A 72089-nucleotide genomic window follows, 5' to 3' on the forward strand; every position below is an offset into this window, starting at 1 on the left:
CTTTTTTCATCTTGCATATTGGAAGTCAGGCATAAATACACATGAATCCTATGTTAAACAAAAGAGAAAAGTAAAAGGCACCCCAATCAAATGTTGGAGTTCCTCAAGACTCAGACCTAGGTCTAACTCCTTCTGTTATATGTGGGTATCAACATGCATATACAATTTTTCTGGAGTTTGTTATCGATATCCAAGACCATTCCAGGCTAGCTGCTGAACTCTCGCTCCGATTTTTATCTCCAGCTCAGGCCCCCCTGCTGCACCCAGAGCCACACCCAACAAGCCTCCTCAACCAACTACAAGCCCTCTCCACTTGGAGGTCTCAAAAACCTCTAAAACCCAGTATTTTTAGTCAAATTCATAATGTCTTCCCCCAAACCCTGTCCTACTCCAGTGTTCCCTGGGTTAGTACAGGTGTACCCCTGCAACATTAGACACTAGAACTGTCGAATGTCCTCAAGATAACAGCCAACACTTACTGGGCACTTCCTAACTCCTAGCCAGTCAAAAACACTTCAATATACTAACTCTTTTAGTATGTTTAAAACAACCTTATCAGATGGGTAGTAGTTACAAAGAAATCAAGGCACAGAAAGTGCCTCATATATTATGAGATATACAACAGAATGTGTATCATACATCAGGACAGCATTTATTATATGCTAAGGATGAATGTATTATATGTTCTCAGCACCTTCTTTTTAGTATTTCCCTGAGGGACACTTTTTATTCAACTCTTTCTTCCAAATAAACTGTCCATTCAAGTTGGAAACCATAATTTTTGCTCACAACTCAGTACCTGGCACAGAGGCCAGTATGTAGAACCTCAAAAAGGATCTGTTGAATATTCTTAAATGTATATATAACTGTGAGGATTAAATGGGATAATCTAGTTAAAGTACCTGGTTTATGACTGGTTAGCTCCCTTCACTTCCCCTATATTTAAAAAAAAAATCAACTTTATGAAAATATAAAGTTTCATGAGTTTTGACAAATGTATACATCTGTGTAACCACCACCACAACCAAGCCTTAAACCACCTTGGCCATCCCAAAGCCTCCCTCACACCCAGTCCCAACAACCCCTACTGCACTGCCAGCCCTGGGCAGATGCTGATCTGCTGTCACCGGACAAGTTCTGCCCAATCCAGAAGTTCGCTGTAAATGGCAAATACATTATGGACTCTCTGGTGCTGGACTCCTTTTGCTCAGCAAGTCTTTGCTATCTGTCCATGTTGTGCACATCAATAGCAGTACATTCTGTTTTAATGCTTATTAATTCAGTGCATGAATGTGCTACGGTATCCTTACTATTCGCCTGTTGATGGACAGTTAGACGGTTTCTGATTTGGAGCCACTGAGAACAAAGGTGCTATGAATGTTCCACGACAAAGCTTTTGGTAAAAATATATTTTCATTACTCTTGGATAAACATCGAGAAGTGGAATTCAGAGTTGAATGATGAGCGTATGTTTCACTTCCTAAGAAGCCACCAAACTTTTCCCAAGTAGACAGGCCGTCAGAAAGGTGTGCAAGCTCCAAGTGTTTACGTGTTCACTCAGTGCTGTCAACTTTTCAATTCCGATATCTAATTTACCAATTTGTCTTCTTTCATCATATACACTTTCTGTGGCAGATGAATAAAATCTGCCTACTCCATGGTCGCAAGGATTTATCCAGCTTAGACTTCACTGAATTTCCTGAATCCAGGTTTACTTTTCATCAAATCTGAAAAACTTTCATCCATTATTTTCCTCAATTTTTTTCTGATTCCCTTTCTTTTCTTTTGAGACAAAAACCGTATGCTAAACCACCTAATACTGTCCCACAGGTCAAAAACTTCTTTTTTCCAGTTGTTTTTCTATCCTGCAGTCTGGGTACGCTCTTGCTCTATCTTCTAGTTTGCTGAACTTTTCCTTAGAGTATCTGGTACTCATCTCACAAAGTTAATTTTTCTCTTTAGATGTATTTTCATCTTTCTAGGTTCCATTTTTAAAAACCTTTCATTTGTATCCTCATTATGTTCAGTTATCTGTTAGATCACTAATTCACAATGTTACATTGCCAATCACTGGATTTTGTCATCTTTTAAGAATGTTGTACTCTCTTCTGACAGGTACTTGAGAATTAGCATAATACACTGGAGGCTTATTTTAAAACTTTTGTTAGAATGTATTTAAAGCTAATTAAGCTCTACTACTAAGGTCTGACTTTCTGGGGATTCTAGTGAATGCCCTAGGTATTCAAACACTCTCCAGCCTCATGTGCCCTGGAAATTGGTCCATTTAAAGCACTCAAGTCATTCTTTGCTGGCCCTCCTGCAGAGACTGCTATACTTTTCAAGGGTTTTTTTTGGTTTTTGGGTTTTTTGGGGGTCTGGCTTCCTCCTTTCTGCCAATATGATCTGCAATTTCCAGCCAGGTAAGCGTTCCCCAACTCCAGTCTCCCTCAATTCAGCAAGACCAGCCTGCTTTGTTTGGTTTTCCCTTCCAAGATCATGGTCCAGAGAGTGACTCCAGGCAGAAAGCAACTCCCAGTAGAAAGCAGAGGAACTATAGATCTCACTTCATTTGTTTCCAGTCTCTCAGTTCAAATACTACCTGTTGTCCAGTATCTCAAACAAGCTTTTTCATAGATTTTGTCCAGTTTCCTAGTTGTTTATGGTAAGAAAGCAAGTATGGTACCAGAAACTCCATCATGGCCAGAAACTGATGTCTCATCTAGTTTGCTGTATAGACTGTTCATCATTTTTTGGTATTAGTTATCTAACTGCTCTGTTTGTTCCTATGTAGGGATCCAGCCAGAACCTTCTGGCCTCTCTGACCTCTGTTTTAACATTTAATAGAAAGCAGGAGTAACAACAATGAACTTGAGAAATATAACAAGTGTAAGCTGACTGTAGTAATACTGTGAGCACAACAATGAAAATGTATTGCTTTGGTGATATGGGGAGAAAGTGTTCATTTTTATTAAAAAAAAAAAACAAATGGGGCTAGAATTAATGTCCCACACATTCATACATGTGTTATTACTTTGGAAATGTATGGCATGCTAACATGATTGATAAAACAAATTCATTTAAAAGCATCAAAAAGACATCCTCAATCTAAAATAACTATATAATATATGAGAGACCAAAAAGTTTTGTGCTTAAAAAAAAAAGACAATTTCTAGAAGGCAGTTTCAATATTTATCAAAAGCCATAAAAATGTACACATCCCAGCTACCCCAACTTAAAGAAAGTAAAGGATGTAGGTATGTATAAACATTAAATTACAGAGAAATTGTTAAAAATTCTCCCTTGGGAGTGAATTATGAATGTTTTCCTTTCTATATATTCCTGTTTCCTAAATTTTCAATAATGAAGTACTATATGTCAACACACACACACACCCTACACAATTTTTTTCTTAAAAAGACAGTATCCTCACACTCGAAAACATATAAGTTTAGAGACCACTAAATGGTAACAATGAACCCTGGAGATAATAAAAAAGGGTGGTGCTGGTTAGTAATAGGTCTGAACTTCTAAGGAGTTCAGAAACCTATACATCAACCCGCCTTTTCATGCTTTCCATGGCAGGTTAGAAGCTTAAAATGTGAAAAGCAATATGAGATCAAGTACAGAACAAAACAAAATCTAAGTAAACTCTTGCTTTGCTCAAGAAATGCAAAATTTTATTTAATTTATGAAGGACAGAATACAGAGGATTTTAAATGCCCTACATAAAAGTAGCCAGTGGCTTTGTGACCACAGTGTAGAGTCCGGATTTATTCCCAAAACTTCTCCTTGAAAAAATTTTCCATCTCTAAAAAACTTGCTGTAGGTGACAGAATGCTGAATAACTCACAAAAATGTATGCCCCTACTTTGCTTCTTTCCTGGAAATAAAACTCCCATCTGCCAGTCTTCACAGTCCTCGCCACTGGTGTCCTTGTCTGAGTTTTTCTACCTTATCTTTACAATCTTCTTCAACTCTATCAATCTTCACCTCAGGCCTGCCTACCTTTAGTTCTCCTTCTACTTGGCTTTACTCAGACCGTCCATTTTGCACAAAACAAGTTCTCCTTTCCTGTATAAATCAACTCAAACTTCCCTTAACAAAAAGATTTCCCCAACTACATCCAACCATGCACTAGAACCATTATTATAATCCAAACCAGTATGTCCCCCTCAGTATGTTCCCCCTCAACCCATTTAGAACCATGCAATTAACTGCATTTAAAGCAGACATCTATTTTGTGTTCTGTCACATGTCTCTTGCTTGACTGTAATTGTTTTCAATTTAGGATGATGTCATTTATCTCACCAAATGTTGTGGGTGCTTAAATTTCCAGAACTGTGGTAGGATCTAAGAAGCAAAACAAATAAAATGAACTCCCTATCTTGAAGGAGTTTACCATTTTGTGCATGCAGGTCTAGATAAGTAGGTAGGTCTGTGTGTGCAGCTAGGGGTGGGTGGAAAACTTAGTCCAGATGATAAGATAAAAAAGAAAAATCAAGGCAGCATACACTGGAGACAGAAGAGAAACACTGGTCAAATTTTTAAAATACTTCTATTTTTGTCTGACTGCACTAAGTATGCTGTGTTAAAAGAAAACAAACAAACAAAAAAAACCCACAAACAGTGGAGCACCTGGGTGGCTCAGTCAATTGATTGTCTGACTTCGGCTCAGGTCATGATATACGGTTCATGGGTTTGAGCGCCACATCCGGTTCTCTGCTGTTACTACAGAGTCAGCTTTGGATCCTCTGTCTCCTCTCTCTGCCCCTCCCCTGCTTTTATCTCCCTCTCTCAAAAATAAAGAAACGTTAAAAAAAATTACAGTAACAATTATTTTCCAAAATGGAAGAAAGGAGAAAAGAAAGGAAAACCTGGATGCAAAGCTCTGAGACTATTTCCTCTATCAACCCATTGCTGGGAATTTGAAGGCTGTCAATTATTTTCCTACCACAACTGACTTGAATATAAAACAAAAGCAGTAAAACAATAACTATCACAACATAAAAGGTGGGGATAATAAGCTCAAACAGAGAGCTGCTAGCATTTCGTGTTGAAGGTATGAGCCTGACCCAACTCAGGGGCAACGAGAGAAAATACATCACCCCAGTAAGTGCTCCAATACTGTACTGATTTTAATACTTTCAGAAAACAATAATCTTTGAAATGCAACTATCTTTCACAGTAAATAATATTTTGCAATGAGACTGAAGATGGTCTACATGCAAAACAACCTTCTTTTCAGTCCTTGAAAATACCAAGTTTACTAAAGTGGCCTATTTCAACAAGCACAAGAAACACCTCAGATGTCAGAGAAATATCACATAGCCTTCCAGTTGTGATTTCAAAAAATAATAAATTATTTAATTAATAAAATTTTTAAAACAATTTTAATGGAGGGTGCCTGGGTGGTCCAGTCAGCTAAGCATCTGAATTCAGCTCAGTCATGATCTTGCAGTTTGCGGGATCAAGCCCTACACAGGGCTCTGTGCTGACAGCTCAGAGACTGAAGCCTGCTTTGGATTCTGTGTCTCCCTCTCTCTCTGTCCCTCCCCTGCTTGCTCAATCTCTCTCTCTCTCTCAGAAATAAACAAACATAAAATTTTTTTTAAAAAGAACAGTTTCCTCTTTGAACATTAAAATTCTACCCTTCAAAACAGAAGCATCTTTAGATTGTGGGAAGGGCTTGGCTTACTGGTAATAAAACTTATTTAAAAGTTCCCAGTAACTAAAAGGGGAATTTTACCTTTCGAGGAGTAGTTTCATGACTAAAACACAAAGAAACTTAAAAATTGTCAGAACATATACCTTCTTTAAATAAGCCTTAATTTTTGTTTTGGTTTCAACTAAAATATTTAAAATTGCTCTATAATCCCATTACAGACTACCTGAATTTCATGCCATAAATAAATTCAAAGATGGAAGACAATTTCATCTTAAATAGATATGGTCTATAAATGACCATCTTTTTATTTCAACTGGCTAGAAATAAATTTGTAAAAGCCAAGCCTGGGGCACCTGGGTGTCTCAGACGGTTGAGCACCCTACTCATGATTTTTTTGGCTCAGCTCATGATCCCAGGGTTAGGGATCAACAACCATGGGTCATGACTTGACCCGCCTATGTCAGGCCGAGCATGGAGCCTCTTTGAGATTCTCTCTTCCCCTCTCCATCAGGCCCTCTCTCCCCCATATGCTCTCTAAAAAATAAATTAATAATTGAGGGCACCTGGGTGGTCCAGTTGGTTAAGGGTCAACTTAGGCTCAGGTCATGATCTTGTGGTTCACGAATTAGAGCCCTGCATCAGGCTCCACCATGACAGTGCAGAGCCTGCTTGGAATTCTCTTTCTCCCTCTCTCTCTCAAAATAAATAAATGTTAAATAAATATGTAAATTTTAAAAGAGGCAAGCCTTACGTTTGCACAAATATCTGTCATAAAAACTGAAGGTTTGGGGAGGAGGGTGGTATTAGGATGTGTTAGGGAAAATTTCCCGTTATTTCCAGTAAAGCTGGATGAATTGGTAGACATGGCAAGGAGGGCACTGTACACCTATTACTGAAAGTAATCATCAGGACCTTCTGAGCTCCTAGAGACTTCCTCTCTGCCATATACAACTCAGCAATGACTCAAGGAACAAACAATTCTTTCCATGCCAGGGGAAACCCTGAATCTACACTCATGGCTTCCAAAACGTTATTCCCCTTTTCTTTGGGTTTTTATTTTTAATTTTTATTTTAAGTAGGCTCCACACCCAATGTGGGGCTCAAACCCACACCCTGAGATCAACAGTCGCATGCTCCATGGACTGAGCCAGCCAAGCAGCCCTGGGCTGGTATTTTATAACAGTGAATGGACCACAATACCGCAATCGACCAGAAGATGCTTCTATCTCTAACAAAACACATCCTAGCCTGAAATTCATCAAGTTACAGACTTACAACATGTTAGTTTTCCCCCGTTCTTCACTCTAGAAGCTTGAGATTCTGTTTATTGGTAGTGACAACCACTTACTGAATATGCACTATGTGATAAACACTTCAATATGCTAAATAATTTTGTGCTTAACTCAAAGAAGATATTAATACCCCCACTGGCAGATGACAGAACAGTTAATGAAATTATCTGCCCAAGATCACACAGCTAGGAACTATACACATTTTACATGCTAGCTTATTAAAATAGTGCTCTTACCTTCTAGATCCCCAATATCTAACAAAATGCCTATCACTTAACAAGTAGGCAAATATTTGTCCAACAAGTAAATGGTAACACCCCAGGTAAGTGTTTTGCACCAAATGGCACGTCTCTCCTCCAGGAGTCTGGAAATATATGGGAGCATATAATTAGGTTGTCCCAACATGGGGGCCAAACAATAGACAGTCCTGTCCAAAATGCCAGTAGCACTCATATAGAAACACTAAAGTATAGGCTGCTCATAAAGAGAAGCCTTCATGGTAAAGTTAATCCACCTGTTAACCAGTTTAATTTACAAATAACCTTCTATTCACTGATAGCTTGCTTAAAATACCTTTAAAAATACATCAGGGTTTTTTTTTTGGGGGGGGGGGTGCCTGGATGGCTTATTTGGCTAAGCATCTGACTTCAGCTCAGGTCATGATCTTGCTGTTTGTGGATTCGAGCCCTATGTGGGGCTCTGTGGTGACAGCTCAAAGCCTGGAGACTGCTTTGGATTCTGTGTCTCCCTCTCTCTCTGCCCCTCCCCAACTAGTGCTCTGTCTCTCTCCCTCAAAAATAAACATTAAAAAATTTTAAAACAAACAAACATCAGTTTCTGGGTGCCTGGCTGGTTCAGTTGGTGTTGACTCTTGATTGTGGGGTCATAAGTTCGATCCCCACACTAGATGTAGAGATTACTTAAAAATAAAATCTTAAAAATCAGTACATAAATAAAACATCAGTTTCTTCTTTATATAAAACGCCATTTTTGCACTTACCCGGCATTTTGTTTTCAAATATACACACTCATTTTAAATAAAGAGCTAATGCTCTTTTATCCTCTGATGTGACCCAAGCACCTCTCCCGCACTGCCTACCTGGCTCCTTTCTAAACTCAATAAATGTACAGCAGATCTGCACAGTGATATAACATTAGAAGTAGATTTCCCACTGGAAAAGAATTTTTCTTAAGAATAGAGCTTGAAATTTCTAGTTCCAAAGGTCAGTAATATTAATAAGAACTTATAGAATGCTCTGGATCATTGCCTGAGTTATCTTTCCGAGGGCACTATCCTGCTGATTTCTACTAGGTCTTTAAGACATCTATGAAGTGGGAATCTAATGTGAATTCGTCTATAAATAAAATGGCATTAAATGCCACATCCAAGGGTGAAAATAATTTACTCCTACAGACAGATCAGAATACGTACAAGAACAAAATTTACACTAGGAGGTACTTAGTCAAAACTTTGGTTACCCCTCAACAGACTCAAGTTCAACAGGAAGACTGCTTCAGAACTGGTGGACTATAAGGAGATCCTTCCACAAAGCCTTATTCTGGCAATACAGTTTTGCTCTTTGGCCAATGGAATTATTTCACAAGTTGTGGAAATAATCAGTTTCCAACTTCTGAAGCCCAAAAGTTTCTTTGTAGGTTGTAAAAGCCAATGTAAATGAAGCTCCTAAGACTAACATGCCAAAAACTAAAAACCAGGATGTCCAGTTTTAACTGCAGAATTACACTGCCCGGCTCTCAGCATTTACTTTAGTCAGAGGCTGGGTACTGTTTCTTTAGATTTTATCTAGTCCCTGCAAGATATACCAAGAGAAAAAGATCCAGGAGTTCTGAGACACCACCCTTAGGCTCCGCTCTGTCTTCAGCACGACCTGAGACTTGCTTGTTGCCAAAGAACCGTGATTGACAACCTGAGCACTTTGAGCTCTACTTTGTTGCTCATTATCTGCTCCAGCTGAACTGTATATTGACTAGGTTTACCCAAGCTTACAGAAAAGCAGTTTTTAAAGCGCTGATCCCTGCTGCCAAATCCCTTGAAGGTGTCCTACCAGAAAAAGTTCACCAAAAGTGCTGAATCAAAGATTACGATGTACTTTAGGAAACTCACCCTTCTCTCTAGATACTACTGTGGTTAATATGTAGGTGATCAGCAGGAACGAGACCAGCAGTGGGCACACTCTAGAAGTTATGCCACACTGAGACCAAACTGTTTCTAGCTCCAAGGGTCTTGACAGGCTCCTATCTATACAATGAATAGCATTTTCACCTACTCACTCTCAAAGGCCCGTGACAACAACATAAACATGAAAGGTAACTGAGTCCGCCTGGTTACTAACTATTGTTCAGTAAAAGGTTATTCTGGAGAAGGTAACATTAACAGAGGATAAGTATGGGAGACCAAAGACAGATTTCTGCAAAGGAATCTCTAGTCAGCTCCCAAACGACTCAGCCTCCCCTGTGTGCTTCAGGGCTGCTTGGGAGTAGTTAGAACTGCCCTCAGTGAAGAGTCAATCTACGATCTAATCATTCTTTCCCTTGCTCGACTCACTAGCTCCTCTAAAAGTGAATACGGTTAAACCTCCTCAATTCCTTAGTGGAGAGGGAAGGTATCCTGACTTCAAATCCTTCAGTGGCTCCCCTGAAGCCACTGAATTTCCTACAGGAGGAAACTATTAATTGCTTTGCTATCTCTTGGCAGGAGTTACAACAGTGTCCTCCCAAGGTGGTTTCCCCTCATTCACTTTTGCACCCTCTACATTCTCAACAAAATTTATTTTTATTTTTTTTTTATTGTGAATCTCCTTGGAAGAAAGGAATTCACTTTTTTAATATTTTTATTTATTTCTAGGAGAGAGAGAGAGAGACAGCGTGAGCAGGGGAGGGTCAGAGAGAGAGGGAGATACAGACTCTGAAAAAGGCTCCAGGCTCTGAGCTGGCAGTCAGCACAGAGGCCGACGCGGGGCTTGAACCCACGAACCGCGAGATTCGGACCTAAGCGAAAGTCGGACGCTAAACCGCCTAAGCCACCCAGGCGCCCCACAAAATTTCATTTTAAAAAACCACATCTAGGGGCACCTGGAAAGCTCACTGTCTTACTTCGGCTTGGATCACTAGCTCAGAGTTCATGAGTTCCAGCCCCATGTCCGGCTCTCTGCTGTCAGCACAAAGCCTGCTTCCGATCCTCTGTCCCCACCTCCCCACCCTTCCCCCACTTACGTGCTCACACACACACACTCTCTCTCAAAATAAATTAAAAAAAAAAAGTCTAAGTCACTCTACTGCCTATAATTTTCACTGGTTTCCCTTTACTTTTAGTATAAAAGGACCTGATCCCAGCCTCCCCCTGCGTGCCTCTCACATAGCTCCCTCCAGATCTGGCCATGCTGGCCCTCCTACAACTTCTCAAAAGCTTTATTCCTCTTCACATGTCGGGGCACGGACATGCGCTGTTCTTTCCACCCGGAACATTTTCGGTCACACCTTCTCTTGCTTTTTAGCCTCTTTTCAGGTAACAGTTTGAAAGTCACATGCTCCAAAAAGCCTCCTTTGTACTTTCTATAAAGGCATCTCCTTTACAAACTCTTTCACACCACTCTTATTCCTCCCAAGGACATTTCACACTTACATGATTATTTATTAAAACCCATCTCCTCCCCTTGACTGTAAGCTCTATGAGATCCTGTTTTCTAAACCTTAATAGCAGCACAGTACTTAGAATATACATAGCTCAGTTGAAGGAGTATCAGTTGAATGAGTAAATATCATTCAACAGTCTTCATTATTGGACCCCAACTTTATTTCTCACTTCTCTGCAATTTAAATCCCCCACAAACTTGGCCTTTTGACTCCCCTAGAAGCACTCTTTCTTCTCATCTTCGGCCTTCAAATCCTGTGGTTTTCCGTGCCTAGAAAGTTCTCATTTCTCTCCACCAGTTCAAATCCCACTGGCTTGCGAAGGCCCAACCCCAGTTATCTTTCCTCCAGGATATTTCCTGATACTGCCGGTTCATACCTCCGTCCCTACCCCACAATTCCAAAGCACTTAGCATTCGTTCTGATAATTACCGGTAACTTCGTAATACTTCAATGTTTCATGTGCGTGACTTCTCTCCCCAACACTGGTGGGAACTCCTAAGGCTCGACTGTTTACATCCCACTCCAGGATTGAGAGCAGAGCTAAGTACTGAGCTCTCATTGAAATAGCTGCTGTTTCCCTAACACTGGTGATTCAAATTGCCTTACGTGACTCTCTCAAGCTCCTCTGCAGGGGTTTCTTGCCTACCCTTCCCCCATCCTAATAAAAATGAGTTCTCTGGTTTCTCGTTCTTTCCCCTGCCTACAAAGATCCTGCGTCCTGTGCAGGAGACCCCTGCCTGGAGCTAGGGGCTCCTAGACCCTTTAAACTGCCATCCCCCTAGTCACAAGCGCGTACACCCAGTTAAGGCTCTCGAGCTCGCTGTGACCTCACACACCACCACCCCAGATCCTCATCTGGGCCACTCTGTCACATTTCGTCCCTCTCAACCAAGAGGCGTGGATTCGCTCCCCACCCCCAATGCAAGGAGAAACGTCCCCGACCCTCAGTGTTTCTTTCGCCTTCCTGTCTCTGCTCCTCCGCACCCCCTAGGGCCATTTCTTTTTCCCTCCTTCCTCTTCCTTTGAAACAGGACCTACGCCCAAGGTTTCAACGAACTGGGGCCAAGAAACCAGACACAGCCACCCAGCCAGCTCCAACGCCACAGCTTCGGCCCCCGCGCCCGCCCCCATTCCTCCCAGACGGCGACCGCAGCGCAAGGTTCGGCCTGGCCAGGACTCCCCACCCGGGGTAACCACCGCTCACTGACCCAGGAAGGTGTCAAACGACGAAGTGGCTGCACTAACAGGTACGGAGGCGGACAGCCTGGCGGACGTTAAGGGCTCAGCGCTCCATCCCTCCCGGACCTAAGCTCCGGCCCCACGGCTTTCTCGACCCCAGCGTCNACCGCGGCGCGCGCCGCCTCGCCTACGCGCGCGCCACTGCGCAGCCGCAGCTGCCGTCGCAGCCGCGACCTCCGAGGAGGGGCGGGGCTGGGATGCTCTCCGGGGAGCCTGGAAGACCCGCGAGGGCTGGCGGCCGCGGTTCCGGGGTGGGCGGAGTTTGCCGCCTCTCCCAGAGTCCTGGTGCCGCCTGGTCCGCCCCCAGCGAACGTCACCACCGCCGTCCCTCTCATTATCCGACTTCTTCAGGTGTCTGCGGGTCAGCGTTGGTTGCCAGCCCCCATACGGGCTGGGCGTTTTCTTCAGACTGCCCCGTTTTCTTAGTAATATCCTTAATAGTTCACGTCAACTGATTCACGCTCTCCTGCCAGTCCCCTTCCATTTAATTCCACAAACGTTCGTGGAGCATTGACTGTGCACTAGGCATCCTGCTAATCTTTTAAGGATTTATCTACTGGAGCGAATTACTCCTTACCATGAGAGAACACGTTATCTAGTTCAGGAGTATGTGTGGCGTGGGATAAACATCACAATAGTTGAAACCACATTAGTTAATGGGAAACCATCGTCCTGAAAGGTTTCGGGAAAAAGTAAGGATGGGAGAAAGCATATCCTTTGGGAGGAGAAAAGGTAGCAAGGCGCTATTCCGAACCCTGCTTATTTCATTGGCTGGGGAAAATAGAGGGGTATTATTCTAGTTTCGAACATAGTTTTAGAAACGGTAGAGACCTCTGGGATTTTCTAACTTAGCCTTTTAAATTTGCAGATGAGGAAAGTGAAGAAGCAGAGGTTATAGGGGTGCTTAACACATGCGCATAAACGTATCTTGTTCAAGGTCCTGGTTCTGCTACTACCTGTGTGACCTTAACCCTCTGAAGTTCAGCTGCCTTCCCTGTGAAATTGTGGCAATGAGACATCTTTTAGAGATATTGTGAGGATTAAAGGAAGTCTGCATCTAGCACAGTGGCTGGCACATAGGAAACACGCAGTGAGTGATCACCAGTATTAACGACTCTTACGGGACCCAGGTTTGCTGAGCTATCCTGTGCATTTTCTGCTCTTGTGGCCCTGTAGAAATTCGCCACAGAATGTCTCAGAGCCTCAGTATTATATCGGACAGAAAGTAACGACCAACCAGACTATCCCCACTCTGATGCTTTTCACCAGTTCTGGAGGAAGTTCAGGCAATTCCAACAAACCAGTTCTGTAACACAGCTTTGGAAACATGTGAGGAATTCCAAAAGCTTTATCTGGCATCACAAAAATGGAGCTGAAGGCAATATCTGCTTAGCTCTGCACTGTCCAATAAAACCTACTTTGGTGATAGAAATGTTCTTCTGTGCTGTTGATATGATACCTACTAGCCTTATGTGGCTATTGAACCCTTGAAATGTGGCTAGTGTGGCCAAAATGGAATTTTAAAATTTATTTCACCTTAATTACAATTTAAATACACATGAGAGGTTGGTAGCAATTAGTTTGGACAGTGCAATATTAGGGTCTGCATTTGAAACCTTTGGGGGGTTTTGTTTGTGTGTGGCCCCGAAACAGAATTTTCATCCCACTTTCTTAAATTTTAAACTCAAGGGCATCCACTTCTGGCTTCCCGACACTTTCCAATGTTTTAAACACCATATTACACTTGGGAGGCAGTGTAACGTAGTGCTCAATAAATGCCTTAATTATTACTAGGTCTAGCGTATCTCAGTTAAAAAGGTAGCAAGCACATTTAATATAAGCAGGGCATGATTGCTTTCTAATGGCTTCTAATAGTTGGAGAATGTATTTTGGAAAAAGGGGACACTCCCTTTTCTATACTGCACGTAGGAGCATGCTAAATATGTCAGTGTGTATAACAGAGATGCCACACTTTTCCCTCCATTTCCAACTATATACTCCCCACCAGGAAGTGCCTTCTAAGCTTAAAGGCACTGAAAAACTGCATAGAGAACATCTATATTTTTCCTCACAATTTTTTCAAGGGTAAAAAGATACATGTTTTAATTAAACAAAGTGGGAAACGTATTTCAAACTAATAGCACAATAGGAATCAAAATCATTTCACCTGGGTGTCTCTGTTGATTGAGTCTAGTCATGATCCCAGGGTCATGGGATTGAGCCCCTAGTCAGGCTCTGCACTGAGTGTGGAACCTGCTTAAGATTCTCTTTAGGGGCACCTGGGTGGCTCACTTGGTTAGGTGTCTGACTTGGGCTCAGGTCATGATCTCATGGGCCTAAGTTCAAGCTCCGCCTCAGGTGCTGTACTGACAGCTCAGAGCCTGGAGCCTGCTTTGGATTCTGTGTCTCCCTCTCTGTCTGCCCCTCTCCCACTCATTCTCTCTCTCTGTCTCTCTGTCTCTCTCTCTCAAAAACAAATTAAAAAACACTAGGGGCGCCTGGGTGGCTGAGTCAGTTAGGGCATCCGACTTCTGCTCAGTCATGATCTCATGGTTCATGGGTTCGAGCCCTGCGGCGGGGTCTGTGCTGACAGCTCAGACCCTGGAGCATGTTCTAGATTCTATGTCGACCTCTCTCTCTCTCTCCTCCACTCCCCACCACTCGTGCTCTCTGTGCCTATCAAAATTAAATGTTAAAAAAAAATTTTAACATTTAAAAAACTTTTTAAGATTCTCCTCTCTGTATTTCTCCCCCACTCGAGCTCTCTCTCTCACACATTAATAAAAAATGTTCATTCATTTGATCTACATTAGAGTGGAAGTAATTCAAAAGATAGGAAAATATCCTATGTCCGTTATATGAAAATATGTTCATTATATCATAATGTCTGTTTTCATCAACAGCAATATCAATTAAAGATTTGATTGAAGGACTAAACCCCCTATAAAGGTGAAGTGTTAAAAACGGTTTGAAGTTTATATGGTGAATATGGAGTTTAACATTCACAATTAATGAATAGAATACAATAGACCAGTGGTTCTCAATCGGAGGACATTGGCAATGTCTGAAGATGTTTTTGCTTGTCACATCCTGTGAGGAAAGGGATAGGACAGGTATCTAGTGGGTAGAACCTAGGGCTGCTGCTAAACATCCTACAATGCATAGGAGAGTCCCCACGACAAAGAATTATCTGACCCAAAATGTCACTAGTCCTGAGGCTGAGAACCCTAGACTAGATCCATGATATTCTCAGATTCTGAAGTTTTACTTCCTTTATTTTTCCTTATGTAGTCTCTATGCCCACTGTGGGGCTTGAACTCACAACCCAGAGATTATGAGTCATGTGCTCTACCAACAGAGCCAGCCAGGCATCCCATTAGATTCCCAAATTCTTGATTACCAATATGGTATATAATACTCTGAGTTTTTCATCTGTAAAATTGAGACAGTAATATCTACCTCTATTGTTGTTGTAAGATTTAAATGGAATCATGTAATATTATACTCACATTGTCACTTTGGGTTGTCAGCCAGGCTCACCTACTAGCTAAGAGATTGATTCCCATATGCTACCCTCCTAGTGAATTCCGGACTCATCATAGTCACAAATTTCTGCATATTATAGTCCTTGCTTGAGAAGAATAGATAAACAACACAATTTTTTTTAAATCAATAAATGCCAACTATTTAATGAATAATGGTTTTTTTAAACAGGTTTTCATTTATTCCTATTATAACAAATAATAGATATTAATTATTAATAATAAGAAAGTCTAGATAAGCAAAAATAAGAAAATAAACATCACCTGTCATTCTACGACTCAGGGAAAATCAATTGGGTACATCCTTCATGAATTTTTCAATTCAGATATATGCACATATGCAACCTTTGCCATAGGCTCAGAGCAGCAGGTGTGGAATGTCTTTGTCTAATCTTCCCCAGAGCAAGAGTCAAGGACATCCATCCTCCTAGTGCCTCAGCTGGGCTGTCGACAAAGGGATGTCTGACATTGTCTCCATTCCACTCCCTGCTGTTAACCTCGGTCACCTGTAGTGACTTCTCATTCATAAAGGTTTTTTTTTTTTTCCTGAGCCCCATAATCATACATATAACAACAGCAATTATAGCTGGACTTCTAAAGCACTTAGCTTTGTGCCCAGGACTGTTCTGTGTGCTTTGCATATATTAACTCATTTAATCCTCAAAATAACCCTTTGAGACAAGTACTGTTATTCTCCCCATTTTACATATGAGGAAACTGAGGCATATGTAACTTGACTAATTAGTCAAGTGGCAGTTCTAAGTTCTGAACCCAGGCTGTCTGGCTCCTGAGTCCATGTTCTTAACCTCTGCAGCATAAAGCTTTTCTTCACACTCTGAGACATACATACTCCTTTTATACTCTGAATTCTCATGGCATTTTTATGGCATTTAATTTCACCATTTATCAACCTAACCAAGACCACCTTTTACTCAGTCTTCAATGTGCATTGTACGTGGTAAGCATCCAATAGATGATTAAATAGATTTTATAATTAAAGGAAAGGCGGGATTTTCAAACATTTAATGACAGAGGGGAAAGAAAGAGATTAATGACTAATTACACCTGTCAGCTCCCTTCTTCCATTCCCTGCATTGTCGGTCCCTGAACTAATAGAAATTATCATGTTTGTCATTATCTCCTTGGAAATGTTATGAAAGGTTCCTGGGAGCAGCAAATGTTCATGGAAGTAGGAAGATAAAATATATTTTTTTAAAAAGCTGTTCTGTACTGGGGCACCCACTCTTGATTTTAGCTCAGGTCATGATCTCATGGTTTGTGAGATCAAGGCCTTGCATCAGCTCTGCACTGACAGCATGGAGCCTACTTGGGATTCTTTCTCTCTCTCTCTCTCTTTCTCTCTTTGCCCCTCCCCCCTCTCAAAAACAAATAAACTTTTAAAAAAGCAATTCAGTCCTTTCACCTGTATTTCAAGATTTTGTTCCCTTTATTATTACTTTCTAATTTGCTCATTTCAACTTTAGATAACACAGTGGGAAAAATTTTGAACAAGCACTATTCTGTAGTGGCTGGCTATGAACAAATCAATTTAATTTTTATCTTATTTACACTAACAGCCTAAAAGTAATAGCACAGGAAGTTAGCATTCAGTGGTTATAATGAACCAATCAGTTAAATTTTTTAAGAAAAGGAAAAAAACAGGTCCCAAAACCGCTGATAATAATCATAAGCATGTTCTCTTTAGGTCCTCATTTATTGTTACATCTAATTCCTCAGTTTACAAACACATATCTTTCAAAGCAGTTAATAATACAATGGGTTTACTGAAGGGAAGCTGTGTTAAAAAAAATTAACAAATAATGAACACTCATTTTGAGTGCCTTTTCAATACTTTTATGTCAGCCCTCACTATTTTATTAAATGTATTTATTTATGTGACCCCTGTAGGAAATAAGTCTTCCTGGGTCTCTCACATTTCTGCATGTCTTATTAGTAGAGGTACTAACTTCCCCAGACTGTCTTTTCAGGGATGTTTGTATAGCACACAGCATCGGAACATAGCGGTAACGTCTCCTTCTGAAGTGCTGGATAGCCACACATACTGTACCGTATGAAAGATTTGGGTTCCTTAAGCTCAGGGTTGCTCTCCTGTAATGAAATCGATTGTGTGTCCCCCCATCCATCGGGTCCATCCATGTCCCTGCTGTGGGAATTAGGGTGGGGGAACTGATACAAATATGCTGGTGCCCCCACCCTATACTGTGCTGTGAGTAGAAGTCCTGTCTCTGACCCAGGGGTCTTGTGTCTCTGACTAGCATCCATGAAACTCTGACAGGCCAGGCTAACTTGTGATGTTCAGTCTCAGACCCTTCCCAGTTCTCAATAGTGTTTGTGACAGGGACGACGGACTACATCCCAGACACAGCTTTCCGGAAAAGAAAGGATGAGGATCTCATGGGCAGATTAATGGATTTTGCAAGATGTCCACGAAAACAGATAATAAGCCAAATTGTATGGTCCCTGGGAATCGGTTGTAGGCTAACTTGTATGTCTGCTGAGCAATAAATGGCTCTCTGCTTTATAGCCTGTTGCCGAGGAGTCACTGGGGAGGTGGCTGCAAGCCATGCCGTGTCATAGACTAGCTGGGGCCATGGTTGCCGGGCGGCCCACTCTCCTGCAGGCGGAGGCACTTCCTCACCATTCTGACAACAAGCCTCAGCTGCTCCCTTTATAATGACTACGATGTTGTTCTGGGTGAGCAGAAGCCCTCGCCCCCCACCCTAATCAAAGAACGGCTACAGAGATGATAAGGATAATGAACGCTTGGTTGAGCTCACTATTCGTCAAGTCTCCCTAGAGTGGCCTGTGGGGGCCAGAGTGGGGACATAAGAAATCACGGTAAGTTTATAAGAATTCCTTATCCTTCTTGCACGGTTCTTCCAGATGAAAGGTCCTAGTGAGCACAGAGAATGACTGGGGAAAGGTGAAGGGGTAGCCACTGGAATGGGACACACAGATTTTGTGTTGGAGGAAGGAGAACAACCCAGCACTTAGGCAACTAGCACCATAGACCTTAGCAGGTATGGAGGAGGAAGGACCTTGAGGATCTTTGTCATTTAGATCATCCCCAGAGACTTCCTCAGAAGTCTCTTTCTCAGAAGAAGGAGAGCATCTTATTGTGATTCTCTTAAACTTTCCCAGCACTTTGAATTTAATTGACCGCTTTCCCCAGCCAGTTGGCTCTAAGAACAATCGGAGGTTTGATCCCCATCCCCTTAACCTTACCGCCATGTTTATCTGAAATAGCAAGGAATGGTCCCAGCTCCTTCATCTACACAAAGCACACCTCCGGATGTCTTTCCCATTCCTCAAGTCATTGCACAGTCATTGTCTAGTCATTCCAAGAAGTCGCTAAATGCTACCTGCCCGGTGACATGGACAAACGGACAATTTTAGTCTGACTGCCCTCAGGCAGCTCTTACGTAAACAAGACTAGACTCAAGTATTCCAAGTGACATGAGAACTCCAGGATTTAGCAGCTGGGGGGGTGACCACATTAGGAGCACCTTCAACCTGTGCCCACTGAATGATGTAGGTTTATCTTGCAGGGGCTCTAACAATTATAAACAACACTTTCTTCCCAGGGCCCCCATGTACACCCCCAGGACTGCGTTGCTTGCCTGGAATCTAGGCATTATCGAGACTTACAATTAATATCATAATATCACTTTATTTGTGGGGGAGGGAAAGTATGGTTAACACAAATTAACATCTCACAAAATATTCTTGGCATAACTGATTCTCTGGGGCCCATGGGAGTTTTGTGATTATCAGGAGTGAGCTAGATAGAGGGAAGATTGTAAAGCATGATCTTAGGCAGACTGGGTTAGGCAGGGATTCAATGCACCAAGTAAGGTGGTCTGGGCTCTGTCACTCACTACTGTGTCTGAATCTCAGTGTTCTCATCTATAATGCTCGCAATGGGCTTATTAGGAGGATTAAATGAGATAATGCACTTAAGCAAGCACCTGGTGCCCATTGAGTTCCCACAAAATGCTAGCTATAATGATCATTATCATTTATAAATAAAACTGGAATGCAAGAAAGGGAATTGAGTCTCAAAAAGCCAGTAGCCAAGTTCCCAGAATAGTAGATGATCTGTTAAGCACAGGGTGATGGTCATGAATCTCAAAATGGTGAGCTAGAGGGTCTCATATCTCTGCTCCCTAAAGGGTGATCTCAGAAACTGGAATAGAGTCCTGAGCCTCCAGGAAAAAAAAAAAAAAAAAAAACTGCTGCAGAAGCTGAATACAAGCAGTATCTAAAGAACCGTGTGAATAATCATAACCTATTTTCTGTTAACACACATGAACACACACAGACACGTACACTGTTAAAACTTTTTAGCCTTCACTTTTTTAAATTACTTTTTTAAATCTTTATTTATTTTTGAGAGAGAGACAGAATGTGAGCAGGGGAGGGGCAGAGAGAGAGGAAGACACAGAATCCAAAACAGGCTCCAGGCTCTGAGCTGTCAGTGTACAGCCCAATGTGGGGCTCAAACCTACAAACTGTAAGATCATGACCTGAGCTGAAGTTGGATGCTCACCTGACTGAGCCACCCAGGTGCCTGATAGCCTTCACTTTTTAAAAATGTTTTTTAGTTCTTTATTTTTGAGAGATAGAGCACGAGTAGGGAAGGAGCAGAGAGGGGTGGGGGACAGAGGTTCCAAAGTAGGCTCTGCACTGACAGCAGTGAGCCCGTGTGGGGCTTCCCTGAACCAAAGTCAGATACTCAACCGACTGAGCCACCCAGGGTCCCTAGCCTTCCCTCTTAAAGGTTAAATTCACATTAAGCATCCAGATTGCACTAAAACAATCCTTGACATTAATAACACCCTAACAATATCAATTTACTTACAGAGCATCCAGATATAGCTATTATTGTATAAAAGCAGATGAGATGATCCATCTTTTGGATTAAAAAATAATAATCCTATAAAATTAAATCCAGCTTATATGACACTACCAAATCCACCATGGCTTATAAATTGTTTTTCCCCTGGCTGCCCTATTTACTAACTGTATGATCTTAGAGAAATATCAAATTCCTAACTTGTTAAATGATATGCATGTTAGCACCTCATAAGTTTTGAAGTTTGAGAACATGGAAGTCAGGGTGCTTTGAAAGCATGCTTGCTATATAATTTGTATTATAGTTATGATTATTACATACAGTTTCCAACCAGGCTTTACAAATATCCAATCCAAATGGTGTACCTATACCAGTGCATTCATTGAGAAAATAAAATACAGACACACACACACCAGCAAAGGGAGTGAGTACAATGCAGAAATAAAAGGGTGAATTAGGAAAGGGAGGTGAAAACTAACCGGATATAAATGAAAATGACATTGGCAACATGAAAGCAAACAGGAGTGTTCCTGCTGGTTGGAATTTAGACCCTATTTCTTTACTTTAGACAGTTAAATAAGAGCTGTGGCAAATTAAGATTTTCTTCCAGTATAAATTCAGCAATCCAGAGGGAAAGAATAGTCTCACCCTACACCTGTAAGCTTCTGAGTATGATAAATTATAAAGAAATTGGGGCAGGAGGTATTGGTGATGGGAAAGGATAAGAATGAGCAAATATTTTCAATCCATTAAAAAACAGCTACCTGATAATTGTATGTGATTACATTCCCAAATAAAACAAATACCTTCAAATTTGGAATTTGGAAACACTGTTTGATTCACCTTTTCCTCAGCAGTTGATAAGCTTAATTAAGCCCAGAAGGGAAAAGTTTCACAATAAGTTCCCTCTGTACATACGGTTCTTTGATAACAACTCTAAAACACTGTTTGGGAGATCCTAGCAACTACTTTACAAATATCAGAAGATAAATCACCAGTTCTTTAACTTGATGATTCATTAGATGCTTTAAACAAAATTGTACCTACCTACTCCAACCACACCCTTACGGTACCCTCACTAACTCCCATGGAGCTCGTACTAGAACCCCCTACGCTTCTTGTTAAAAACTGCAGGTAACTAGGGCCATGAAAAAAACCTGAATTTGAATTCTAGGGATTGTGACTTGGGTTTCTGTACGCTAATAGAACTTCACTACATTCGATAAATCTGTGCACTAGAACTGGTTCAGTAGTAAATCTGAATCTCTGTGCATAGTTGTATTATTCATGCAGCATTTAGGGTGTACATTCATCCAACAAATCCATAAGTGTCTACTATGTATCCAACTGTACTAAAAACACTGCTGTCACTTTTTGGAGTGTCTACCACCGACTAGATTAAAAAGCCCTTTCAGATAGGGATCCTCAGCAAACATTTCTTTGTAATCCTAGACACTGATAAGATAGACTCCGTTTAAGAGTTACCCACCAAGGGTTCATTCCCCCTCCTTCCTTTCTAACAGAATCCCAGTTTTGTCCAGGGACTCATCTGTATAGCCAAGTATTTCAGAGGAAATTGTCAGGAATGAGTCTGATTCCTCTGAAGGTAATGCCATTAACTCTTACTAAGATTGTGTCAGGCATTTGCATGTGACCTGATTCTGGACAATGAGGCATGAGGGGAAGTCTGCTGGAAGGCTTTGGCAAAGTTTCCTGCCTCCCCCAAGAAAGCTACAGGAAGAGGTGGCCTCTCTTTTTCCTCCAAATAGCTATGCTTCTGCCGTGATATCTGGAACTGTGGCAGCCATCCTGTTACTTCTCTGAGGAAGAAGTAACTGGGACAGCAGAGAGGAGAAATGGGAAATACTTGGTTCCTTAATTAATTATTTTTGTTGAGCCTCTAATCAACCAATGGCGACATCTACTCTACCTCAGAACTTCCAATTCATTGAGAGAGAGACAGAGACAGAGAGACAGAGTGAGAGCAGGGGAGGGGCAGAGAGAGAGGGAGACAGAATTCTAAACAGGCTCCAGGCTCTGAACTGTCAGCACAGAGCCCGATGTGGGGCCCGAACCCACAAACCGTGAGATCAGGGCCTCAGTCAAAGTCAGATGCTTAACTGGCTGAGCCACCCAGGCACCCTGAGTCTGCATTTCTGTATTTGCAGCCAAAGCACACTGATGGTTCTAGATGATGTTGACAATGACTGGAAAAATAAAATGATAGGCTTTCCCTATTCACAGATGGCACTACTGACCCCAAGTGAGGTTTATTTGTGGGACTGTGAATGAAAACATCAATGCAAGATGTATAATCTCCACAGAGCTACCCTCTTTCTCCTAAACCCCTGTCACCTCTTCATGTGCCTTTCAGACAAAGGAAAGTCAGGAGAAGGTGAGGGGCTCCCAAAAATGTCTAGTGGCCACCACTGCCCTCTTGGTTTTTGGCCACTTCCTCCCCACCCCTTGGCTTGAATCTTCCTCCTCTCGGCTTATCTGACCCTTGCTTACTGTGTCACTTTTCTTCCTTACACGTCAGCACCATTCTCCCTCTCCTTCAATGGCTCCCTTCCCTCTACCCACAAAAGATAAGTGTTTCCAGAGAACATTCTCCATTTTTTCCATTCTACTAGTTTCTGACTGCTTAGCAGTTTCACCTAGATATTATCCTCTAATCAAAATCAGTGTGTTCAAAGTCAGATTTACCCATTTCTATCTGAACACCATCTCCTTTATCTGGAAATGATACTATAATTTTTTCAAGATCAAGACCTTGATTGCGATCCTCTTTGATTTCTCCATCTTCCCCATAATTTTCGCCTGGCTCCAAGTCCTAACAAGCCCTCTTGCATAATTTGTCTCTCACACATCCTTTCCTTCTGTTCTTACAGTCACTATCCCGGTTCAGGCTCTGACTTTATCACTTCAGACCTGGAATACCACAGTATCTCTCTAATGCATGCCTCTCTCTCTGTGCTTGCCCCCTGCCCTGAGCCCAGTCCTTCCTGCATCTTCCAGAGCACCTCCCCAGTCAGAAACCTTCAGTGAGTTTCCACTGCCTTTAAATTTATGTCCAAACTCTCTGGCCAAACAAGGCTCCAAAATGAGACCCGCAGTTATCTTTCCAGGCATGGCTCCAAATATGCCTGTCTACAAACTCAATACAAACAAGCAAATTTACTCCTCCTTTTCCACGTACTCCTTACAGTTTCCTTCCTTCAGCCTTGAGTTTACACCGGACTATCCTTTGCCTCCTCTCTGTCTCCAACCTCCAAAATTGAACCTGTTTTCCAAGGCTCAAGTAAGAGTCAGAAAGTGTCCCGATTGCCTCATATGGAAGTTATTCATGAAAGTAATAATGATGATTTAAAACAGTAAGTACTATTCAATGAGTGCCTACTCTATGCCAGTCACTTCTAAAATGTGGATGATAAAACCTACCTAATGGTGTTATTATGAGGAGTCAATGAGCCAATGTACATACAAGGCTGAGACCAGATCCTGGTATAAGTGGAAGGTGCCCAATACAAATGGACTGAATTGTCACTAATTATGCCATTTCAATGGCAATAATGCAATAAGGTTTTGCTACAGTCAAAATGCCATGTCTTGGATACTCAAAAGAGAATGAATGTGGAGGAAGTGGCTAAGATTGGGGGAGGGGGGAAGGAGAGACCCAGTTATAGTTCCTCACAGCACCCCAGCACAACTCTGCCAGTCTTAGGCAAATAATTATGTCTTTGTTTCAAATCACATATATTGTCTGGTGATATGCTTGCTCTTCAGTGTGTGTGTGTGTGTGTGTGTGTGTGTGTGTGTGTGTGTGTTTCATAGCCCTTCACTTCCTTGTTCTGGGAGCTAAAATGCAGAACTCAGAGAGCATTAGGAAAGAAGTTCTTTTCAATGTGATTAGAGGTATAAAATCATATGGGAGACTAAAGGGAAAACTCTTTTCTGGTGAGCAAAAGCTCCTCATAAATTTTTATCCCCTTGAAAATAAACAACAAAGTTTCCCCCTCGTGCTATATTTATTCTGGCTGTTTCTCAAACCAAAACACAACTTAAGAGACCGTTACTACACAGGAATGTTAAATACGTAGCTTGCATGCTAAGCCTGTGACAGTCCTTACTCACATTCCAACGCTAGGAAATTAGCAATTTAAATCTCTCTTTGAAACATACTCAGAACATCCCCCCAAATCCCAAACTGCATTCGGTTACACTAAGGTTAGAACATTATGCTTTGCATAATAAGTATTTGTTAATAAATAAATATCTCACTCTTTTAAAACTAAGATAGGAAGTGTAGTTAGAATTCAGACCTGCTTCAAAAGATTCATTTAGTCCAAGGAAAGACCTGACCTGGTGCTTTGAAATATATGGGGCCATACATTCATGAATGACACAGGATTTAAAATTCCTGGAGGGAGAAGGTCCACCTACCCCAGTAGGGGGCTGGATTATAACACACAGGGATGCAATCTCCATTTCTTGGGAATGCAGGTACAAATTAGCATGTCAAGGATAGCTGAGTTATTCCCTGGAAAGCTCCAGCGTTCTTTTCCATCCCAACATTCTTAGAGTCAAGACTCTCTGTGCTGGTTTTAGCCCCACATCGCCTGGGGTGCTTGTGAAAAATACAGATTCCCACGCTCAACCCAAGGCCTGAAAATCTGCATTTTTAACATCCACATCTCGGTTGACTCATCCTTTAATCCACATCACTTTGCAGAGAAGGTCGTCTGATCTTTGTTTGTTTGTTGTGGTAACAGATCCTCTGGCTTTCTCTTTTTTGAAGCACGTCCTTCTGTCCTTCGGGGGAGCTGACGATTCCCCAGGTGCGGTGCTAACACCTGGCTCTGTCCTCGGAAGCAGATCTTTCTCATCTTTTTCCCTCATCAGTATTCACCTTTTCTGCTGCCCCCTTTCTTCGGTAGGGGTGGAGTGGGTGAAGCTCTTCTGATGCCTGTTAAAGGAAATCAGTAACAACTACTCACATGAGCTTTTATATGTGACTTTCAATGCCTTCATTATTATTATTCTGTTCTTCCATGGACCTCTTTTCAGAAGATGGTTTTAAAGGCGTAAAATAAAATACAAAGGAAACCAATTATATTGAAACACTGCTCTCAAAATATGTTTTGAAATGTGAAATAGTAATGAGTTCATCTTTACTGATACATCAGAAAACAAGATGTAGAGGCATGTCTAGTTTTCTTAATTTGAAAATATAGTGAGCATTAATGATATCTTGAAATATTCACAGCAGCTGAAATGTTATACGAAAATATCCATGATTTCTATTGGTGACAAAGTCTTAGGTGCCGCTAAGGTTTGTTGACTACATTCACAATTAAAATTTCAGTTAGGTGAGAATGCAGGTAAAGATATAATTTTTTTCTTCATCCAAGTTCATGGGCCCCCTGAATTCAAGTGCCTTGGGCCTTGGGTCCAGGTTAAGAAATCTTGCCTTAATCAAATGATTTGACTAAGTGTGGAAAGTTTAGTCACTGTGGCTGGCCAGTACAGGCTCTTCCTACACAAATAGGGTGTGTTTGAGTGTTTTAGCCATAAGACTGACAGTCACCCACTATATTGCCTGTCAGTTAGTAAGGGATTACAAATGTTTTGAAAGCTTCTCTTCCTTGGGTGTTTATTTGTCCTATGTCCCCTGGAGGCTTTACCAACTCCAGTTATGCCCCTAGGCCTTCTCACCCTCATCCTATCACTCTGTGGAATCTTCTTTGGCTCCCAGGACCTTACTGGGCCAGGCCCCCTTTCCCCTCCCCCATTCAGCTTGATGCCTGTTCGTCTCCCTCCTCTTGGGCTTCTACTTTCCATTGTGTCCCCTACAAAGTTCCTGTCCTCCTGTCCCCTCTGGGAGTTTTACAAAATCCTTCAGCGGTCTAGTCCATGAGAGATACGGGAAAATACCATTTCTGTTGCCCCACTGATCCGTCAGCTTTGGAAAACACTTGTTTCACCCGGTAGTCACAGGCATTAGTGACAGACACGTCAGCAAGTTATTTGGCTGAAGCCTCAGTCCACACCAAAGCACTAACCAGGCCTGCCTCTCTCCAATTGAGTGCCAAGCCCCCAACCCACACCCACATATCAACAGTCAGTTGATATCAGAGAAAGAATTTTCTGTGTTTACACAGAAGGAAATTTAGACAAAAGAGGCTCAATAACATGTCTAAACACAAGAATAATAAACATATTATTATAGTTATTAATAAGTATTGACACAATAATAATATTATTATCGCAGAGTCCGTAGTTTTTCGCTTCTATTCCCTGGACACAGATTTTGAGACAAGGAACATTCATTAGGGAGCGTTCTCAGGAAAAATCATTAGGAGAATAAGGAAGGGGGGCAGAAAAGAACCAAGTAAGGGAGTGACACCAAGCAGCGGCGACTTGGGGACGGGTAGGTCACACCTCAAGAGTTGTCCCAATCGAGGAGAGGGATGGGAACATTTCTATCCCCATTTCTGCCAGTGGTCCATTACGGGCTCACCCTTCAGGTTGTGGAGGGGTGATCACCAGGGAGGCCTGGGGCTCTGGAGCACAGGTAGAGCAGGCTCTGACAGAAATGGCGCAGCTGGTGGGGAAAGCACACCCAAGGTCAGTGCACTCTGACAGCCTCTACCAAGGGGACCCCAAGGAAGGAGCAGCATTATAAAAGGAAACAACACATAGGGCACCTGGGGGGCTCAGTCAGTTAAGCAGCTGACTCTTGATGTCGCCTCAGGTCATGATCTCGGGGTTCATGAGCTCAAGCCCCATGTCGGGGGGGCTCCATGTTGATAGCACAGAGCCTGCTTGGGATTCTCTCTCTGTCCTCTCTCCCCCTGCCCTCTCTCCCCCCTGCCCTGCCTCAAAATAAATAAACTTAAAAAAAAAAAAGGAAACAACATATAGCTCTGATTTTGCCGTTTTGTATGTGCATGGATACCAAACATATCATTCCCTGCTGGAGAACAAGCACCAGGAAGGGAGTACCAAGCACCACTCTTCGAGTCAGGAGGCTTGGGTTGCGGTCAGGGTTTGCTCTGCAGCGTGACCGTGTGGGAGTCCGTCAGTCCCTCTGGCCCTCAGCCTCCCCTCAGGACCCTGTGCCACCTCAGAGGCAGCAATGAAGAAGCCAAGTAAACCCTTGCTGGCTGACTAACACGGTAGTAGTTCAGCAGCGTAGGAATTGAGGTCAGGGCTAACCTCCAAGCTCCCTTCCTGCTGGGTCTTTAACAGCGAGGCTGCCTCTCGGTCTCCGTGTTTCTGTTATTCTTCTGGGGGGAGTTTCCTTTCGTGTCTGTGATTCAGCTCTTCAAAGGGAACCCGTGACAGTCATGTGAGAGGTGTTTAATTTTGTTCAGTTTAATTGTACATTAGCCACAGGGGTTACTAGATGACTCTGCTTTTCTGAGGAAAACTTTTTCGGGATTTTTTTTCTAGAGGACTGAAAAGAGGGGAACATAAATGACTATTTTCTCTGTAAGTATCCACGTTGGAATAGAGGAATAACAAAGAGAGGCTTTTTGTCCAAAATATGTGAATAAATGACTGCCCCGCCCCCCATTCTCAGGATGAGGTTTACACTGTTAGACTTGTACTCCAGTTTGGTGGAGTTTTACAGTCGGTTTACACCTAGAATGAACGTTGTCAGTGCTGTTACGTGAGGCAGAAGCCGGGTGAGGGAGGCGACTTCTGTGACGTGGTAGACACAGCAGTGGGCCTCCCAGATCCCTCTTCAAGGAGGTATGTGCTGTCGGCTGGAGGGTGTGCAGTCAGCAAACAGCCTGGCTGTCGGCTCCTTCTCAGTGGGCTTCAGCTGCTTAAACGGCCTCATGCAAGGCCACGCCCTTCCCAGGAGAGCCTGAGTCCAGTCCAGCGACTGAGGAAAGTGGGGGGTATTAAAGCATAACTGTTTCGGCCTAACTGGGGAACGCAGGACAGTAAATCCTTGCTCCAGATTTTCCTGTTGGGTTGCTGACACCTTTGTTGGGCGGATGTGGCAGTTAACTTCTTCCCCAAAGCAGTCCTGCTTCTCTCACATCCTTGTATAGGTGTTCATGTCTGATAAACATCGTACACCCCAGACCTCCGGTGACTCTAACCTGCAACCGTTGGTGCTGGGCGTGGCCCCAGGAAGCAGGAAATTAAGTGAGGGTTTGGAAGTGGATCACATGCCACCAGGCTGGCCACGAGGACCCCATCACTGGTGGTAAGTAGAGTCCAGATGCTGCGAGTACAGGTGGCCATTCAATTGTTACATCTCCTGGGGTGGGGGGCTTAGAGAGGGGGGGGGGGGGGCTTGGGGNGAGACGCAAATGCACTAGTGGATGCAGTGTATCAGGTATTTGAAACTTGGAAGGAAAAGGTAGATATAAGGATAATGGGATTAGGTGGCTATTGCTAAGCCCCACTGATGGCTACAGAAAGTTAAGAAGCAGCTAAAGGTGAAAACCAAGTATGAAATCCAGGAGTCAAAGCCAGAAGGCTCACTGGATATTCACAGATGCTCCTTCAGACCTGCAATAGTGGGATAAGAAAAGTTTTGGACTTTTTCAGCTAAGAGACTGGACTTCATAAAAAATTAAGGCAGGCCCGTGTCAAGATAGGGGCTCAGGTTAGAAAAACCTTTAGTCTTAACAGATGGAATGCAGACATCTTGGTGGATGTCCCCAAAGATTTTGACATCTAATATTTTGTTAGTAAACTGTAATTGAAAACACAAGAAAGCCTCAACATTTTCGTGGCTTATTACTATCTAAGTAAACTTAGTGAGAAGAGTTTGGACAATGGTCACCATCTTGTATACTTTTCTATACGGGGAGAGGATCTTTTTATGCCTCTGTGGAGAACTGTTTTATTCCTTCCTAAGTCTGCATCAGCTTCCAACACTTTTATGCTTGGCGCTTTCGATGAAATTGAACTGGAATTTCATGAGAATTTTCAAAGAGCTGCTTCCGCGTGAAGTTTTTGCCAGATCCACTTCCTCTGGGACATCTCCACTCTCTTGCTACCACCTCTTTCTAGTTCCGTCGCTACGTGTGGCCTTCACTGAGTTCCTCTGCTGTACATCTAGAGGCTCCCAAAAGGCACCTGGATGTGTGTTCCCAGAGTCAGCTGTTTCTTCTCTAATGCGTTTGACTCCAATTTCACTTCTAGCGTTATCACTTTGGGGATTTTGGGGGGCACTTTCCTCTTTGTTGGCCAATTCCCTCTTTGGAGTATTCATTATAGTCAACTGTCACATGGGTAGCTTCACAGGGAAGCAGACCACACAACTAAATGCTTGGCTGCCCACCTGTGTGTGAACTGAACAAAGGTAGGCACTGACCAACTGACTTTGAAAGTGATGTGATCAGCAATGATCATGACCTGCATCTTCATGATGATAGTGATCCATGGATTAGAGAGCTAACCTTGGGGTTTGTTAATATACTGTTGTAACTGATACTTGAACCGTGTTGTTGGGGGACTGGTGTTATTTCACTAAATCGTGGTCACTGAAGTTTTGTGCGTATTGGGGCTAACTTCCAAGACTGGTCCAGCCACTGCCACTGTCCAATGTCCAATTTGTCTGCAACAGAGGCCAATACCGAGCCCCTCATTTTGCAATGAGGCCAACTGGCCACTTGATGGCAAGTGGGTCACATTAGGCCCCTTCCAGAAATGGAAGTTTTCAGTTTGTTCCCACAGGACATATTCTGGTATGACCTTTCCTTTCCTCATTCAGCACCACTATCTGAGGACTTACAGAGTGTTTGACCCACCAGCACCAGATCCCACATTGTGTCAGACAGGGGAACTGACTTCACCGGAAAGGAGGTGTGGAAATGGGCAATGACCATGGGATCCACTCACCATGTCGCCCAGAAGCTGCCAGCCTGATGGGGCTGGAACAGGCTGCCGAAGACAGAGCTGAAGTGCCAGCTAGAGATAGTATTCTGTGAGGACGCAGCCTCCAGAGCACAACATGTGCATTGAACCCAAGTCTTTGGGGAGCTTGGTATTCCCAACAGGAAGAGTAAATAAGTCCAGATAGCCTCATCTACCCTTTTCGGAGGGACTTTGTGTTTCCTGTCCCCACATTGCTGGGCTTTGCAGGGTTAGAGGATCTCAGCCCCAAAGAGGACTCACTTTGTCAGGGGACCCAGCAAGAGTGCGTTGAATCATAAGCTACAGCTATTGCCCAAACACTTTGGGGTTCTGTCTGGGCACTGGCAGGCGAGAAGGGAAGTCACCATTTGGGCAGGAGTAATTGACCCTGGTCATCAGGAGCTGGTAAGGCTATTATCGCACAATGGGGCAGGGAGAAAAATGTGCCCAATCGTGACTGTAAATGGACAAGTACAGGAGCCTGGCCAGAGAAGGAAATGGTGACCAGAGCTGAGGTCCCTCATTGATGGGGGCCAAGGTCGAGCCCCCAGGTAAGACTCCAAAGCCAGAAGATGTGGTAGCCAAGAGTTTGAGGGATCTAGACTGGACAGCATAGGCGAAAAATGATATAGATCAATTGTTGCCCAAACCCAATTGTAGAGATGGAGGCAAACTCTGTTCCTCACAAAGTGTACCTCAAGAGGAGAGGCCAGTGGAATACAGGGGAAGTTGCTTTCTTGATGCCCGTGAAGAATGGCTCCAAGCAGCACAAGGAGATGAGGGACGTGGAGATACACAGCCCAGGATCTCCCTTCAAGGAAGAACTGAGGTGCAGCCCAGCTGCAGGAAGAGGGGTACATGGATGGCCTGTAGCTGTCCTTTTCTTCAGAGCTGTCACAGCTGCAGAGAGCCACGTCACCGGAGTGTACGCCTTTCTCTGGTGCCCAGTAAGGCGGAAGTATAGAGACCCAGCCCTCCCAACCCAGTGCAGGACACTGATGGGCAATACACACTTCAGGGCTCCCCATCAGGCTGAAAGCTTTGTGACACTATATCACAGTTCAACCTCTGCCCAATCCTGCTTCCCCCCTCCCACCCGATCCTTTTATAAGTATGGACCCCTAATAAACATTCCCCCAATTTCCTCCTGTGCTTACTTCTACTTTTCCAACAGTAGGTGTCTAGATCCTGAGACCTTTTTGGGTTAAACAGCCTATCATGTAAGTTTCATATTTAAATCTTATTTTATAAGTAATAAAAAAAATTATTCTGTGATGGTGAAGATGTTATCATTGGAAGAAAGCTCGTCGTGCCCTAAATATACGCTCTCCAGTAAGCCAGATTGCAGAGATCACTAAGTTGTGAATGAGAATGCTGTTTATTTATACCATGTGTCACAATTTACAAAGCATTTTTATATTTACAGGGTTACTTGTTCCCAGCCATTCCATACACTAGGCAGATATCTGTATTCTTTCAAGAAAAAAAAATAAACACTAAGATAAACTGCAGAATGTCTAGGTCTAAATCCCAGAGAAAATTCCACACTGGTGCTCAAGGAGAAAATACAAGTTTACTCATATAAGTGAAAAATTGAAAGAGTGAAAGGTTGGAACATTCCCTCAGTAGGGGAGTGTGAGATGTTTATCATTTATAATACCATATAGTTAGTTAAGATAGATGAAATATAATATATCATTTATAAACTATATCAAGTCTCAGTATAAATCTTTGAACAAAATATTGAGTCACTGAATGGAAAATTTCTGAATATATATACTATGATATCATTTAAGTAAATTTTTAAATAATGTAAAAACAATACTAAGCATTAACACATATATATAGAACTTTTAAAGTATTCTTATTTTATTTTTTAATGTTTATTTATTTTTGAGAGACAGAGAGGGAGAGTGGGGGGAAAGGCAGAAAGAGAGGGAGACACAGAATCCGAAGCAGGCTCCAGGCTCTAAGCTGTCAGCACAGAGCCCGACACAGGGCTCGAATTCACAAACCTTGAGATCGTGACCTGAGTCAGATGCCCAACCAACTGAGCTACCCAGGTGCCCCAAGTATTCTTATTTTTAAGTCTATTTTTTTAATGCTTTATTTACTTCTGAGAGAGAGAGAGGGACAGTGTGAGCAGAGGAGGGTCAGAGAGGGGGAGACACAGAATCTGAAGCAGGCTTCAGGCTCTGAGCCGTCAGCACAGAGCCCGACGCGGGGCTTAAACCCACGAACCATGAGATCATGACCTGAGCTGAAGTCAGACACTTAACCAACTGAGCCACCCAGGCGCCCCATAAGTTTATTTTCTTTTATTTCAGTAATCTCTTCACTCAACATGGGGCTCAAACTCATGACCCTGAGATCAAGAGTCACACACTCTTCTGAATGAGCCAGCCGGACACCTCAGACTTTTTGAAGTATTTTTAAGAATTCTTAAAAAAATTTTTTTTAATGTTTATGTATTTAAATTTTGAGAGAGAGACAGAGAGAGAGTAAGCCAGAGGGGTCAGAGAGAGAGAGAGAGAGAGAAATCCCAAGCAGGCTTCATGCTCTCAGTGTAGAGGCCGATGCAGGGCTCAAACTGATGAACCATTAGATCATAACCTGAGCTGAAACCAAGATTTGTATGTTTAACTGACTGAGCCACTGACGCGACCCTCAAGTATTTTTAAAAAGACTGATTAGAGGGGTGTCTGGGTGGCTCAGTTGGTTAAGCATCCTACTCTTGATCTCAGCTTAGGTCTTGATCTCAGGGTTGTGAGTTCAAGCCCTTCATTGGGAGGAGCCAGAGCCTACTTAGGAAGGAAGGAAGGAAGGGAATATTTCTTGGATTCAAGGTACTTTTAAGGCTGAAGTGGGACCTGGCAAAGAAAGACCCCATTGAATCATTGCTGGTAAATAAGCACAGCTTGAGGTTTTTTTAACTTCCAGCTCTTTGCAGAGACCCACGATCCTCATTTCCCTTTCTCCAGAGCTAACCCACTTCTTCCCACACTCAGATTTCTGATTCTAGAATACAACGTGTGCTCTGTGAAAGTCAGAGGCAAAGGAATGCCCCTCACACCCCAACCCTGCCAGCCCCCTGTGCCTTCCCATCCTTACCACAATGAAGTTTAGTTCTGGGGTTAAGCCCACCGGCAGTGAGCGCTAGTCTGCCTGCCACTCAGTGCTTGGGACAGTTTTAGCGACCCTCTCTCTGCCACCCACAGACTGTATCAAGACAACAGCTGGGTGGAGGCCCATGACATCTTTCTTATTGAAAGGCATTTAATTGGAACAGGAGGTCCATTGAAAACCAACCCAGCGAGCAAGGCATGCACATGTTCGTGGCTCTGGATGGTGCCCACACCCAGGTTGTTCCTGGTATTTCTTCTACCCTGCTCAGTGGGGCTGAGCACCAAGCTCAGGGAGAAGCAAGAAGATACAATTTTATCCTTTCCTAGTCTGGACAAGGCAGGGAAAGACTGTCTCAATGCCTCCTCGGGAAAGACAAGGCTTAGTCTCTTTTTGCATAAACTGTTGATGAATGCAGCATTGTGGGGGTTCCCCAAAGCTACCCCAAGCTCTCCAAGATTTGGTTCCATCTGATTTATCATTTTTGAAGTCCATTTAACAGTCCATATTTCTTGCTTTTTTTTTTTTAACCCCTGTTCTAACCAGAGTGCTTCTGAGTTGTCTCTCATTTCTCATAGGTTGAAATTATCAAGGCATCTGAGATCATCCCGACTGTGTTTGTAACCTAGGGAACAAAGAAAGCATAAAATACCATGTCAAAATATTTTACATATTGAATTTTAAAAAGCAATCATTTGAGGTGTTGAGACACTAATGTATTCTCTACGCCAAGTTCAACCAAAGGGATCACAGAGAGCAGAGAAGATTGTTTCATCACTGAGAATAAAGATCCCCTCTATTTCACAAGACAGACATTTGAGAATTAAGTAAGACAGACTTTGCAAAGCACTTGGCGGTTTGTCTGGCTCATAGTAGGTGCTTAATAAACCCAGTTGGCATTCTGTTTTGCATGTACCATATTAAGCCTTCGGTGCAGTTTAAGATTTCTCTCTCTAAAACAGCCCTTGTCACAGGTTCCAAGCAAATAAAATCAACTGGGAATTTTGTGAAACTGCAGATTCTGACTCGGTGGGCCTGGGGTGAGGCCGGGCAGTCCAAATTTCTAGCCCCTTCGTGTTGCTGGAATGAGATCCACTTGAAGTATTAAGGTTCTACCTCAGGGGTTAAAATGATCATTCTTGGAGTGCCGAGAAGAGCATGAGACTCTTGATCTCAGGGTTGTGAGTTTGAGCCTCACGTTCAGTGTCAGGATACCTTTAAAACAATGATCCTTCCTACTTATCTCTATCTGACAATTGTGAGTATGCTGTTTCATCCCATGTGCCTTCCTCAACCCTCATCACCTATTCAGATCCTACATAACTTTCAAGAGTACTTTAAGCCCCACTCTTTCTAATCGATTAAGCCTTCTTCCCAAATATTTGTAGCCCTAAATGATTAATATCATATCTGAAGCCCTGAATCAAATTTAATAAGACTGGAGAGAGGGGTGCCTGGATGGCTCAGTGAGTTGAGCGTCTGAATTCGGCTCAGGTCATGATCTCATGGTCTGTGGGTTCAAGCCTCATGTTGGCCTTTCTGTTGTCAGCAAAGCCTAATTCAGATCTTCTATCTCCCTCTCTCTGCCCCTCCCCCATCCATGTGCATTCTCTCTCTTTCAAAAATAAAGAAACATTTTATTTTATTTTTTTATAGCTTATTTATTTTTGAGACAGGGAGAAACAGAACAGGAAGGAGCAGGGGAGGGGCAGAGAGAGAGGGAGACACAGAATCTGAAACAGGCTCCAGGCTCTGAGTTAGCTGTCAGCACAGAGCCCGACGTGGGGCTCGAACCCACGAACCACGAGATCATGACTTGAGCCGGTCAGATGCTTAACTGACTGAGCCACCCAGGCACCCCTAAATAAACATTTTAAAAAGCTAAAAAAAAAAAAAAAAAATTACTGGAGAGAGATTGGTTAGTTAACCCAAATATTTGGTTAAAGTGGGAATATAATTTAAATATAACTGCTTTACACTTTAATAAAATCATCTAAATACACATTTGTTGACCTATTTTTGAAACAATTTTTTTAATGCTTATTTATTTTTGAGAGAAAGAGAAAGACAGAGTGTGAGTGGAGGAGGGACACAGAGCGAGGGAGACACAGAGTCTGAAGCAGGCTCCACGCTCTGAGCTGTCAGCACAGAGCCCAACGTGAGGATCGAACCGAGGAACTGTGAGCTCATGACCTGAGCTGAAGTAGGACGCTTAACTGAGCCACCCAGGCGACCCTTAATAATATAAATATTTTCTTAAAAGGAAATTAAAATGTGTTGCTTCCCTTTAAAAAACAAAAAGGATTCTACTTCATCTTTCTTACACAAACCATCTCTATGACATATTGTTTAATTGTTTTGGATCTGACATTTTTTCCTCAAATTTTCAGAGATTTCCTGGCCGTAACTAATTTGACCACATTTTGAAAATGACTTGCCTTAGCTTATTTAACTTGTTCCATAGATATTGCAACTCTTTCTTACTGACCCCAGATTTCACTGGTTTCATTATTACCATTATTATTTAAGTTAAATCGGATAGTTGCCAGAACAAATAGAAAACCAGGGCTGGACACAACCACAAGCAACTGGTGAGAGTATGATTCATCTGTGAGAGAGGAAGTGGAGGAGTCGGATCTGTGGTAGGCTGAAGGATGGCTCCCCAAAGATGCCCTCTCCTAATCCCAGGAGCCTATGAATGTGACCTTATATGGCTATGAAAATTCATACAGGGAAACCTTGCTTAAAATAGAGGCCACAAGGGGGAGCCCTCAGGCACTACCACTTGCCATCCACCACAGACCCCAACAGGAAGAATCTTAGGAAGGACCCCAACAGGAAGAGAGGCATGTTGCTAGTTGACCCTACTTTACTAACACCAACAAGAGGAAGGGAGATTTTTCTCTTTGCCTGGCAACAGCCCAGACAATGAGGGACAGTCACAACTCAGCCAATGAAAAGCCACAATTTGGCCTCTGAATTTATTCCAATGGACTTTTTGTTTATAACAGTCTTCCCAGCTTCCCCCTTTCCTCTATAAAAGAGTGTTCCTTGGGGCAACTGGGTGATTCAGTCGGTTAAGTGTCTGACTTCAGCTCAGGTCATGATCTCACGGTTCATGGGTTCGAGCCTTGTGTCGGGCTCTGTGCTGACAGCTCAGAGCCCGGACTGCTCCTTGCCCACTCGCACTTTCTCTCTCTCTCTCAAAGATAAATAAACATTAAAATGTATATTTTTTAAAGTGTATATTTTTTAAAGTATATTTTCCTCTCCTTTGCTCTTGGGACTTCGCCTATGGCTTTAGCTACAGGTATAAGCTATAGCCTGCTTGCGCTGAGTTGCAAATCATTTGCTATTCTCAACTAAACCCATCTTGCTGGTAAAATAATTGGCTGTGTTACTTTTAATGTCAACATGACAAATGGGATTTTGCAGATGTGATTAAGAGAAGGATTTTGAGATGGGGAGATTATCCTGGTCTATCTAGACAAATCCAACTTAATCGCTTATAAGGGTCCTCATAAGATAGAGGCAGGAGGGTCCGAGTTGGTGGCAGAGCAAACAAGAAGTCAGAGGGGGCCGTGAACCAGAATACAGAAGCTTTCTAGAAACTGAAAAAGGGAAGAGAATAGATTTTCCTCACTGAAATTCCAGAAGGAACCAGCCTGGCTAACACCTTGGCGTTAGCCCAGTGAGACTGAGTCCAAAGACTTCTGACATCCAGAGCTGTGAGATAATAGAAGTGTGTTGTTTTAAGTCACTATGTGTGTCTGAAGCTTCCATTGGTACTAGCACGGACCCAAGTGCAGGTCGTGCTCTGGAGAGGCGCTCAGAGTGCGGGGGGCAGAATGGCACTGAGGACATGTGTGGGTCTGTGTGACAAATGCAGCTGGTGAAAAGGAATCAAAAGCACTTCTACTATCATGAATTTGGCACTGTATTTTGTTCACTAATTCTTTCACATGTCTTGCCGGAGAGTTGGGGAGATTTTTCAGGGCATCAGTATATTCTTTTGCTGGCTTTGCATTTTAAGTCAGCAGCTGATCACTGTTGTTGTTTAAAATTAAAAGGTAGTGTGTGTGGAACGTTTGTGGCTTAAACTTTTAGATTAGTATATTTAAGATTTTTTTTCCTGTCAAGAGAACTGGATTCTCTACGGTGCTAACAACCTTTAATCTAGGAGACCTGAGATGGAGAACACTTAACCAAGGTTTTGGGGTCCCACAGGCCTGCATTCTGCTATTGGCAACCCTAGGGCCTGGGGCCTGTTAGAGAATTTCTCTCACCTTCGTTCTTTTTTTACTGAAAGGGTGGTTATAATAGTATCCACCTGACAGTCTTGTTGGGAGGAATGAATAAAGTACTAAAAATAAAATGCTTGGTCTCAGGTACACAAATAGTGGTAATGGGTTCTTACCATTGTATTGTTGATGCAGAGAATGCTCTAGAATGGCATGAAGGAGTAAAAAGATACCCTTAAAGACAGCGCGGATCATCAGACCTTTTACATTTTAAAGCTAGAAGGACTCTTAGGGGTTGACAGACTATGCCCAGAGGCCAAATTGGCCTGCTTCCTGTCTTCATAAATAAAGTTTTATTAGAACAGTCATTCATTTACCTGTTGTCTATGGATGCTTTTGCACGACAATGGCAGAGTTGAGTACTTGTTACAGAGACTTTACCGCCTGCAGGATCTAAAATACTATTTGGTCTTTGGCAGAAAAGTTTTGACCATCTGATCTGGAGCACCTAATTTTACAGATAAGGGAAAAAGTCCCAATAAGATAAGTGACTTGGTCCAAAGTCACATGGCAGTTAGGGAAAAGACTGCCAGGTGCCTTCTTCAGACACTCCCTGGTTGGTTCACACCTTCACATCCTCACACATGCAACTTGTAGACCTGCCCTAGAAGAAATGCTAATACAGAAGTAGAAGGCACAACGTGAAGCCATATGAAGAAATAAAGAGCATTGGTAATATAACCATAAGGTAAATACAAAGCCAGTATTGTAGTTTTAGTTTGTAACCCGTTTTCCCCCATATTTTTAAAAAATGTTTACTTATTTTTGAGAGATTGAGAAAGAGAGCGTGAGTGGGGGAAGGACAAAGAGAGAGGAGGACAGATGATCCGAAGTGGGCTCCGCACTGACAGCAGCTAGCCCGATGCGGGGCTTGTACTCACGGACTGCGAGATCATGATCTGAGCTGACGCTGGACGCTCAACCAACTGAGCCATGCAGGTGCCCCTCCTCATATGGCTTGAAATACAGATGAATAAACAATAATTACAGATCTCTGTGAGTGGGCATGTAATGTATAAAGATGTAATTTTTGATGAAAATAACAACCTAGGGGTGCCTTGGTGGCTCAGTCAGTTAAGCGTCCAACTTCGGCTCAGGTCATGATCTCATGGTTCGTGGGTTCAAGCCCCACATTGGGCTCTGTGCTGAACTTTTGCTCAGAGCCTGGAGCCTGCTTCAGATTCTGTGTCTCCTTCTCTCTCTGCTCCTCCTCCACTTGCACTCTGTCTCACTCTGTCTCTCAAAAATAATATATAAATGTAATAAAAAGATAGTATAAAAAAAATAACAACCTAAAAGGGGAATGGAGTTGCACAGAAGCAGGGTTCATACATACTATTAAAGCTAAAGTGTTAGGAATTAAAAACTGATCGTTGTGTGTTTAAGCATGGAATTGTGATCACCAGAGTAAGAATATGACTAAAAACAAATAAACAGCACATCTAAAAAATGGAAAAGGAAATAAAAAAGGAATCAAAACAGTACATTACAAAACAAATCAAACATAAAAGAAAAGCAATAATGGAGAAACTGAGGAACACCGATTTCCTTCCCAGGTTCTTCTCTTGATTTAACTTTTGTGTTAATGACTGCAAAATAAGATGAAAACAAGATGCTACGTATTGACGAATATTTTGCAAAGCTTCTCCAGCAACTGGGTGTCACAAAACGGAAGTCATTGCTCATTCCTCTGTGCCTCTCACTGGTTCCCAGTTACTTTGAGTTCTCCTTTCAGTGTACCAGCCTGCGGGGCTCTGGGAATGATTCTGTAATGCAGCACCGGCACTGAGGTAATTCATTTCTTTAGGTTTTGTTATGCTGTTTGAAAGATTTTTGAGTTAACTTTGTTATTTTTTTAAAGTTTATTTATTTGGAGAGAGAGAGAGAGCATGCGAGAGAGTGTCTGTGCACAATTGGGGGAGGGGCAGAGAGAGAGAGACTCCTAAGCAGGCTCCAAGCCATCAGCACAGAGCCTGATGCGGGGCTCAAATCCACGAAGTGTGAGATCATGACTTGAGCCAAAATCCAGAGTCGGATGCTTAACCAACTGAGCCACTCTGACGCCCCATATTATTTTTAACCATGATTTTACATGTCCTTCTCATAAAAAGTTCCAAATCCCTGAAGAAGCCGAAGTAGACCGTGAATGAAGGGAAATTACTTTGTCATGTCAGGATCTGATAACTGATGTTGTTACCATTTGAAATTGTCGAGTCCTTTTAAATAAAATTGGGTGTTAGTGAAACAATATTTGGAAAAATTTGAGCTCTTTCTGCACATTAATAGAAAACCCAATGTATGTTAAGACAAGAAGAAAGCCTATTGGTTCGAGGAACTGAACAGTCCAAGGCTTCAGACACTCGGACTATGTCATCAGGATCTCTTAGGTTCCCCCAACTCTGGGCTCTTCTGCTTCTGTGTTGGCTCATTTCTTTTTGTTTGTTTGTTTTGATTTGATTTATTTCTAGGAGAGAGAGAGAGACACAGTGTGAGCAGGGGAGGGTCAGAGAGAGAGGGAGTCACAGACTGAAACAGGCTCCAGGCTCTGAGCTGGCAGTCAGCACAGAGCCCGACACGGGGCTCGAACCCACGAACCGTGAGATCATGACCTAAGCGAAAGTCAGACGCTTAACCGACTAAGCCACCCAGGCGCCCCTGTGTTGGCTCATTTCTGAGCGAGGTGCTCCCCTGGACTGGTAAGATCGCTGCAGCTCTACCAGCTCTACATCCTTGTAGGTTCAGGTAGGAAGACAAAGTCCTGGGACTTATTCTGACTGGACTGGCCATGGGTCCTGGAGGATTTGGGGCATTGATGTCCAGACCTGTCCTGGACAGGACATATGGGCAGAGAGTCTGGGCAAGGATGCCTTCCCTAAAGGAACTCAGAGTGTTACCAACAGAAGGGGGCGTGGATGCCAAGTGGCCTCTATCCTCCTTCCTACATAAAATGCCAGATGGCAAGAAGACCCCTAATGTCCACACATTATTCACTTAGATACTCCAGAAGGGAAAAGGTTGGTCAAGAAAGGGGTCAGACTGCCAGGGTGTTAGATGTGACTGCATTCTTAGGGGTCCTTTAGTCCAGCCCCCTTCATGGGGCTGAATCCGGAAAATTAAATGATTCATTTCTGAATCCAGAAGGATGAATGACATCCACAAGGTTACAACTTCTTTGCAGCACTTGGTTGGGGGGTGAGAGAGCCCAGCTAGTCTGACCCTTCATGCAGACCATTCTACTAAGTACCCCTCGCAGAGGGGTTAATTAGTAGAATTACTGAGTGTCTGAAGATAAAAATCTTTCTCAGAAATGGACAAAGATTATAACTTAATATTTCCCCTACCTCCCCCATACCTAATAAGATGTTGAAGTATATATCTGTATATGTATATGTGTAATACATATAGATTTATGTGTATATGCATGTACATAGATATTGCACAAATAAATATACGGATGTGGGTATGCATGGATGGTATATATATATATATATATATTTATGGAAAGAAAGAGATTATTTGCATTTTAGACTCATGCCTGAGTAGAAAACTTAAATAAAGATTTTGTTTTTCCCCTTCAAAATGTGTAGACTTATAGGATAATTATAGTTCAACACCAGGGAGAAGGAATTGATTTTCTCCAAGTTCCCCCACAGTTTGTATTATTTTTATTGATTTTTCTGAAGCTCATTTCCAAACATCTGAGAATATACAAAATAAATATTCGTCTTAAGTCATTACTATTGTTGTTGGGGTTGGAAGCCAGGCCCTTGCACCTGTCCCTTTCCCATATGATTCTGGAATGTACCAGTGAACCGATGGCTTGTGTGCTCCACTGAAACATCTGGCAAGCTTGGGCTGTGTTTGGCTACAGAGTCACATATGTGGCCGGGCGCTGTATGACACTGGAGTCCAAGCTCGGCACAGCTCATTTGACTATCTCATTCCAGGACAGAGGAAAAGGCCCTCAGCTGAGGACATGAACATGGGGATCTCACACTTGAGACGGCGGGGTGTTTGTTCCTATGATTTAAGAGACATCAAATGGCTCTAATCCAACAACCAAACATAGGTAGCAGGGCCAACATTTGGCTTCCCTCCCAGGATAATCACCAACATGCAATGTATCCTACCAAAAATAAGCCTTGTCAAGACCTCCCTCTGTAAGTTGGCCGCTCACCTGGCCTTTTCACTGTAGTCACTAGTCTTGACTACAGTTTTTAGGTGTGGCTCACCTGATAAGTATCTAAAAAGGTTCTCTGACTTACAGCTTTATAAATGTATATAATAAATGAACTTGGTACAGCCATTTGGAAGACAGGTTGGCAGTTTCTTACAAACTAAACATGCTCTGATCACACCTTGCAGCAATTACACTGCTTGGTACTGTATTTACCCAAAAGAATAAAAAACTTATATCCACATAAAAACTTGCACATGGAGGGGTGCCTGGGTGGCTCAGTCGGTTAAGCGTCTGACTTCTCTCCCCATTTGTACATAGAGTTCATCTCTAAGTTCAGCCATCTCTTTACAAATAGAGTTCATTAATATTGGCCATGGCAGGAATCTACAGATCACTACATATCTAAATATCATTTGAAAAATCTCGACTTTTTCAATATGTATTTTTCACAGTTTAGGCTGAAGCCATGTGTCCTGTTACACACTTTGCTCGGAAATGTAGCTCTCAAGTGCATCAGAACTGTGGGAGAGTATTGACTGGACTTTCACGATCACTCACTTTTTGAAGGAAGTAAAAAGCGTCCAGGTAGAAGGAACAAATTCCAGGTACTTTAATTACCTGGAAGAGTTTCCTCTATTGCTGAGAAGTTCTTGAACTATGTGATACTTCCTGTTCAACACCATTGGAAGCTTCCTCTAAAGTAGGCATTCCTCTGACCCCCTGAAATTGCAATGATTCTCTTTCATAGTTATGACCTGAAGCAGGGGGTTGTTAATATTAAATACTCTGTTTTGCACACTGAACAGGAATGAAGGTCCTGGGGGTGGGTAACTGAGAGAAGGTCAAGGCGCCTCATTATGAACTCCCCATGAGACTCTTCAGGACCTTATGCCAATCCCTCCCTGCTCTGGTAGACCTGCTTAACTGGGCAGACTGGTCAACCTCCAGCTCTAGACCATTTGCCATGAATCTACAGTAGACTGTTTCTTCTCCCTTATGCATTTTTAAGAAAATGTTTTATTTTCAACAGTCATATTTAAGGGTAAGGGCTCAACCTTGAAAACTGCATAAAGCTGACAGTTTTGGATGGCAGATGTGGACCAATTGAGCCAAGTGATCACCAGTCCTCGCTCTGGAAAATTATTTGAAGGCTTCTTCTTCTGAAATTCACTCTTCATAATTACCAGGGCTTGATTAGGTCAGTTTGCCCAAACTGGCCAGGTTATTTATTCATTTACTAGAAGGCAGCTTTTCAAACTATTTATCTAGGAGATATGACTATTCTCTCTGTTCTGGTGTCCCAGTCTCAAGGTCCCCAATGCTGTCAAACTTGGTGTCCATTAGCGGAGGGATGGATGAGTAAGTGTGTAAAACAACAACTGATATGAATGGACAACAATCTTTGCTCTTTAAAACGCAGTACTGGGTGAGAAAAAAATGGTGGAAAAATAAAATGTAAAGCACATACACATAAAACACTATATTGTATAAGATAAAGGCATATTTTTTTAATTTAAATTCAAGTTAGTTAATACAATGAACTCTTGGCTTCAGGAGAACCCAGTGATTCATCTTTTACATATGACACCCAGTGCTCATCCCCAAAAGTACCCTCCTTCATGCCCATCCCCCATTTTGCCCATCCCCCTCCCCTCCCCTCCAGCAACCCTCAGTTTATTCCAAGAGTCTATTATGGTTTGGCTCCCTCTCTGTCTTAATCAAGATAAAGGCATATTTAAGGAACATAAGAAACATATGAACATGGGTACTTAAGGTGGGGAGTAGGGGTTTGGGGATAAAGGGGAAAGATAAAATACAAGAGAAGCCCTGTTGAAATTGTGATCATAAGGTAGCATGAACTGACGATGAGATGAACACTTTTGAGGTCTCATAGAAGGTATAAATAAAGACTAGTTTTCAGAAACATCATCTCGTAAATTAGTGTGTCCCAACGAGGCCCTATGGTACTTGAACATTCCGAAAGATGTTAATGGGTGTTCCCCAAAAGGAGATTCTCCGATCAAGCACAGTTGGGAAACATTAAACAGAGCCAATTAGGGTTCTTCGCTTCAGGTGTTCCCAGAACACATGATACACAGTGTCACCCAAGATGGATACATGCACTATTTCCCAGATTTCTTTGGTCTTAGCGTGCTTTTTGCCAAATGCTGTTTTTGCAAAGCACCGAGCAGGAAATGCTACTCTAAATATTGACCCCAGTTAACTTTCTTCCCTCAGGACATCCTTCATAATTTATCCTACCTGTGCTCCAGGCCTCATCTGTTCCATGAAGCCCCCTTTGCAACCCACAATTATCTCTGTTCTGTTTTTATCGGGGCAACTCTCTGGCCTTTGGACAAAGACCAAAGAGCAATAAGATTAGCTTATTGCTAATCAGCTTACTTCACTGTTGCTTCAAAATACTTATTCCTGTAGCAGTAAGATCAGAATAGAGCAGGCACACTTTACTGTTGCTTCTGCATAAACTGCTTTCTTTTTTTAATTTTAATTTTATTTTTTAAAGACAGAGAAACAGAGCATGAGCAGGGGAGGGGCAGAGAGAGAGGGAGACACGGAATCTGAAGCAGGCTCCAAGCTCTGAGCTGTCAGCACAGAGCCTGACACCACGCTCAAACTCACGAACCAAACTGTGAGATCATGACCTGAGCTGAAGTCAGACGCTTAACAGACTGAGCCACCCAGGCGCCCCTAGACTGTTTTCTTAAGGATAAGTGTGACATAATCTTTCATCTACGTCCTAGCTTTTGGTTAAGTTGGCTTGAATAAATTACAGGGAAGGTCCTTTCAGCCAATCATTTTACCCCATCTATTCAAATCAGATGAAAGTAATATTTTGTTTGCTTCTCACACTGGCAGGTGAGGGTGGGGGAGTCATATGCAGAAAGCATCCTAACAGCCACAGGAAAAAAAAAGCTTTCTTCACAATGTTTTGATGCTTTAATAAGTTTAAGGGAAAACAAGAGGGAAAAACCAGGAGTTTGCAAGCTTCCGAAGAGAGCTTCAGGTCAGTCAAATGGCTTCTTAGCTTTGTCTAGCTTTGTTCGTCACTAATATTAGATGATGATGAAGAGAATGAGGCCGGAGGTGGTGGTGGTGGCTACTTATACAGTTCATATTTCAGGCCAAGTATGACGCTAACCACATCTTTTACCCCACGGATTTAATGAGAGGTCACTATAAAGCACCTCTGACCAAAAATACCTTCCCCACCTGCCTCCCATAGACCTAAAATTTCCATCTTTTTAAAAAAGTTTATTTTTTTAAATGTTTATTTTTGAAAGATGGAGTGTGAATGGGGGAGGGGCAGAGAGAGGGAGACACAATCTGAAGCAGGCTCCAGGCTCTGAGCTGTCAGCACAGAGCCTGATGCAGGGCCCAAGCTCATAAGCTGTGAGATCATGACCTGAGCCAAAGTCAGACACTTAACTGACTGAGCCACCCAGGCGCCCCAAGAATTTATTTTTAAGTAATTTCTACACCCAATGTGGGGCTCAAACTCAACAACCCCCAGATCAAGAGTCATGCTGCTTTGACTGAGCCATCCAGGTGCCCCTAAAATTTCCATCTCTATATACCAGTTCCTACAGCCCCTTCTGCATTTGTAAACACGCCACAACTATTATACTTAGTGATACCTTTGTATAAATTTGTTTACTGTGAATTTCAAAAAGTTGCCCAGCAGAAGATATGGGTCAAATATTCAGCTTTGATTGTGTGTGAGGGGGTACCCTTTGGGAGAACAGAGACGGAAGAAACAAAGCAATCCAATTTTTCCTCCTAGTTTTTACTTCATTAAATACTTGACATTCACTAAGAACTCAACTATTTATAAGAGATACTTTCAGGGCCTCTGGGATTTTAAAGATCAATATAGATTGCAATCTTTACACTTAGCACTTAATCAAGGAGGCAATCACAAACAAATAATTAAAATATGATATAACTGCTTTAGTAAAGACATGACAATTCTGTATGTAAAGCACCCAGCCCAGAGGCTCAGCACAGAGGGGTTGCTTTCTTCTCCCTATTTCTCTGTGGGAGTCAAAGAAAGCTTCACAGAGAAGCGCTCTGTCTTGGAGGATAAGTAGGAATCTTCTAGGCAGAAGCAGGCGATGACAGTGGTGTGCTAGTGAATGTTTAACAACCGGAACTCCAAGGGGGGCGGGGGAGGCCCTGATGTGTAGGGTTTGCTAATTTCCACGGTACATTCTCCTACTTGGCAGATTTTAGGGTACCAACGGGATGTCACTGAGCAGAGTTGGGACCAGAGATGTACCTGAGCCCATAAGAGCCAGCTCTGGGATACCACTGGAGGACCAGATGGAAGGGACAGCACATTCTAAGGCGCGGAGGTCCAAAAACGTCTGGTGATCAACGGGCAATTGTCCTGAAGAGTGTGAGCAAGGGTCTGTTAAAGAGATGCAGCCAGAGAACCCTGCACGGTCTCAACCAGAAAATCCATAAAGACGAGGCAGGTGTAGCCTGTACTGGGGAAAAACCGATCTTGAACGAATTTGGAAAGCGGTTTGGAAAGAGATGACAAAAGGCATTGAACTTTTGCAACTTTCTCTTTTATGTAGTTGATAGCAATCTAAGCCATCCAGGATTTACCTCTAAATCCTCGCAGCGGCGGGATGGAGGAATTGCCTGAGGACAGAGGACAGGGAGACTGGGAGGAAGGTGGTGGTTAATAAACATTCTAAACAGACTTGAAAAGAGCTCTACACTACCAATGCTTGGCATCTTTGGGCCACACCTCAGCCATTTTGGTCACACTCGTATATATCCTGTCTCACGGGGTTCTTTAACTCAGGTCTCCAGAAAACAACAAAAGGAAATAAAAATAATCTTTAAAACACTACTAAATATAAACTATACAATATAGTGCACAGCTGTCTCTGACATAAATGTTAGTTTATATACAGTGGATTCTTTTCTGAATCCCTGTTCCTCCACAGCAGGGAATAGTTTATCTGCTTCTGCTTATCTTCTTATTACCAATTTTTATTGCCTCTTCCTGAGTATCACACTGGTCCCATTAAACTCTCGTGTTTGTGATGTATTTGATGTTCAATGACGCAAGTGCTCACCCCCTTAACTACGAACTAAAAAAGTTCATTTTTGCAGCTGCAGCTCCCTGCTGCTCATCGGGATGAGCCAGACTGCCGAAGTGAGACGTGTTGTTGTTGAACTCAGCATCTGCCCTGGAGATGTCACACTTCTCTCAGGCCTCCTGGCCCTAGCCACACTCCCGGCTGATGGCCCTGGGTCTACGTCAGCTGACTGGCTGGAAGGCTCCCTGACAGAGTTCTAGTTCCCTGGTCAATAGGGGGTCCATCGGACGGTCATGTAATTGCAACTCTGTGGCTCTGCCACACGTTACTGGGACACTTTCCAGATAAAGGCATTTATCCTCACGGGTGGTCCTGTGATTGTGACAGTGTCTGCAGACTCCTGTACCATCTCTCTAACTCTCTCCCCGTTTCCTTCCCTCTCTCTCATTTTTTCCTGTTTTCCTTTTCCTTCTGGATTTGGCATCAGAACTAAGCATTTATTACCAAAGGCTGCATTGCCCAGCTCCCTTAACTCTTACACCACCAGCAGGTGGGGACAGCAGCAGCAGCAGCAGCAGCAGCAGCAGCAGCAGGAGAGTGCAGGAGAGGGGGAGGGACAGGTGGAAAAGTCCACTGCTGCTTCTCACCGCCCCCTCACCAACCTGACCTGGGAGCCAAGTCTGCTCACTTCCTCCCATGCATGAGAACACACTGTGCGACACCGAAATGTGGTGGTTCAAAGTGTGGACCCTAGAGTCTGACCACCTGATGCAAACCTTGCTTTATCACCTGGCAACAGTGTGACCTCAGGAGGATGGCCAGATTTAGCAAAAACAAACAAATGCCAACAGGAGACTCATTTAAATTTGTCAGATATACAATGAATACTTTCTAGCATAAGTATATCCCATGCGATGTTTATACTAAGCTATTATGTTATTTATCAAATTTATCTGACTGTTCTGCAGTTTATCTGGCAACCCTAGACCTCAGGCTAGCTACTTAGCTTCTCTGTGTCCAAATTCCCTTTTCTAGAACTTGAGAATAAAGGGGCCGCCTACCAGCAAGGGTTCTTATCTTGAGGATTAAATGAGATAATATATATAAATGTTAGGAATCTGCCTGCTGGCACACATACGGTATGGTGGAGGGCATGGACTTGGGAATCATATAGACCAGGTTCAACGTGACCTTGGCCGAGTTAAACTTCTCTGTGCTTCAGTTTCATCATCTACAGTATGGGGATAGAGTTCTTATGTTGTTGAGAGGAGTAAATAAAACTATACAGGGAAATCATTTAGCACAATGCCTGGCTCATAGGAAATGTAACCAATAGTATCTTATGTAATATATAGTCTATGAACACCATCCTCACCCCTTCCATGAGCCATCTTTTTTTTTTTCCATGTAAGCTTTACTCCAGACATGGGACTTGAACTTATGACCCCGAAATCGAGAGTTGAACACTCTACCAACTGAGCCAGCCAGTCGCCCCTCTATGAGCTATCTCTGCTATGTGGCTTCTCCATCTTATTCCAGCGGCACGGATTTCACTTCCTCTGGATTTCTGTGTCCTTGCTGATCTTACCACCAATGGACCCTTGACTGCGTTCTCCCATGTGCTGTTTGCTAACTGTCAACACAGCCTAATGGATGCCTTATCTCATCGGTCAGATCCCAGAGGCCTCTTCTTCCGGCTACTCCCTTGGGTACTGGGCATCATTTTCAGTACCTATCTCTTAACTGATCAACTTTTTAGTGCATTCGTCATGGACATGAGGACCAACAGAGACAAACCTGCATATCCAAATGATCTATCTGCTTCCTGAGATTGGCAGTGTAGACTCTCTCCTGCGTGTAGAACCCTGGAGAAGCAATACAAAGTGTCAGGGCTTCCACTGTCCTAAGCTTGGTCAAGCAAACCATCAAGGGGCTCACATTCTCCAAGTCTTTGGGACTGGTAGGCTCCTTCTCTCAAATCCTGCTGGTGGGGCTTGAGGCATGAAGATGTTCAGCACATGGGTACTGAGCAGATCAATGATAATGTGTTTGAAACAGCCTTAGACCTTAAACAGGGACAAAACCAGGAGTTTTCAGTACATCCTGAACAGGGGAATGAGAGTAAAACCTCCATACCAATGATTCTCAACTTGGACTTAATATAATCACCTGGAGAGCTTTTTAAATTTTTTTTAATGTTTATTCATTTTTGAGAGACAGAGTACAAGCAGAGGTGGAGCAGAGAGAGAGGGAGACACAGAATGGGAAGCAGGCTCCAGGCTGTCAGCACAGAGCCTGATGTGGGGCTCGAACTCACAAACTGTGAGATCATGACCTGAGCCGAAGGTGGCTGTTCAACCGACTGAGCCACCCAGGTGCCCACCTGGAGAGCTTTTTAAACTTTTTTTTTTAATGTTTATTCATTTTTGAGAGACAGAGAGGGACAGAGCATGAGTGGGGAAGGGACAGAGAGAGAAAGAGGGAAGACGCAGAATCCAAAGCAGGCTCCAGGTTCTGAGCTGTCAGCACAGAGCCCGATGCGGGGCTTGAACCCGCAGACCATGAGATCATGACCTGAGCCAAAGTTGAATGCTTAACTGACTGAGCCACCTAGACACCCCAAGAGCTTTAAAAACTCCCAAGATTCTGGGGCACCTGGGTGGCTGTCGGTTAAACATCCAACTCTTGGTTTCAGCTCAGGTCATGACCTCAAGGTTTCGTGAGTTTGAGCCTCACAAGGGACTCTGTGCTGACAGCGCAAAACCTGTTTGGGTCTCTTTCTCTCCTTCGCTCTCTGCCACACCCATGCTCATGCACACTCTCTCTCTCCCTCTCTGTATATATAAATAAACATTAAAAAAATAAAAAATAAAAACTACCAAGATTCTGACTTCTTTGGTCTGGGTTGGGGAGCCTGGCAGTCTGGAGTTTCAAAAGTTCCCCAGGTGATTCAAATGGACAGCCGTGGCTGAGAAACTCCGCTTACGCAGCTTTAAATGGAAACCAGAGGCCTGGCTGACACACAGTGTCTACTAAGTACAGAATACTAAACTGGCAAAAGGTGGAGACCTAAATGCCTTTTTTTTTTTTTTGCTTCTGGACAGTAGATAAAACAACTCTAAAATGACTTGATGTTCTTCCAAATTACTGTGTAATTAACTATCACTGAACAAACTTATAGTAAGGCTTTGCCAATGGCATATTCCTATATCCTGTTCGGCGAGCAAACTGAAAGCCAAGTTTCCAGGAAGGGTATATTCTGGTTTGTGGGAACAGATTACTAAAATCACCTGGTGGCCCACGAAGGCAGGAACAGGGATCACAGAGCTGCAAACTGTTAGAGCGGGATGGGCTGCCAGGGCACAGCTCTCTGTGCCGGACTGCGTGCGCACAACAATCACCTGGGGTCTTGTTAATGCCCCCTGGGCTGACGCAGTGGGTCTGGGGAGGGACCTGGGAGTCTGCATTTCCGATAAGCTCCCAGCTGGTCCCAGGACTACATTTTGATAGCAAGTCTTGGAATAAATTTGCCTTGCAGAGCTTTTAAAAGTTTCAAGCACCTGGGGCGTCTTAGTGACCCCATTGGTTAAGCGTCCGACTTCGGCTCAGGGAATGATCTCCTGGCTCGTGAGTTTGAGCCCCACGTCGGGCTCTGTGCTGACAGCTCTGAGCCTGGAGCCTGCTTCGGATTCTGTGTCTTCCTCTCTCTCTGCCCCTTCCCCACTCACACTCTGTCTCTCAAAAATAAACAAACACAAAAAAATTTCACGTGTCTAAGCCACCCCACCCCAGACCTAGTAAATCAGAATCTCTGTGGGTAGGATCTCAGCATCAGCATTTCTTCAGAGTTCCCCAACTGATTCTAATGGGCAGCCATGACTGAGAACCACCCATTTGGCAGCTGAGGAAACCAAGGCCCATTGACGTGAAGTAGTGAAAGAGCCAGCTGAGGGTCCTACACTTGGAAACCAGCACCCAGGATTCTGGCTACAAAAACCTTCTTCCTCTTCCTCTTCCACTGAGACAGAAAGTAGATTAGTGATTGCCAGGCCGGAGAGGGGGAAGGACATGGGGAGTGACTGCTAATGGACACAGGATGGTGCCCTCGAAATGGGTGAACTTTATGGTATGTGAATTATATCTCAATGAAACTAACAAACTTTTGAAACTTCTCACTATCGTTTTCCTTCATCTGATTAAAGAAATTCTAACAGCAGCAGCAGCTGGAGGTGAAGAAGGAGGGGCAGGGCAGGGTGTGTATAGGCACTAACACCTTCTTGGATGGGGCTAATTCCGGGGCTGAGCTGAATTAGCTGAGCTGGTTCCTCCCTGTCCCCCATTAACTACCATAACTTCAAGGCATCCTGGGGTCTTCATTCTGTATGGACTTTCAGTTGCAGGCTGAAATTTGGGGTTGAGTCATCAAAGTTTCGATCTCTGTCAGGTCACAGTCATCTCAAAAACAGACCTCTTACGCTTAGGGAAAGAAGACTTCTCCTCTGCAGATGAGGGCTGCCATAAAATGATTTCCTTGAGATGGCTTTTCACTCCAGAGACCAAGAAATAAGAAGTGAAACTTTTTTCCATAGAACTCATCCCCGTCCTATTAGCATCCATCGTTCAAGCATATTTATATTTCAGAAGATGAAGTAGATCTCAATAATAAATAGGCTTAGGGTGATAAACCCTCAGCAGTTGGTAAGCGTTTAAGTGTTTTAAAGGATATAGCCACCAATTTAGCAATAAAATAAGGGAAAGGGACTCTGAAATCCTTAATCCACTTCATAGCAGGGAGTGGAGAAGTTAGGGAAAAATGTCTTCATGGGATCTTGGAGTGTCTCCTTCAATTTTACCCAAAAGGGGTTTCAAATTGCTCAAGCCAACTAAGATTCTAGAACATTCCATGCCCTGAAAGGCATTCTATTCCACCACTTAATTCCTAAAGTTCAACTCTAGCCAGTCAGGGAGCTGTTCCTCCAGTCCCTGGACTCAGACTAATTGTTAATCCACACACAATTTCAAGGCCATTAACCAACAGAGGATTTCTTTATACACACTCTTTAAAATCTTTCTCCTAGGAATAACAGGGTGAAAGGAGAAAGCTGTAATCGTTCTTTCACTGCCTCAGTGAAAATGGGAAGTCTTAATAGATCGATGTGATGGCAGGTATTCAAAACATTTATTTTTGGGGAAAGGATCAAAACCCCTTTCAGTTTACAGGGCCTATTTCCCATCTACTGAGGTTGCTTAAGAAGTCTGTGAGATAAGCCATTTTTGTTCTGTGGCATCTTTTAACCTGCATTTAAGGGAAGATAAAAGACACATGGAACGGTTCCCCCTCCCCCCTTCTTTCTGGGAGAAGCTAGAATAATAGGTCCTTGTTACTTGAAGCAGTGTCCACGGACCAGCAGCCTTGCACTACGAGGGGGCTTGTAAAAATGCAGGACCTCAGGCCCCTTCCCAGAACTAGTGCATCAGAACCTGCACTTTAACCAGACCCCAGGTGATTCATATTGTGTTAAAGTCTGAGAAGCACTAGTTCAGGTCAGCTGTTGTTGAACTTGGCTGCACATTCTAATCATTTGGAAAGCTTTTAAAAGTCCTAGTTTCTAGGGGCACCTGGGTGGCTTAGTCGGTTAAGCGTCCGACTTTCGCTTAGGTCATGATCTTGCGGTTCGTGGGTTTGAGCCCCGCATCGGGCTCTGTGCTGACTGCCAGCTCGGAGCCTGGAGCCTGTTTCAGTCTGTGACTCCCTCTCTCTCTGACCCTCCCCTGCTCACGCTGTCTCTCTCTCTCTCTCTCCTAGAAATAAATAAAACATTAAAATTTTTTAAAAAGTCCCAGTTTCTAGACCAGTTAATCAGAATCAGACCAAGCATCAGTACCATCAGTATTTTTTAAGTTTCCCAAATGATTCCAATGTGCAGCCAACAAAGACGCTAATGGTCCAGGTCAGTGTCACAAACTTTTTCTATAAAGAATCAGATAGTAAATATTTTAGGCTTCATAGGCTACACTATCTTTTTTTTTTTTTAATGTTTATTGTTGAGAGAGACAAAATATGAGTGGGGAGGGGCAGAGAGAGAGGGAGAAACAGAATCCGAAGCAGGCTCCAGGCTCTGAGCTATCAGCATAGAGCCCAATGCTGGGCTCAAACCCACAAGACATGAGATCATGACCTGAGCCAAAGTCGGACCCTCAACTGACTGAGCCACCCAGGTCTCCCTTTTGGGCATACTATCTTAATCACAACTTCCCTGCCATTGTAGCAAGAGACTATCCAAAGACAATATATGAATGAGCATGGTTATATTCCAATAAAATGGACCCTGGACACTGACACCTTAATTTCATGTATTTCATGTGTCACAAATAAAAATTTTTTAAAAATTTGTTTCAATTATTTAAGCACATAAAAACCATTCTTAGCTTGAAGGTCATACAAAAACAGGTGACAGGGTGAGATTTTTTGCCCTCCAGCTTTGGTTGGCCTATACTTAACTAGGTCACTTTCTTACCAAATGGGTGGGGGGAGCCCTGAAGACCTTCACTTTAATTTAGTGACCAAATACCAGCTAGCATTCTAATGCAGTGAGCTTGATTAGAATGCTCTGTCTGCAGAGGATGCTGTTAGTTTGTGCTCCTTGGATGACCCCAGGTGAATAAAGAAAACCTTAATAGGAGTCCTCACGCTCAACTGCTACCTCTCACTTAGGTTTGAAGACTTTGGTTCACACAAGTCAGTATCAACCCAGGCTCATTGCCTATAGGACGTTTTGTGGTTCACTTGGAGGAATTTCAGAGGAATTAAGAAAGCTCAACTCTTGCCCTTGAAGGTCCTGAAAGGTAATGAGTGACAAGACGAAAAAGATACTGTAGGAAGCTGGACATATATTAAAATCAATTGTGCTTACTTTTTCTTGCTGGCATTTTCATTCTAAATAGGGAAACAGTTACGTGAGCATCTGTATCATGGTCCTGTACCAGATTAGCAGTGTGCTTTAATTGGATACATTCATGCCTATTTTCTAAAGAAGTGATTCACAGATTTACACGGCAGTCAGGGGCAATAAGGGTCATTTAATTTTCTCCTTCGATTCAGCCTCGCTGCTGTGGTTTTGTGTGTGTGCACTTAGGCTTCAGGAATGATTCTAAGCTGATGTGTACCATTTAGCATTTCCTTTTCCTTTAAGATGTGGATTTGCCACACATCATTCCCACCCCCAGCCAGCTCCCATCCACCCACTGCCCCAGCACTGGGGCTTTACGGTCACCTGGCCCCAGCTGCATTCTATAGGCTGCCTCAACAGACGCTAACCTTCCTTCTAACCCTTTTCTAATGACTTCAAGAAGGAAGTCTCAGCCACTAGTTGCCTTTAAGACTTCTAACATTGCTATTTTTAATTTCTAAGTTGTTTTTAGTAGTCTACCTTTAACATGAGGCTAGAATTCATGACCCCAGAGATCAAGAGTCACATGCTCTACTGACTGAGCCAGCCAGTCACCCTGCTCCTTCTTTTTTGTAGAACTAAAACAGTCTTAGGGCTCAGGGCCTACAATTAAGTCATGCTATCTAGCTAGAATTCAATGACATTATTTTATCTTTATTGTACTACTGTATCTTTACAGTTAGCAGTAATGGAACTACCCACTTAGAGCAGTGCAATACAGTGGCAGCTGGGTGGCTCAGTCAGTTAAGTGTCCGACTTCAGCTCAGGTCATGATCTCACGGTTCGTAGGTTCGAGCCCCATGTCGGGCTCTGTGCTGAGCGCTCAGAACCTGGAGCCTGCTTCGGATTCTGTGTCTCCCTCTCTCTCTGACCCTCCCCTGCTCATTCTCTGTCTCTCAAAATAAATAAACGTTAAAAAAAAAATAGAGCAGTGCAATAGTTTTCAAAATGAATTGATATGATCATGGTACAAATGTATTCAAGTTTATAAAAGCTGATTTAAATTAAAAATTATGTCCATGGCAAAAAAATAATTATGTGACCAGATAGAGGTATGAGCTAACACTAAGGTGGTACTCATGTGGCAAATATAAACATATCAAATAACCATGAAATGCACACAATATTGTATGTTGATTATATCTCAATAAAAATTTAAAAAATTAAAACATCATGTAAATATTCTGTATCTATTTGTATAGCAGGTACATACATATCACAAATTATGACATAATATGAGAGTAACTGAAATATGGGGGGATGTGTCTCAGGAAGAAGGAACAGGCAGCTACTGTAGTCCAAGGTCAAAGAGCTTAAAGAACTGTAGCAGCCTTTCAGAGGGGGTAATGGGCAGATGAAACTGAAGAAGGGGGCCAAGAAGAGAGGCTGGGTGGGGGTGAGAGATCAGTTTTCATTGTCTTCTCTCCAATCTAATCAGAAGGCCACTGAAATTTAACTCTTTAATTGCCCACCAAAAAAATATTAAGCTTTCAGTAGCCTCTTCTGGTAGTTGCTATTTTAAGAGAGAGAGAAAAAATAAAGTAGCAAAGAAAAATATATTTTAGTTTCTTTTCAAATTAACAAGAGGAAGGTAATATATGCTCAAGGAAAAAAATATGTGTTTAAATGTGGAATTAGAAATGAACCTTGTAAAGTATTTTAATAATCAACAGTTAAATATATATCAAGAGACTAATAGATATATTAAATAATAGTTAAGTGGCATTTGTCAGTTTCCAAACAGCTTTTCAAAAACATTCTGGAAATTTACTTTTATAATTGTGAGGTAGGAATAATTGCTGGTGGTTTTCTTTTTCTTTGTATTATGTATTAAGCAATTTGTGACTCACAGAAATCACATTGTCTTCCAGATATCACATAGCTGAAGCTTGAGTTCAAGTGTTCTGCTTCTAAATTCCACCTTCTTTTAGCTCCGCAGGCAACAAAATGTCCACTACTAAACCCAAAAGGTAAAGTTTTAGAGATGTTTTGAGAAGAAAGGACATGTTTTTTTTTTTATCATTTTAACAATCCATCAGCAAATATATGTATTTTAAATATTTTTTTATTCTTAGAGAAAGAGCATATGTGCAATAGGCGGAGAGGAGGTGCAGAGAGAGAATCCCAAGCATACCGCGTGCTGTCAGCACAGAGCCGCAAGTGGGCTCGAACCCTCAAACCGTGAGATCTTGACGTGAGCCAAAATCAAGAGTCAGATGCTTAACTGACTGAGCCACCCAGGCACCCCTCCATCAATATGTTTTGAGGGCTTTCCGTGTTCCAATTGCTACGAGGAATGCCCACAAAGGAGTGTGATGCAGTTTCACAAACACAAGAAAAGTTAAAAAGTGATAAAGACAGCACTTCCCGGGCCACTGCAAATGGCCTTCAGGCTCTGTGTCCTACTTCATACAGTGCAGTTTGACATCATCCGCAGTAGCCAGGTGCAGGGAGGGGAAAGGATGTTCTCAGTTCTCTGTTGGGAATTGTGAAGGTTTTTAGAAAGCAATTTGAGAGCACCTGGATGGCTTAGTTGGTTAAGTAGCTGACTTCAGCTCAGGGCGTGCATGATCTCACGGTTCATGAGTTCAAGCCCTGTGTTGGGCTCTATGCTGACAGCTCAGAGCCTGGAGCCTCATTTGGATTCTGTGTCTCCTTCTCTCTCTGCCCCTCCCCCACTCATGCTCTGTCTCACTCCTGCCAGAGTCCAGCTTTCGCAGGTCCAGGGGTCACTGAAGGATGGACGGTGTCAGCAAGAGAGGGATGACAGAGCCCCAAGATTCTCTCTGGTCACCAGCCAGTCATCTCTGCACTGTCTGAGACTCAACTTTATGATTAAGTGTTTGGGGGACAGCACAAAAGTGGTATTCTGATGATAAATGTTTTGATCAGTAGAAACTTTCCAGAACATTGATATGCATAGGAGTATAGGGAACAGCCCAGAAGTGTCATTCAAATACAAATAGGATGTTTTTAGCATAGTAAAGGCAAAAGTTAGTTCTTTGAGAACAGGGGTCAATAGCCTGTTTATCTCTGAATAGGAAGTATTAAGAACAGGTTTTTCAGGAACCGCAACTTTGCTCCCAAAACCACAAAAGAAGACATCTAAACATTAGCCACAGGGCTTATAGTTCCTATAATGTCCTGCATGCCCAGGAATAGTACATCAGTCTGTACCAAAGTTATTATTTTATTATTGTAAACCTGAAAGCAAGAGCTGACCTTTCTGTGTCATTGATTACTCAGTCCTGATCACTATTTCCAGATTACTAAGCATCAGCGTTTTTCCAAGATACAACAATTTCCTTCACAAGGTGCAGTCGTCATACCAGGGCCAGAATAAGTCACTCCCGGTAAATCAACAAGGTGCCTTGGGGGTCGGTGCAGAGACAATTGAGTGGGGGTTGGTATAGTTCGCTATCTGACGGCAAGAGCCTTGCAAACTGGCCTTAACCTCACAAGGAGTTTTCTCAACTAGTGAGTTCAGAAACGGCTCCTGACACTCTCCCTCTCAAAAATAAATAAGCATTAAAAAAAAGTTAGAAGGCAATCAAGCAATTCTATTAAAATTTAAAATATGTAGATCCTTACAGCACGCAAGGAGCTCTTAAGGTCTTGGTAATTTTCTACTTCTTGATCCTGGTGTCAGTTACACAGGGATATTCAGTTTGTACAATTTCAGCAAGATGTACAACCTATATATGTTATGTTTCAATGTATTGATTCTGTATGTATATTTTAATAAGCCAAACAATAAAAAATATACCCTCTGATCCAGGAATCCTTTTCCAAGCAAGATATTCCATAGAAACAGGATGTTTATTATAACATTCATAGTGGCAAAATTTGGAAATTTGCTAATTCATGAAATCATGAAAGCCCATTACAGTAATGTTTGTCGTACGTCTGTGTGAGGAATAGTATTCACCTATTAAAAAGAATAAATCACATTAAAAATGAATTATATTGATGGAAAGATTTCCATATTTGTTGCTGAATGAGATCTAGAGAGGTGGGTATAATATAATTTCATTTAAAAAATAACATAAGGGGTGTCTGGCTGGCTCAGTCAGAAGAATGCATGACTCTTGATCTCAGGGTCGTGAGTTCGAGCCCCACATGGGGTATACAGATTACTTAAAATTTTTAAAAAACCCTTAAAGTAAAATATAACAATTCCCCAGTACAAATATGTAAAATGTCTATATCAGATGTTATGGCATGGAGAAATGAGTGACAAAGGCCCACAAAGCTGATAACATCGGTTTGTGGGGAGATAGGAATAAACTTGATTTTTATACCCATTATGAAGCAAGAATCATATGGAATTTTTTTGAAAATACACTTTGTTTTTAAGAACAGTTTTAGATTACAGAAAAATCTTTAGAGTAGAGAGAAACTGAGCAGCTAGTACACATTTCCCATATACCTCAGCCCAAGTAACGTGTTACCTTAGTACTGGACATGTGTTACAATTAACCAGTATGAAAACCTTACTGACTTAAGACTATAGTTTTATTCAGGTTTCCTTAGTTTTACCCAAGACCCTATGTCTGTCCTAGGATTCCATCCAGGATACCACAGTACCGTTGTTCTTGAAGTAGGCTCCACACCCAGCATGGAGTCCAATGCGGGGCTTGGAGACCTCACAACACTGAGATCAAGATCTGAGCTGAGATCAAGTGTCAGATGCTTAACTAACTGAGCCACCCAGGTGTCCCTCATAGTGCATTTCGTTGTCACGTCTCCTTGGGCTCCTCTGTGACAGTTTCTCAGAGCTTCCTGTTGTTCATTGAAGTGTAGTTGACACACAAGGTTACGTTAGTTTCAGGTGTACAACCCAGTAATTCATTACCTCAGCATGTTATGCTGTGCTCTCCACAAGTATAGCTGCCATCTACACTTTCCTCCTTCTTGATGACCTTGATAGTTCTGAAGGGTATTGTCAAGTACATCGCAGGCGGGGAGATGTGAAGTTAAAGACGTGTAGTGGGAGTGGGCATTAACTCAGGACAAATTCTGTTAACTGGATGGCTCTCATCAGCCAGAGAGAAAGACAAGGGCAGAAGAGAACCAGCAACCTGGGCGGGGGGGGGGGGCAGCGGGGGCAGGGGAACANCGGGGAGATTTTGTATGAGGCCGTGTAGTGGTTTAGAGTGTGGCTGCAGGGGCACCCGGGTGGCTCAATCGGTTAAGTTTCCGACTTCAGCTCAGGTCATGATCTTGCAGTTTGTGGGTTCGAGCCCCATGTCGGGCTCTGTGCTGACAGCTCAGAGCCTGGAGCCTGCTTCAGATTCTGTGTCTCCCCTTCTCTCTGCCCCTCCCTGTTCATGCTCTGTCCCTCTCTGTTTCTCAATAATAAATGAATGTTAAAAAATTCTTTTAGAGTGTGAATTCAAAGCCAGACTGCCAGGCTCCAATCCTAGCTCTCCATCTACCATCATGTGATCTTGACTAAGGTTCTTAACCTCTCTGGGCCAAAGTGTCTTCAGCTCCCCACCCTTTATTTTCTACTTTAGCCTCTTATTTGCTTCCTGTTTCCTTCCTTGCAGATGAAAACAGGCACATTAATTTGTCTGATTACTTTTTTGTCTGTCTCCCCAGTAGGATGTAAATGACACAAGGTAAAACCCTGACTCTCCTATTCACTACTGCATCCCCAGTACGACGACAACATATAGCACATATTAGATGCTCGACAAACATTCGCTGAATGGATGTTTGGATGGCTGCATAGATGGTGTAAAGATGGATGGGTAGATAAATGCATGGGTGAAGAAAGACAAAAATAAAGTTTCTGGGTCTGCAGAACTGAGGGCCTTCAAGGTGTGGTGACCCCCACTAGGTCACATGGACCCACTAAAACCTATTCTGGAAAAGCCTCTATACACCCTTGCTAGGATGTCCTTCCAAACTCATTTATTTGTAAAATGTCCCATTTTTAAAAATATTTATTCATTTTCTGAGAGATAGAGACGGAGTATGAGCATGGGAGGGGCAATGAGTGAGGGAGACACAGAATCCAAAGAGGCTCCAGGCTCTGAGCTGTCAGCAGAGAGCCCCACGTGGGACCCGAACTCCCAAATCGTGAGATCATGACCTGAGCTGAAGTCAGTTGCTCAACTGACTGAGCCACTTAGGCGCCCACCAAAATGACCAATTTTTCCAAAATACTCCTTGCTGATATATTAGCATAAACACCTCAGAATATTTCTGAAATATGGGATGGATATTATCTATTATGTGAAAGAGTGCTGTATCTACTCTTCTTTCTCAGATATAAAATACAGCGAGGCTGGTCCTATCGCCACAGAAAGTAAATTCCACACAAGAAAGGCACTTTCCAGGGCGCCTGGGTGGCTCAGTCGGTTAAACGTCCGACTTTGGCTCAGGTCATGATCTCACAGTTTGTGGGTTCAAGCCCTATGTTGGGCTCTGTGCTGCCAGCTCAGAGCCTGGAGCCTGTTTCCGATTCTGTGACTCCCTCTCTCTCTGACCCTCCCCTGCTCACGCTGTCTCTCTCTCTCTCTCTCTCAGAAATAAATAAAAAACATTAAAAAAAAAAAAAAGAAAGAAAAGAAAGGCACTTTCCTCCCAATTGTGAAGTCACACTTGGGTTTGGGTAAAGTATGTACATAATTAGATTCATTCCTGCTCCTAGAGTTCTTAGGGTAACCCCCAGACTGCTATTTGCATCTCATATTTGAGAAAATCAGACCTTCTGTGACCACACATGGTTTTCTCTCCCATGTCTTATGATCACATTCCATGGGGCCAATGGAGAAGGATTAATCCAAACCCTGAGGTGGTCTTAGAGACCTTGTTGGCTCCTAATATTGCCCCAAGCGCCAGGCCCTGGTGCAGCCTTTTTATTTTTTAGGAAAATTCACTTTTGTGACAGACAAGATGAAAAGCAGGACTACGGGAGCCGGAGGGTGGACATGTGATCCCAATCAGCCAATCAGATGCTCACACCAGGACTTGGCCTCTCTAAGGGCTTATCCAACAGTCCAGTGCAGGGACGCTATTCAATATGGTAGCTGCAGGGTTGGGAGTCCACTGGAAGGTGAAAACAGGTTGTGGTATCTACAGTCGTAACTCTACAACTCGGATTGCTTTTCCTGTGGTGACCTGACATGTTTTTCCTGCTGCTCAGCTCTCATGGCTGTTTTCCGAGCCCCATTCTCCACCTTCCCATTGATTCTGTGAACACAATACCCTTCTAGTACATTCTGGTAAACAAGTTATCAAGAGCCTGTTTCTGTAGTAGACACTGTGATGGGCTCTCCAAAATCCCTTTCAAGTCTGAAGGATTTATTTTCTCAGCTGTTGAGTGGGCTGCTGGCAGGCGGCCCTCAGCTGTCAGCTCACTTCAGAACCTCCGCAGCTGAAGAGAGTCTCCTTACCCAAGGTCACGCCTGCTTTACTGGACCAGTCTGAATTCAGGGACTGGTCAACAAAGGGCAGAGAGACCTGGCCTCTCCCCCCAATTCAAGTGGGATTGCCAGATAAAATACACAGTATTCAGATAATTTCAGATAAACAGCGAAACATTCTTTCAGTATAAATATATTAAAAGTACTGTATGAAAATACTTATGTTAAAAATTTATCCATTACTGCGGCACCTGACTGGCTCAGTTGGTAGAGCAGGTGTCTCTTGATTCAGGGTTGTAAGTTCAAGCCCCACATTGGATGTAGAGGTGACTTTAAAACCTTTAAAAAAAAATGGGGTGCCAGGGTGGCTCAGCTGGTTAAGCGTCTGACTTCAGCTCAGGTCATGATCTCATGGTTCATGGGTTCGAGCCCCGCATTGGGCTCTGTGCTGACAGCTTGCTCAGAGCCTGGAGCCTGCTTCAGATTCTGTGTCTCCCTCTCTCTCAGAAACAAATAAAGCATTAAAAATATTTTTTAATCTTAAAAAAGAAAGTAGCCATTATTTATCTGAAATTTAAATTTAAATGGCCATCTTGTATTGTTATTTGGTCAATCTGGCAAAACTAAACTCAAGGCAACTCCAAAGGTCCATCCCAGCCACAGAGCATTCTGTGGCACTGACTGAGGCCTCTACCGAGACTGCATTTCACCACATCTCCTGCCTCTGCCCATACCTGCTTCTGTCTCTTCTTTTCCCTTCCTTGGGCCGTGATCCCATGACCACTCCCTGGAATGGCTGCTACAAGGTAACCTCTGTCTCGGGAGTCCACTCTCCAGGCGACCCAACCTATGACATGTCTCTTCCTTGCAATAGAGTGACCAACTGTCCTGGTTTGCCCAGGACAGAAAGGGTCCTCTAATGGGTTGATCACCCTGCCTTGCAACCAGGGATTCTAACAGCTAGAGCTCTTGTGGCTTGGTTGACCAAAAAGCATCACCGCACCTTGTCCTTCAGGTGCCTAATCCACACCGTGTGGGCCTGGGCTTTTGCTTTACTATCTGATCTCTGTGCTCCCATGTCCTGCCAGGACAAAGCCTTTGTACTGAATCCAAGCCTGTTCTCCTGAGGCCCTGAAATCCTGCCTTCCCTCACATGAGATTAGATCCGGTGTTGCCTGCAACCCTGAAGCTGTTACTTCCTGACGTGGGCAACTGTCCAGAGGCTTGACTCTCCCTGTTCTCCTGCCCACCTCTGTTACTTGCCTCCAATTCTCCCTTTATTAATAGTTCACATGCCTCTCCCGGGTCAGTCTCTCTCTTTCCAGAACTGACTTTTTCTTAATAGCCTATGTTTCTAAAGGCCTATGCCTAAGCATCCCTCTTGTATGGTTAGAAACCTAAAGGCAGGGTGAAAAAGCCTGTCATTTCCAATAATATTAATTGAACACTCTCTATGCCACATACTGTGCCGGAGCTTCATTCATTCGATCATTCATTTAAAAAATGTATTGACTGCCAACTATGTGGCAGGTACTATGCTTATGGCATTTGTGTCCTGGGAGTGAACAGGAGATAAGGTATCTGTTCTGGGGGGGACGTCTTTTCTATGCAGGATGCAGCCCATCAGAAGTGGCAAGTGGAGCCAGTACGATCTGAGCCTTGCTCCTCGGCATCCCCTCCACTGTTTCTGTGTGCCTCTGTCCTGTGCGCCTCTGCTGTGATGGCCACACCTGCTCTGAGGCAGCTGGAGGGAGCTGGAAGTGTTTGGGCGTTGACCCCGCCTCCCAGCAACCCTTAGCCAATGACTGACTGGTGAAGGAATGGGAAAACGCAGCTCATCTGCTTCAAGTTGGGATAAATTTAGGCAGGATTTATGCTGCTGAGCTGCCTTATGGGATCAGGTTGAGGCTGGGGCTTTACCCGAAGTCTCATCCTTCTCCATCCTCCTTCCCATTCCTACTCTGCTAACCGCCGCTCCCTTAGCCATCTCTTTTGAAAATCGTTCCTTGATAAGTCACTTGTACCTGAGTCGCCTTCTCAAGACTTATTCCTAGCGAGCCTGACTGAAAACAGCAAACAAGTAAATAAGTAATGATAGGCTATGCTCAGTCTATGAGGAAAGGAATATGGGGACAGAGGAAAATAGAGGGACCTGCTGTAGACAAGGAGGACAGGAAAGGCAATCCCAGGAGGAGATGTTTCAGCCAAGAAGGAGTCAGATATACGAAAAGTCAGGGGAAGAGTGTTTCAAGAGGAGGGGATGGGAAGGACGAGTTCGCAAGGCATGGAAAAGCTTTGCGGTTGGCATGCTCTCGGCATTGTCTGAAGGCTAGTGGAGATGGGTGGCAAGTAGTGATGGGGACAGGGGCACAGGAAGGTGGGTGCTAACTCATGGGACCTTGTGGCCCAGTACACAGCCTTTGGAGTTTACTATCAGTGAGATGGAATACCACTGGAGAGTTTTCAGCTGGGGCAAGACACATCTGATTAACATTTTTTTAAATGTTTTATTTATTTCTGAGAGAGAGAGAGAGACAGCGTAAACAGGAGAGGGTCAGAGAGAGAGGGAGACACAGAATCTGAAACAGACTCCAGGCTCTGAGCTGTCAGTCAGCACGGAGCCTGATGCGGGGCTCGAACCCACGAACTGTGAGATCATGGCCTGAGCTGAAGTCATACACTTAATTGACTGAGCCACCCGGGTGCCCCTCATCTGATTAACATTTTAAGACGATTGCTTTGGGGGTGCTTGGATGACTCAAGTCAGTTAAGCATCCAACTCTTGCTATCGGCTGAGGTCATGAACTCGTGGCTCTGACATCCAGAGACACACTGGGCGTAGAGACTGCTTGAGATTCTCCCTCTCCCTCTGTCTCTTTCTCTCAATAAAAACAAAGATCGCTCTGGCTACTTTGTGAAGGTAATGAGTGGCAAGAAAGCAGCTGGGACACTATTTAGATGACCTAATAGTCAAATAAGACGTGGTGTCAGCTGGGACTAAGGAAGTAAAGGTGGCGAGAGACAAGGTGGATTTTGGAGGTGGCATTGACAGCACCAGCTGATGGGTATTAGGAAGAGATTAGTTAAGAATGACTCTCGGGTTTCTGATTTTAGCGATTGGGTGAATGCTGATGCCTGTCCCCACGATCGGGATCACCGGGAAAGAAGCAGGACTAGGAGCAAAGGAGCCCACACATAATCTAATTCTTGTAAAAGCCCTTTAACCAGCGTGGAAGCCGGCAGGGAGAAGTGTCTGGTTGCGGTCTGCAGCTAGTACACGGCAGAGGAGAAGTGAAACCCTGATCTGAATACTGGCTGCGGCAACCCTGGGATGTTACAGCAGGACACCAAGGTCCTATTTGCATAAGGGGCCCTCTGTCCCCAGAGAGAAAGACTAAGGAGGGCTCATGACAGAATTGATGAGGGAGATGAAGCCGCCCTAACGCCTCGGACAGATCAGGGAGCTCACCTTGGAAGTTTTCTTAACTCCTCTCAAAACTTGGCTGGACGAGCATCTAGCAAAATCCCCCACCATTTGGGACTGAAAAGTAATGCCTCTTTGCAGCTTTGGGGGAAGTTATGGAGCAGTGGGCGCTGCAGGCTGGCGTGGCCCAGACTCCAGAGACCCTTCCCCGGCCATCGGCCTTAGCTTACCAGCCCCGCTCCACCCACACAGCCCGGACTCCAGCCAGGAGCAACTACCTGCTGTTTCCTGTGCACAGCAAGCTCTTTCATGCCTTTGGCAAAGGCAGGCTGTTCTCTGCTGGGGCACAGGGAGCAGGGCTCCTTCCTAGCCCTTTACGTTGTGGCAACACCTCCTTCGCCTCCAGGATTGAGCTCCAAAATTAGCTTCTTTGTGAAGTCTTCCCCACTTCCCCAGGCAGCGTTAGTCAGCTCTCTCTGTTTTCCCACAACGTTCTGTCGAGGCATGTATTCTGGGTTTAGAACATCCCCGTCTCACAGGTGGGGGAAATCTGAGCCTAATAACAACTGAAATGGGGGGGGGAAGGTGGGGGACTGGAGGTGGGCACTAGACCATTCTGTGTCACATAAGCTCGATGGGGCAAGAAAGTTTCTGGATGACACTTCCAGGCCTTGGGCAAGAACGGAGGATCCTGGAATGATGGCAAGGAGCGTGAGATAAGGGAAGGCCCCTTTGAGAGGCTATGATGTGGGTTATTCTGCTCCTAAAACCTTGTCCCCAATGAGGTTTACATATTGAAATCCTTCCTTGACGTGTCTTTTCTCTAGAGCTTCTAAAGGGATATTTTTCTGTCTTACTCAAGAAAATCCCAAGTGTGGCTTTTCACCCAAGTATCCTGAATTGGTCCTGTTTGCACACGGCACTGTGCAAAGCAAATTGAAGAATACTAGAGCCTATTTTATATCTGTCACTGGGTTCCTGCGAAAGTTTGCATTAATAGCGTCTCCCACTTTTGCAGCACATTACAATCCACAAACTACCATATTGTTTCATTTTAATCTTCATGTGAAATCAGGGTGTTGTGCTGTAAACCCATGTAGCATATGAGGAAACAGGCTCCGAGAGGTCAGGTGCCCTGAGAGGAGGTACAGAGTCAGGATTAGAACCCAGGTGCCTCGTGCTCATTTAAAGAATGACCAACAAATGCTCCCCGAGGATAGGTCTTGCTTCCACTCCTCTAAACGCCTGAGAAAATTCTGATTGCTTGACCTTGGGAACTCAGGAAGACCATTTTGACTACGGTTTGTGTCCTGGCCAAAAAAAGCATCAGCGCGGGGCCGTGCAATTATAAGGGCAATTTGCAGCATGCCCTGACCAAGCCTGGAAGTGCTCAATCACCGGTTGATAAATAACTCTGTTTCCATCAAGGAGAAATGACTCCAGAGAAAACACACATGCAGCAAATTGCTCCTTGTAGTAGGAATGTTCCAGTGAGTGACTATAACAGAAAGTATTTTGTAAAGAAGGAAGACAATGATGTTGTTAAAAAGAACCAAGGAGGAAGCAAAAGCTGGAATGGAACGACGGGCGAAATGAAAAAGACGGAGAATGTGGTCCAAGAAAACGGCCATGAAGTGTCAAAAGCAGACATTTATTTAACAATCTGAAAGTAACCATGAAAGAAATTTGAGGTTCTGTATTGAATCCATGTGTATTGAATCCCAGAGGGTGACAGTGCTATGGGAGACATCAATGGCTAGAGAGGGAAAAGACCCTAACAGCTGTATTTACTGAGTTCTTGCTATGTGCCAGGCGCTGTTCTAGAGCTATAAAGGTATATTCCCATTAATGTGCACAATGACCCTTTTATAGTTTTGCAAGTTGTACAGATGAGAAGCTAAGGCACAAATGACTTAGGTACCGTACTCCAGGTCACTTAGCTAGTTGGTGGGGAAGATAGGATGTGAACCTAAGGCTTTGGAGCTGATGCTCTTAAATCCTGTGCTGTATCACCTCTGGTAGGTGACCTGCTTTGATAACACAAGGTTAGTATTCAGACTAACGTTTAAATCCAGTGAGCTACAAAGTGATCTTAGCAAAAGCTGGGGGCTGGGAGAGAATTCTCTGGGTGATAGAAACACAGCTTAAACTAGCTTCAGCTGAAAGGGAGACTTTCGCGGCAGACTGAAGTGGTTCCTAGGATGAAGGGAGAATTTGACAGCTAAGCCTTGAGGGCTCAGGATGCAGGGAGTCTCTAAGATTTCAGCTCCTGGAATTAGGGATTTGAGAGATCTCAGGACTCTCCTGCCTTTCATCCTGTTTCTCTCCTTGAGTTGACTTGCTTTTCCCCTGTTGCGGGAGGGTTCCTTCAAGGGTGGTGGTGGTGGTGGTGGGTGGTCTTTGGCAGGTCCGTGGACCCTAACAAGAAACCCCACAAGCTGCGAGGGGAAAAAAAAAAAAAGGCTCTTCTGTCCCGGCTTCTTTCCCTTTTTCCCTAAGGTAGAAAAAGTTCCCAGGGAAGAACTGTAATTGGTCCAGCTCGGGTCATGTGCTCAACCACGAGCCAGTCCCTGTGGCCCTGGGGGTGGGGTTCTATGATTGTCCACCCCGACTCACTAGGGTTACATGGGGCTTGACAGAGCTTTTCCCAGAAGAGGGAGCTGCTCTTCTTGAGAGTCAAAACAAAACCTCTCCATGAGAAATTGGATTACTGGCAAGAAGATTGCAAACATCAGAAGAGATGCAAAAACAGCCAAGATCAAACAGTTGACAGAAAGGATGAAATGCTCAATAAACTTTGGGAACAGTATATAACCGAAAACAGGACGTAGGCATGATGAGAGGAAATTCATCTAACAAAGTAGAGGGTCTAAAAAGCAATTTAAGAGATGAATTAGGATGTCAGCTCTGAAACCTTTAAGTAGTTCTATTATTAAGGCAGATGCATTCTGGGAGCATTGACTAATGCAGGGTCATGCTCCTCATTTGTGCCCACTAACTACTAATTCATTTTGATGACAGGTTTTATTAGAAATTATTGCTTGCAGCACCTACATATTTATAACATATTTTTAGCAGAATAATTTGCATATGTAAAGTTCTGCATAAATGCAACTAATAATAATTTATTATTGAATCACTGAGCTTATGTTTACTCCTTCATGCATGCATTTATTCATCTGTTAGTTACTAATCGAATGGATATAATATTGCAGGTACTCTGTTGGGCACACCTGTTTTTCTGCCTTCAAGATGCTTAGAGGGGCGCCTGGGTGGCTCAGTCGGTTAAGCGTCTGACTTCGGCTCAGGTCATGATCTCATGGTTCGTGGGTTCGAGCCCCGCGTCGGGCTCCGTGCTGACAGCTACCTCAGAGCCTGGAGCCTGTTTCAGATTCTGTATCTCCCTCTCTCTCTGCCCCTCCCCTGCTCACACTGCACCTCTCTCTCTCTGAGAAATAAATAAAACATTTAAAAAAAAGACGCTTAGAGTATAGGGGAGGGGACAGCTGTACATAAACTGTGCCTGGTTAGTATACAGTGGACACTGTGGTGCACTGCCAAGTCTTCCCTTCAAGACTGAGACACTCTGGGGTACCTGGCTGGCTTAGTTGGTAGAGCATATGACTCTTGATCTTGGGGTTGTGAGTTTGAGCCCCATGCTGGGTGTATTACTTAAATAAATAAACAAACAAATAAATAAGACTGAGACACTTGGGTCCCACTTATGGGGAGTGTGTTCACTTAAAGGCTCACAGGTGAGTTCACGCTAGGGAACTGCCCTCGGCTGGTGGGAGCTGCCTTCCCCTAGGAAGGGGCCTCTAGAGCTGGGACAGTCCACATCCTACGACTGGTCAATGACTGGCCATTGAGAGGGCACAAGGGCCAACCTCCCCCTGGCGACAACACTGAAGGGTCCTCCTGGCCCCAGAGCTCCTTGCGGGATCAGCTAAGGTCTTTGCTACAACTGTATCACAGTCCAGCCCCTTCCATGGCCCAATCTCACTTCTCTCCTCACCGATGGGTGTTGTTTCTGAGAACACTCTCCCCGAGAACAGTCTGCATGAGAATCTCCACTGTGAAGTCTATTTTACAGAAAACCCCACCTAAGACAAGGGACACATTTAAAAAGTTCTTATCGGGTAAAGCTGTCATATTCACAAATTTCCTGAGCCTGCTTTCCAGATAGGAAATACTAGTCTCTGCTAGCAAGTCTCTGCTTGAAGAATCAGCTGGATAGTCCCTCTAGTTTGTGTAAATATAGGAAAGAAGATACCCTTTGCTCTGAAGGAAGAGAGTAACAGAACATTCTTCCCAGCATCAGAAAGCCTGGCCTTCTCCGTTGTTCCCGTGTACAGAGCTCATCTGCTAAGGAGAAAAAGGATATTTGCATTGTAGACCAAGAGCCCCCCCAGGAAGAGAGGAAGAGGGGCTTGGACCCTCTCCTTTGTGAGGTTCAATGTTATTATAATCTGATAAATGGGATGGTCCCTACTGAGGTCCGTTGCTGAGAGAGGAGAAAAAGGCCCCAAAGAGGAACTTAACCAAGGTGAAGGGGGAGTCCCTGGAAAGCCCTTCCTGTCCCAGCCGACATGGTGTGCAGGGTGAGCTTTGAGAGAAAGGACTAGCTTGTAAGTTAAAGAGTCAGAGAAACATGTCTAATTAAGAACAACACTGAAGGAACCTCCCCTCAGAGGACAGTTGAGGAATAGGAATTTGCAAGGCTATTGTACCTGTAGTAGATAAACATACTATTTTACGAAACCAGCTTCCTTTTTTTTTTAAAGTTTATTTATTTTTGAGAGAGAGAGAGAGAGAGAGAGAGAGAGAGAGAGAGAGAGAGCGTGTTAGTGGGGGAGGGGCAGAGAGAGGGGGAGACACAGAATCCGAAGAAGGCTCCAGGCTCTGAGCTGTCAGCACAGAGACCAATGTGGGGCTCAACTCATGAACCACGAGATCATGACCTGAGTCCAAGTTGGATGCTTAATCAACTGAGCCACCCAGGTGCCCCAAAAACCAACTTTCAATTTCTTTTTTTTTTAATGGTTTATTCCTGAGAGAGACAGGGAGAGAGAGTGTGTGTGTGAGCAGAGGAGGGTCAGAGAGAGAGGGAGATACAGAATCTGAAACAGTCTCCAGGGTCTGAGCTGTCTGTCAGCACAGAGACCGACAAGGGGCTTGAACCCACGAACTGTGAGATCATGACCTGAGCTGAAGTCCACCCAGGTGCCCCCCAACTTTCAATTTCAATTTCAACCCTATACAGTAGTAACAGCATCGGCCACAGTGTAAGATAGGGGCCTACCAGGGGACTGATAACGTTTTCTAATCTTCGTTTTCTAATTTGGGCAACTGGAGTCCCACTAATTGGTGAAAGGAAACTGAGCAATTTATTTCACACACAGAAGAAGTGCAATTGTATTGCTACTTTAATCTGGTAAAAGGGGCTGTACAGGTTGCAAATAATTCCAAATCAATGTGAGGAGTCCTTTAGGAAGAGGAATGACCACTGCCAGGAAGGAAGACTCAAGCCCCGCCTTGTAGGCAGAGCAGAGGTCAGAAGGTGGGTGATGACATGTGGACATTGGTCAGAATGGAATCCAGAACAAAAGCAAGAGGCGGAAGGCATACGGTCCCCCATAAATAATCTGTGTGAATTTAGAGCCCAGGAGGCAGTGGAGGCACGGTGGGACAATAGAAGGCTCTAGAAGCCAGGACAAGATTTTGAAACTTGCCCAGGGTACCAAATCTTGCCTAGAGAAGCTTAAATTCCTGACTTTCAAGACCCAGATTTTTAAAGTTGGCAATTATTCAAAAAAATTTAATTTATTTTAATTTTTTAAGAAATTTGAAGTACTATTTTTTTAACTTTATTGACTTAAAAAAATTTTTTTTATGTTTTATTTATTTCTGAGAGAGAGAGAGAGACAGCGTGAGCAGGGGAAGGTCAGAGAGAAAGGGAGATACAGAATCTGAAACAGGCTCCAGGTTCTGAGCTGGCTGTCAGCACAGAGCCTGACACAGGGCTGGAACCCACGAACCATGAGATCATGACCTGAGCCGAACTCGGAAGCTTAACCGACTGAGCCACCCAGGCGCCCCTTTATTAACTTTTTTTGAGAGAGATCACAAGAGGTGGGGAAGGGGAAAGAGAGGGGGGGGAGAAAGAGAGAGAATCCCAAGCAGGCTCTGCATCGTCAGCACAGAGCCCAATGCAGGGCTTGAACCCACAAACTGTGATTGAGATTGTGGCCCGAGCCGAAATCAAGGGTCAGATGCTTAACTGCCTGAGCTACCCACGCGCCCCACAAAACACCTTTAGATTTGCCCACAGGCCTCTGGTTCGTGACTTCTGCTAGAATGAAGAACAGATCAATGGAAAGATCATATTTGCATATTAAAAGTACACTCTTGGCAGTATGATTAGAGAATGAACGAGACTAGACAGGAAGACGGTTAAACAACAGATATTTTGAGACTTCTTTTTTGTGACAAGAGTTAGCGTCACAATAGTGGGTTGTGGACCCTAAGTTTGGTGCGGGCGATAAATTTAATCAACAGTCGCACGAATGTATAGGTACTCACTGGGAGCATACTCCAGGGTATAAAAGGGGGAGGGCCTAAATTATGGCAGAAGATGGAGGAGAACAGATTAAAAGGATAAATGGAAAGTTTGGCAACAACTTAGCCGGGAAGAAAAGAGAGAGGAAGTTTCAAGGTCATTCTTGGGTGAGTGGATAGATGCTGTTTTAGAAAAAATGATCACCAAGACCTTTGCCACTATTGATAGGACCATGTTCCCGGCAGGCCCTTGGCCGATACCCTTTATAATCCATTTCCCACTTAGCAGCCAGTTATCTTTGGACAACATGTCTCACGCTGCATCCCTCCCCTGCTGTCCTAGTCAAGGAGCTTGGCTTCCCACGACCGAAACCAGCACCGGCTAACTTTTGGACAGAAGAGGAACTTATTGAAAGTACTCAGGAACTCGTGAGAACCAAGGGGAAGGCTGGAGAACAAAGTGCAGAGGAAGTCTTGCACAGTGAAGCTCCCAGAACGGTTTGCTGAGGATGCAGCCCTGATTCCTCTCCCCGGGACACTCAGGGCAGCCGGGGGCCAGGGGCCATCGATGCCTGCAGGCTGGACCGCGCTGCCCTTGCACACTCATCTCTTCGTGCTCCTGACTGCACCACCCCCATAATTTCTAACTGGCCTTGTATCTCTGAGACACACCCTCGTGATTCAGAGCCCCACACTGGAGCACCTGACTGGCCTTGTTCTAAATGTCAGGCGAGACACTGTCCCTTCTATGCCTTGGCTTCCACAGTGAGAATGGGGACCCCGCCTTCCGTTACTTTTGTGATGACCGCACATGAGAACTTGTGCATGCTGGCCAGCCAGAGTGACAAGTAGCTGCCATGCTGCCGAAAATCGTCCAGGAGATTCCCTGTCACTTAGAGTAAAATCCCCTAACTTGGCCTTCACGGTGGGCATGATCTGGCCCGTCAAA

General features: G+C 43.6%; 1 protein-coding gene and 1 long non-coding RNA gene across 4 annotated transcripts in view; one reads left to right on the forward strand and one right to left on the reverse strand.

Moving 5' to 3' along the window:
* The window catches only part of ATP6V1C1 (ATPase H+ transporting V1 subunit C1), a 40957-nt gene extending 29006 nt beyond the window's left edge, over nucleotides 1-11951 (reverse strand). The window contains exon 1 of the mRNA XM_077748213.1: nucleotides 11820-11951. The gene's annotated coding sequence lies outside the window, so the exon portion shown is untranslated. The remainder of the gene's footprint in view (nucleotides 1-11819) is intronic.
* A 6096-nt stretch (nucleotides 11952-18047) lies between these two features.
* Nucleotides 18048-46662, forward strand: LOC144218330 (uncharacterized). Of its 3 annotated transcripts, none has more exons than XR_013331116.1 (3): nucleotides 18048-18251; nucleotides 28335-28492; nucleotides 46002-46662. It is a non-coding gene; the product is annotated as an uncharacterized LOC144218330 (long non-coding RNA). The 3 variants fall into 3 exon arrangements; XR_013331114.1 differs by lacking the exon at nucleotides 46002-46662 and adding an exon at nucleotides 30011-31297; XR_013331115.1 differs by lacking the exon at nucleotides 46002-46662 and adding an exon at nucleotides 30814-31297.
* Nucleotides 46663-72089: the final 25427 nt, after the last annotated feature.

The sequence above is a fragment of the Crocuta crocuta genome, unplaced genomic scaffold, assembly GCF_008692635.1.
Source record: "Crocuta crocuta isolate KB4526 unplaced genomic scaffold, BGI_CrCroc_1.0 scaffold39, whole genome shotgun sequence".
In the NCBI taxonomy this organism is placed as follows: domain Eukaryota; kingdom Metazoa; phylum Chordata; class Mammalia; order Carnivora; family Hyaenidae; genus Crocuta; species Crocuta crocuta.